Raw genomic sequence first — 71,639 nt, 5'->3', positions numbered from 1 at the left:
CCCTGTGTTTCAGCCCCCAGCACAGTTAACCTGGACCTACTCAGTGGCTTTCACAGTGACTCTGCTGCCAGCCCCAAAGCTGAGCCTGCCAAGCCCTGCCCCTGCCAAATGCCACAGCCAGGGCCAGCTTTAGCAAAACCCCACAGCCCCCAGCAGAGAGCAAACACCCAGAAGACAGTGACACTTGTCTCTCTCAGCAGAGGTTGGTAGAAACAGGGAAAGGCAAGGGAAATCACAAATTCCTGAGCTGGGACAACATCCTGCCCCACACACCAGGCTCACACAGAGCTGCCCACAACGGTCTGGAGCCCCTTCAGGAGCAGCCAGGGCTGCTCAGGGCACAAGCACTTGTCTCCATCTCACAGATTTATGTGTCTTTGAGCTTTCCCCCCTTCCCAAAGACAACTTTGTGCCCGGAGCCCTCCTCCCACAGCAGCTCAGAGCTCTTCCATTGCCAGAGAGAGGACACAGGGTTCTCTGTGCTTCCAGAAAGGCTTCCCAACATTCCCACCCCGACTTTATTGCCTTGCACATTTCTGCATTGCCCTCTAGGGCTGAAAGGTAATTCTGGCAGGAGACACAAGGTCTCACACCTCGCTTTGGCCCAGCTCCAAGGGAGGACCTGATCCCACGGGACTCACAGCACAAAAGCCACCCCAGCAGTGCTCTCCTGTGCCCGGCGCTCGGCAGCTTTTAGTGTGCCTGACAAGGACCGTCCCAGCAAGGCACGGGGGCCACTTTGCCAAAGATCCCACAGAGCCGGAGCTGAGATTTCCTCTGTGCAAGCACAGCCCCCCTAAAGAGCACACTGAGGGCATTCTCAGAGCCTGCGCTGGCAGAGAAGGTGTTTCAGGTGTGCAAAGGTGGAATGAAAGGAGGGATATGAAACATTCCCATTGCAGGAGAGGAATTTGGAAGATGACAGACAAGCTGCTCACTCACTGGGCAGGATGGACAGTCTGGTCCCTGAGCCAAAGGTCAGCTTGGTGTAGGCTGTATTCACACAGCATTTCCTCCCTTAACAAAAAGCTCAAGGAGCCTCCTCAGAGCAGCACCTCTCTGCCAGCCTTTGCCCAGCCCTGCCAGAGCTGGGGAAACTCAAATGATCCGTGTCTGAATCCCACAGCCCTGACTGCTCTTGATGATCTTAAGGTGCATAAGGGCAGCAACGCAGCAGGAGGAGAGAGCCTGGAGGGAAGCAGCAGCAGCAAAGGTACTTGGCACAAGGTGCAGCTTTGTCCCTGGCCCCACCATGTGAGACACTCCTGCAGGAAGCCAGGGCTCAGGCTGCCTCTTGCCTGCTCTGGGCTCCTTCTGGGAGGACAGGGATGAGCCCCTGGGACAGGAGATGCCTTGGGAACTGCAGGAACCGCAACGCCCACAGGAGGCAAAGAGAAAAGCTCAGGGCTGCCTTTCTCGGGCTGTCTGCACAATACCTGTCCTTTCCTGGCACTGAGACTTGCCAGCACAGTGCCCAAGGGGCTTGCTCTTGCTCTGCTCTGCATCCCACTCTGGCCAGGGCTTTCCCAGTTCAGCACCAACGCTCCCTTTCCCGGGGAGCTCAGGTTCCCTTTCCTCTCCTGGGTGCTCGTCCTGTGCTGCTGCTGCTGCTGCTGCTGCTGCTGCTGCTGGAGCACAGCCCCCAGACAGAATTGCTGGGTGAAATTGCAACCAAATTCCTCCATAAAGCCCCTGCACTGCTCCTGGTGCAGCTGGAGAACAACACTGTCTGTACTGAGCCCAGCCTGGCTCAGAGGGGACACAACTCACCTGGGGCAATGAGAAGTCTGGTTCCACTCCCCCAGGTCAGTTTTCCCCAGCCTCCAGAAGCAGCACTGTGTGAGAGCCCTTTACAAAATGGGCCTCTCCATGCAGCCCCCTCAGGGGCTGTTGCAGGGCTGGGACACATTCAGTGCTGGAGCTGCCCCTGCAAGAGCCTCTGAACACCCACACACATTTCCACACATCTCCTCTGGCCTCTCTTTGCCCAAAGCCCATTTCTCTCTTCACATCCCTGGGGATAACTGCATTAGTTTATGGCCACTGAACACGTCACAGATGGGAAGCACCAAGCCCTCAGTTATCAGGGACCAGTTTGTGCTCCCTGCCCCAAAGGCTGCTTGCACTGGAATGGCAAAAGGGAAGGGAAGAAGCACCTGGAGGCAGCCTGGCCTCAGGGTCCCTGACACAGCCCACCTTCCCAGCAGCCCAGATTTCCAGCTCCAGGAGGCATCTGTGCAATGCCAGGGCTGCTCCAGCATTTCAAGCCTTGCTCTACATTTCAGCATCTTACATTGCATCTGGTGTATGGTGGTAGCTGGAGACAACCCCAAGACAAACACAGACAATCCAAGAAGGATTATAGCAATTTAGATCAGAATGGTGCATTTCACCCAGCTGATTCCTTGGGTTCCCGAGGCACGGCGCTAAAAGCCCACCTGCTGTTCAAACCTATGTCCACCATGAATGAGGTAAATACATATAAACGTGTTTCTTACTTGGTTTCACAAGCAGCTTTGTCCCTCTCCCAAAGACGACTTTGTAGCCATCATTCACACAGTGAGAAAGGAGCCAACAAAAACCACCCTTGAGGCCATCGGTTACACACCCACAAATACAGGTTGTCTGATCCAGTCACTGGAACCTGACCAAAACCAGCAGCACTTGCTTCATGGAAAGATGGGGCTATGGGTATTTAAGTGCCTAATCCAGCTGCTACTTCTTCATGAGTTGCTCTGCAGTCTGGGATTTTCAGAAGAAGAGAAGAGAAGCCAGGCAGTCTTTCAAGCCTGTCTAGGGCAGTCATTACACCACAGCATTCCTCTCCTGTAATAATGACCTCATGTCACTGAAGGATTTAAAACAAAACAAACCCCAAAGAAAAGAAAGGTAAATTCCCTAGATTTTAAAGCAAGGAAACCATATTGTGTTCCCTCTAGGTTTGTCTAATCCCTTGCATATATTCAAAGCATGAAGTATCCAGAAAATTTGCCAACACACAGAGAAACTACATGTAAGATTTCATCCCTTTCTAAGTGCATTTAGCTTACATAAGTTTCTATTTGAACCCCCAAGTCTAAAGCCGTGCTCCTCATTTCTTTACATTTACTATTGTCTGCTATTTAAAAAAAATTCTTTCATGCCCACATTTTCAGTGCAGTGACAACATTTTATCAAATGGGCTGTTGGTTTAATGAAGATGGATATGTGGGGCTCCTTCCTTTGTACATGCTCTGATCGTCCCTCCACTCCACGTTTGAATAATTTCCCTGTTCTGCATCTGTGAATCTGTGCCGATCCCTGCAGCTCCCAGAGCTGCTGCAGCAGAGACAGAAACCGGCCTGGAATGGATAAGGAGTGGCACTGCCTGCAGCACAGCCCCGTCTCAGTTCAGAGTGGGGGCAACTCCCTCATTTCCGTTCACATGGACACTGCAAAATACCTCAAGGAAGCCAAAGTCCCGGGACAAACCCAAAGACAAGACCTGGGGGCTTCTGGAGAGCTTCATTGTTACATTCACGGGATTTTTTAATGCTAAACCATAAGCAAAAAGAGAAAGATGAAGGAATTCCAGTCCCCATGCCACTGGCTGCCTCTGGGATCCCACTGAAAGCACAGCTCCCTTTCCACAGGAAAAGGGTTGCTTTCTCTGCACAGTATAATTTTGGACACGCTTAATCACCAAATGTCCCTGTCAGCCCTGCAAATGTCTTTGGACAAAGCTCTTGCACAGCTGTCAGATTCAACAGGCTCAAAGGCACTGCTGTTAGCCAGAACAAGGGAAAATCCATACCTGAACCCTTGTTTCAAGGACACTTCCTTGTGCAAGCAGGAACTTCTGTGAAGTTCCACCATCTCAGAAACCCCGCTGAAGGTTCATAGCAGCAGCAATAAATGAAGGAGCATCTCTGTTTCCCTTCCAATCTGCTTTGTCATTCACAAAACACCAGTGTCTACAGGGTGCTCCAGGGGGCATTCAAGGATTTTTGATAGAGGAGACACAGGAATGCTGAACACTCACTGGGCAGGATGGACAGTCTGCTCCCTGAGCCAAAGGTCACCTTGCCATAGCCTGTATTCACACAGCATTTCCTCCCTTAACAAAAAGCTCAAGGAGCCTCCTCAGAGCAGCACCTCTCTGCCAGCCTTTGCTCAGCCCTGCCAGAGCTGGGGAAACTCAAATGATCCGTGTCTGAATCCCACAGCCCTGACTGCTCTTGATGATCTTAAGGTGCATAAGGGCAGCAACACAGCAGGAGGAGAGAGCCTGGAGGGAAGCAGCAGCAGCAGCAGCAGCAGCGGTACTTGGCACAAGGTGCAGCTTTGTCCCTGGCCCCACCATGTGAGACACTCCTGCAGGAAGCCAGGGCTCAGGCTGCCTCTTGCCTGCTCTGGGCTCCTTCTGGGAGGACAGGGATGAGCCCCTGGGACAGGAGATGCCTTGGGAACTGCAGGAACCGCAACGCCCACAGGAGGCAAAGAGAAAAGCTCAGGGCTGCCTTTCTCGGGCTGTCTGCACAATACCTGTCCTTTCCTGGCACTGAGACTTGCCAGCACAGTGCCCAAGGGGCTTGCTCTTGCTCTGCTCTGCATCCCACTCTGGCCAGGGCTTTCCCAGTTCAGCACCAATGTTCCCACATGGGGACTGAGCCCCTGAGCCCAAGGTGAACTGGGGCTGGGGGCACAGGAGCAGAGCACTTGGCACAAGCCCACAGCTTTCTGCCAGCTGGGAGCTACATCTCCTGCAGCACCTCAAGGACTTTGGACAAAGAACACACAGGAAAGCTGATCACTCACTGGGATGGACAGACAGTCGGGTCCCCGAGCCAAAGGTCAGCTTGTCAGAGCCAGAGCCATAATCACACAGCATTTCCTGCCCTTACAAAAAGCCCAGCAAGCCCCTGCAGAGCAGCACCTCTCTGCCAGCCTTTGCCCAGCCATGGCCACGCTCAGATGGGCAGCAGAAGGGAGGCATGAGGCAGGAGGTCCCTGGACAAGAGCAGTGCTTGACAATCTGACTGCAAGGAACGAGGTCAGGGCTTGGGCAGAAGCCATCAAAGCTCCTTCTCCTTCTCCTCCTCTTCCTCCCCCTCCTCCTGTGCCCACAGTGCCTCCAGGCTGTGCCCTGGGTTGCTGTTAGAGTGGGAAATCTCTGCCGTGGTGACAGAACCCAGTCTGATGGCACAGGCTCCCCAGGGCTCAGAGAGATTTAAGAGAATGAGGCACTTGTGCCTGCTCTGCCAGCACTTCTTGGGCATCCCCAGGAGCCTTGTCCGACTCCCAGAGGTGCCCTGGTGGGCAGCACCATTGCTCACACATTGCTGCTGCCACTGCAACACAAACCGTGCTGCGTGCAGGGACACTGGAGAGCCAGAGGAGCCCTGGATGCACTGAGGGGTGGGTGGGAACAGCTGTGCCAGGTGAAGTGTCAGTTCTCTGTGACACCCATCCATGCTCAGAGGCAAGAGGGCAATGGGGATGGGCAGGCAAAGAAGCTTTGACTCTGTAACAGAGCATGCAGGAGCAGAAGGCAGGGGCACATGTGGGAAAAGCAAATGCAAGGGACACCTGGGGAATGGCAGGAGTGCAAACATTGCCCTTCCCAAAACTGGGCCCCTCCAAACAAGCAGTGGACACTCAAGGACTTGGGACAAAGAACACACAGGAAAGCTGCTCACTCACTGGGCTGGACAGACAGTCGGGTCCCCGAGCCAAAGGTCAGCTTGCCGTAGCCAGAGCCAGAATCACACAGCATTTCCTGCCCTTACAAAAAGCCCAGCAAGCCCCTGCAGAGCAGCACCTCTCTGCCAGCCTTTGCCCAGCCATGGCCATGCTCAGATGGGCAGCAGAAGGGAGACAGTGCCTGACACTGGATCCTGTGCCTCACGGGGATGCAGGGGCACAGGACAGGCTTGCCACGGGCAGCTGGCACCTTTGGGAGCTGCGTGTGGCCACTTTGTGCATCCCAGTCCCACGGAGAGCAAGGAGGCTTGGTTTGGACATTCCCTGAAAGCAAAGCCCACCCCTGGCTATGGACACACCTAGATGACCAAACCCCCAGCCAGGCTGCTGCTCTCAGCCACCCAAAGAACGACCTCAAACAGAGCAGAAGGCGCAGGAGCAGCGTTGGACTTACGTGGCCAAACCGTGAGTCTCGTTCCAGAGCCAAAGGCAGGTTTATAAGCACCCGATCCTGTGTTCACACAGCATTTCCTCCCCTGACAAAAACCTTCCCCACCACCTGGTACCACTGGTCACCCACAGCCCAGCTGGACAGCGCTGAATGTCACAAGGATTCAGCCACAGCCTGAAGATCTCCCATGCTCTGATTGAAGCATCACAGGCACTGTTGCACCTACAAGTACAAGCCCCTGCCTGAATGGCTGCTGCTCACGCCCTGGGCTAAACCAGAGGGTATCTTATGCAGGTTGCTCATCTCAGAGACTCCTCTGCATCATCTGCATTCAATGAAGTGCCAGCTGTCTTCTCCCTCCCCTAACAAACATGACTCTGACACAACAAGTCTGTCTGGAAGACTCTCCAGTGGACACTCAAGGACTTGGGACAAAGAACACACAGGAAAGCTGCTCACTCACTGGGCTGGACAGACAGTCGGGTCCCCGAGCCAAAGGTCAGCTTGCCGTAGCCAGAGCTAGAGCCATAATCACACAGCATTTCCTGCCCTTACAAAAAGCCCAGCAAGCCCCTGCAGAGCAGCACCTCTCTGCCAGCCTTTGCCCAGCCATGGCCACGCTCAGATGGGCAGCAGAAGGGAGGCATGAGGCAGGAGGTCCCTGGACAAGAGCAGTGCTTGACAATCTGACTGCAAGGAACGAGGTCAGGGCTTGGGCAGAAGCCATCAAAGCTCCTTCTCCTTCTCCTCCTCTTCCTCCCCCTCCTCCTGTGCCCACAGTGCCTCCAGGCTGTGCCCTGGGTTGCTGTTAGAGTGGGAAATCTCTGCCATGGTGACAGAACCCAGTCTGATGGCACAGGCTCCCCAGGGCTCAGAGAGATTTAAGAGAATGAGGCACTTGCGCCTGCTCTGCCAGCACTTCTTGGGCATCCCCAGGAGCCTTGTCCGACTCCCAGAGGTGCCCTGGTGGGCAGCACCATTGCTCACACATTGCTGCTGCCACTGCAACACAAACTGTGCTGCGTGCAGGGACACTGGAGAGCCAGAGGAGCCCTGGATGCACTGAGGGGTGGGTGGGAACAGCTGTGCCAGGTGAAGTGTCAGTTCTCTGTGACACCCATCCATGCTCAGAGGCAAGAGGGCAATGGGGATGGGCAGGCAAAGAAGCTTTGACTCTGTAACAGAGCACGCAGGAGCAGAAGGCAGGGGCACATGTGGGAAAAGCAAATGCAAGGGACACCTGGGGAATGGCAGGAGTGCAAACATTGCCCTTCCCAAAACTGGGCCCCTCCAAACAAGCAGTGGACACTCAAGGACTTGGGACAAAGAACACACAGGAAAGCTGCTCACTCACTGGGCTGGACAGACAGTCGGGTCCCCGAGCCAAAGGTCAGCTTCTGGTAGCCAGAGTTATAATCACACAGCATTTCCTGCCCTTACAAAAAGCCCAGCAAGCCCCTGCAGAGCAGCACCTCTCTGCCAGCCTTTGCCCAGCCATGGCCATGCTCAGATGGGCAGCAGAAGGGAGACAGTGCCTGACACTGGATCCTGTGCCTCACGGGGATGCAGGGGCACAGGACAGGCTTGCCACGGGCAGCTGGCACCTTTGGGAGCTGCGTGTGGCCACTTTGTGCATCCCAGTCCCACGGAGAGCAAGGAGGCTTGGTTTGGACATTCCCTGAAAGCAAAGCCCACCCCTGGCTATGGACACACCTAGATGACCAAACCCCCAGCCAGGCTGCTGCTCTCAGCCACCCAAAGAACGACCTCAAACAGAGCAGAAGGCGCAGGAGCAGCGTTGGACTTACGTGGCCAAACCGTGAGTCTCGTTCCAGAGCCAAAGGCAGGTTTATAAGCACCCAATCCTGTGTTCACACAGCATTTCCTCCCCTGACAAAAACCTTCCCCACCACCTGGTACCACTGGTCACCCACAGCCCAGCTGGACAGCGCTGAATGTCACAAGGATTCAGCCACAGCCTGAAGATCTCCCATGCTCTGATTGAAGCATCACAGGCACTGTTGCACCTACAAGTACAAGCCCCTGCCTGAATGGCTGCTGCTCACGCCCTGGGCTAAACCAGAGGGTATCTTATGCAGGTTGCCCATCTCAGAGACTCCTCTGCATCATCTGCATTCAATGAAGTGCCAGCTGTCTTCTCCCTCCCCTAACAAACATGACTCTGACACAACAAGTCTGTCTGGAAGACTCTCCAGTGGACACTCAAGGACTTGGGACAAAGAACACACAGGAAAGCTGCTCACTCACTGGGCTGGACAGACAGTCGGGTCCCCGAGCCAAAGGTCAGCTTGCCGTAGCCAGAGCTAGAGCCATAATCACACAGCATTTCCTGCCCTTACAAAAAGCCCAGCAAGCCCCTGCAGAGCAGCACCTCTCTGCCAGCCTTTGCCCAGCCATGGCCACGCTCAGATGGGCAGCAGAAGGGAGGCATGAGGCAGGAGGTCCCTGGACAAGAGCAGTGCTTGACAATCTGACTGCAAGGAACGAGGTCAGGGCTTGGGCAGAAGCCATCAAAGCTCCTTCTCCTTCTCCTCCTCTTCCTCCCCCTCCTCCTGTGCCCACAGTGCCTCCAGGCTGTGCCCTGGGTTGCTGTTAGAGTGGGAAATCTCTGCCGTGGTGACAGAACCCAGTCTGATGGCACAGGCTCCCCAGGGCTCAGAGAGATTTAAGAGAATGAGGCACTTGTGCCTGCTCTGCCAGCACTTCTTGGGCATCCCCAGGAGCCTTGTCCGACTCCCAGAGGTGCCCTGGTGGGCAGCACCATTGCTCACACATTGCTGCTGCCACTGCAACACAAACCGTGCTGCGTGCAGGGACACTGGAGAGCCAGAGGAGCCCTGGATGCACTGAGGGGTGGGTGGGAACAGCTGTGCCAGGTGAAGTGTCAGTTCTCTGTGACACCCATCCATGCTCAGAGGGAAGAGGGCAATGGGGATGGGCAGGCAAAGAAGCTTTGACTCTGTAACAGAGCACGCAGGAGCAGAAGGCAGGGGCACATGTGGGAAAAGCAAATGCAAGGGACACCTGGGGAATGGCAGGAGTGCAAACATTGCCCTTCCCAAAACTGGGCCCCTCCAAACAAGCAGTGGACACTCAAGGACTTGGGACAAAGAACACACAGGAAAGCTGCTCACTCACTGGGCTGGACAGACAGTCGGGTCCCCGAGCCAAAGGTCAGCTTCTGGTAGCCAGAGTTATAATCACACAGCATTTCCTGCCCTTACAAAAAGCCCAGCAAGCCCCTGCAGAGCAGCACCTCTCTGCCAGCCTTTGCCCAGCCATGGCCACGCTCAGATGGGCAGCAGAAGGGAGACAGTGCCTGACACTGGATCCTGTGCCTCACGGGGATGCAGGGGCACAGGACAGGCTTGCCACGGGCAGCTGGCACCTTTGGGAGCTGCGTGTGGCCACTTTGTGCATCCCAGTCCCACGGAGAGCAAGGAGGCTTGGTTTGGACATTCCCTGAAAGCAAAGCCCACCCCTGGCTATGGACACACCTAGATGACCAAACCCCCAGCCAGGCTGCTGCTCTCAGCCACCCAAAGAACGACCTCAAACAGAGCAGAAGGCGCAGGAGCAGCGTTGGACTTACGTGGCCAAACCGTGAGTCTCGTTCCAGAGCCAAAGGCAGGTTTATAAGCACCCGATCCTGTGTTCACACAGCATTTCCTCCCCTGACAAAAACCTTCCCCACCACCTGGTACCACTGGTCACCCACAGCCCAGCTGGACAGCGCTGAATGTCACAAGGATTCAGCCACAGTGTGAAGAACTCCCATGATGTGCCTGTGGGATCACAGGCACTGTTGCACCTGGGGATTCAAACCCTGTTTGAGAGCACTGCTGTTTCTGCCCAAAGCCAAAGCCTGTCTTGGGGAAGAGAAGGTGACATGTAACCCCATGACTGAAGGACCAGCAGCCCAAGAAGGGCATCCTGGAAATCTCGCTGGCCATGGGGCAGTTTTGCCCCACATGGAATGATTTAACAAGAAAGTGGATGCACTCATCAGCTGAAACTTGAAGCCAGGTCCCCTTGCCAGTGTGAGCTTGTGCCACAGCTCACACAGCAGTTTTCAGCTCAGCCAGAACACAAACTCATCCTCATTCTGAGAAAGAAAAGTAACCCCTGCTGGCATGGCCATGGCACAAAATGCCCTGAGCAAATGTGGCCAGGACCCCCCACTTTCATATCTGAAAGGAAGGACATGGATCACTGCCAGGGCAATTGAGGACATACCTTAGTAGACCTCTCTTCAGCTCATATCACTAGTATGACTTTTTGTATCTGTCTTCTTTATATATACAATATTATGCAAAAAAATTGTTTAAACCTTACTTGGTTTTACCCTTAGCTGCACTCTGCTTTCAAAGGTGATTTTGTTTCCATAGCTATTCACACAGTGTTTGCCCTCATAACAAAAACCCTTTCTTCCCTCCAGTACCTAATTAGGCCCTACTTGACATTCTTTTTAACGTTTTAACTCCTTGGCAAGTTTAACTTACATTTCCTGTAAAGACTTTTCCTAGTTTATGGTCTTGTTCCATTTGGACAGAGATGGCCACTGTCTGAAAGTTTTCTCCTTCATTCTTGCAAAGAAATTGCACAGCAAAATTCCTCCCTCATCATTAGATCAGCATTAAAAGCAGAGATCTCCTCCTGGACCTTCCTTCACTGCTTCAAAACACATTTCTTGATTCCCCAAATAAAAATGCTCTGCCTGTTCCAACCTCTTTCCATGACAGCCCAGGTTTTTTTGTTGTCAAGGAGTGCAAACCTGGATGGAAACCTCTCTGCAGCCAGAAGTCAGAGCAACAGAGCAAAGGCTAAGACAGTTTTCCCAGCAGAGAAGGAACTGCAGGTTCTGGGAATTAATGAGGACCTTGCCTGGGTTTTGGACAATGGAAATAAAAGGACAGTGAGAGGTCCACAGGCCTGGGAGATTTCTGGGAAGAGGCAGTAATGAAGGCAACCACTCACAAATGCCACAGCTCTCAATAGCACACAGAGCACAGGAAAATCCAGCCCCTCAAGTAGGTATTTATAATGATATAGGCTTTATAATGATTTTTTTTTCCTCTGATGGAAGGTCAACCTATGACCTTCAATTGCTCTCAGAAAGAAAGAACAATGGAATTTTAATGGCTGTTTCAATGCTTTCCTGGAAAGAGGAATTAGGCTTTCCTATCCTTAACTGCCTTCAGGTTTTCACCTACCTGGTTTCACTATCAGTTGTGTCCCACTTCCAAAGGTCACTTTCCAGCCAGATCCTGAATTCACACAGTGACACACTCACTTACAAAAACCTCACACAACTTTGGGTCCGCACAAATAAGCGTGTTTTTCTAAAGAGATCAAGGGGGAAAACAGATGTCACCCTTGTTACATACATTTGAGTCTAATTTAGGATGTTTTGCCAGCTGCATACCTCTGATCTTTCCAGACAGAAACAATTCTGAATGCAGTGGAAAACCCAACCCTGTTAGCATAACATAGTTGAAGTTCTTGGGCAGTTTTTAAGTTGAACAATTTTTGTAATGTTTAGGAGAGAGGAGAATCTCAAGCCTGCACTTATAATGTGAAACAACTATTTGTTTTTAGATGTACCTGATTTCAGAATTAGTTTCGTGCCTCTCCCAAAGGTGAGTTTCCAGGAAGACTCAGTTATCCCACAGTAATCAACCTTTATACAAAAATGCTAAAGGAGAGAAGCCTCAGCCTTTAACAGCCAGAACACACTGTTGGACATTTCAAAAGGGGATAAAATTTCCACCACTTTTGAAAACATCTGACAGAGCTGTTTCTAAAACTTCTCATGACCTAAAGAAGGAGCCAGGCAGATCAGGAGCTAGTCAATCTCAGAAGCTAAGCAAGGGACCAGACCCATAAAAGAAAGAAGCAAAGAAATATTAAACAGACAGAAACTTCCAGAGAAAACCAATCTAAGGTCCTAAATTTTCTTGTTTGTTTACCTGACAAGGAACCCAGTAAGGGATCCAAACCCAAGCCCTAGAAACCAGCTCTATTAAATCTTCTGAGTAAATAAAGGCTTTTCATGTATGCTAATCTCAAATACATTGTCCTGAAGGCTTCCTCTAACTGAGGTGCTCCACAACACAAACACATTCACTGAACAGGAGCAATTTCTGAGCTGTTCCTCTCACAGCAACATGGCAAAGCAGTTAGAAGCTAATTGTTCAGAATGTGCTCTCCTCCCCCTTGCCATCTCCCCTTCATGTTAAAAAGGAGCTTTTCCCTCTGTATTTTAAGGAAGATCTAACAGAAAACCTAAAAGATTCAGTCTGTCCTTGGTGAAGAGATACCTACTGGGCTTTACCAGGAGCCTGGTTCCACTTCCAAAGGTCAGTTTGTTTGTATTTCCTGAATACCCACAGCCAAACACTCCCTTACAAAAACCCCACACTCTTCTGCACATTTCAGCTTCCAGGGCAGGAGACTCTATTTGTAATCAAAATAAAACTGCATGTGCACAGTGCCTGTTAGAGATCCCCATAAAATGGACCTGGGTTGTCTCTACTCTGTCTCCTTGCAGGTTATGTTCCAATACCTTCTACAGATCACAAAAGATGAAGTGCCCTGATCGTGGGAGGCTTTGACACAGCCAGGACTCAACTCAGGCCCTCCCTGCAGAAATCATAGAGCTGAAATCTATTTCCAAAGCTGTGCTTTGGAAGGACAGACATTCCCAGGAGCACTGCACTCCCCAGTCCTGAGTGGTTTTGTAGGGGAAGATGTGACTGGGGACAGTATCTGGCCCAGTATTTGACACAAGCAGAACTTCTACAGGCTCTTCTGTATTTGTTAACACATATTAAATCACTTTTTCATAGGACAGAGACTTGGCAGTTCTCTGAAGAGCCATCTTCTCCTTTCTTGCTCATGTAATTCCACACTTGGGGAGACCTTGTGGTGCTCTTCAAAAGGGATAAATGTGAAAAGCACAAGGAAAATCCATTCTTTTACAGTGTTTGCAGTATCTCCTTCTACCAAGGGATACCATGAAGGTCAAGCAACTTGAGAAATGAGATAGCTCTGTAGCTTGGTGAAAGATTTGTCATCTCTCTAGCACTCCACACTGAATTACATGGTTTCCATTTCACTGGGAATTTAGTCCTTGCATCCATTGTGTGAGTAGAAATTTACTGTAAGTCCTGGAAGGACTCCTCTCGTAACAGCTACTCTCCATGAGCTCTCAGACCTTACAGAAAAAAACCCCTGACTTCTTGCTGCTCTGTTTCCAGTAAATGTTCCAGCCACTCTCATTTCAGCCCTAGAAGCAGTAGATATGGAAGGAGATTCCCCTCATGGGGTAATTACATACTGCCAGTTCCAAGCATCTGATTCTCCAATACTTCTCAAAACACTCTTGTTCAGATCATGCACTTACTTGGTTTAACATTGAGCCTCGTTCCTTTGCCAAACTGCAACCGTCCATAGTTGCTTCCTGAATTCACACATCATTTAATTCCTTTGCAAAAACCCTTCCTGTTCTGCAAATGCACACAAAACAGGAGAACTCCTGCTCTCTGATGATTTCTGGACAGGAGTGAACTCAGATAATCCCATCCCAGACTTATTGAACCTGACAAAGAAAATCTAGGCATATCTTTGGCATCTCAATAAAATGTTTCCATTCTGCAAGCTACCTGGACAGGAAAACACTTCCGTCCTAACTGCAAGCCTCTGTTCCTTGTTCCTCACTAAGAATTCAGAAAATATCTGCTCACTGAAATATAAAGAAGAGAAAGAGCTCTTGCCTTGCAGTCAGGTAATTAAGCATCCTCCTAATGAGTTTCTGAGATGGATTTGCCCCTTTCAGCTATTCCTTGCATATCCTCTGTGGTTCCACACACATTTAAGTGGGTGACTTGCTTATGGGAGGTTTTCAGAAATGCAATAATGAAGATGGCCTGATTGCAGCCCCATGCAGTTGTCCTCCCTGCATCCAGTCAGGGCACAAATCACTCACTGCATCCTGAATAAGACCCGGATCAAACCAAGCCTGTAGCTGAATTAACCTACACATTGTGGTGCTCACTCAGGTGAGCCTTGGGTTTCCTCCTGTCATTTTCTCCCTACGACTTTGCATTACCAGCATTCCCCACTCCTCCAGTATTTCCTGATATTTGGAAAAGAGAAATGCTTGTCACAGAATTCAGCAGAACCACAGATTGTCACCTGTGAATCTAAGGCAAAATCTGACAGAAACCCCATGCTGATCATAAGTCAGGAATCAGGACTTACGGAGATATTTAGCCTGACCTGTACATAACACAGGCAGGAAAAGTGAGTGTAAGACTGCTGCAGTGTTTGAGATTGTCACAACTGAAGAAGAATTACAGTTTGTGGATCTGCATGATGGGCCAATAATTGGAGCTGAGTACATTTGCAAAATATCTGGCAGAGTAGGAAGGTAAACAGGGAAGAAGAGCTGCTTCCTTAACCAGACTGCACTTAATTGTCACAGCTGTGTTCCCTGTCCAAATATCTGCTTTCTTCCTCCTACAGTTGCACTGCTTGAGAGTTCTCTACAAAAATAATCTCTGAAGTTTGAACTTTATAGTTTCTCAGCTAAAAGCATGCTGGTGAGTCACAGAACCTGCCTATAAAGAAAAAGTCGTCCCTTTAACAGTTCAAAATGGGAAAAACCCCAGAACAAACCAGTCAGGTGTACATAAATATTTTACAGGAAATGTTGCCTGGACTGCTTTTCTTCCTTTCTTCCTCAGGAATTTTATTTAAATTTTGACTACAAATTGGAGATTTTCCTATGAACAAAGGTTTGTTCTGATTTTTTTCTACAAGGTGAAAAGAAAGTTCATTTTACTTAACTGATTTCTCTTTCTCACGTATATCTCTCTCACAAGTGCCCATTTTTCCAGGATATTCAACAGACAATGAAGTCATTCAACCTGGTAGAAGGAGATGACTTTTAAGTAGCTCGAATATCTAAGCCTCAGAGGGAGGTCCATTAGACTTCCAATTGCTTCTTGATTGTTGGACTTGCCCAAACAATGCAGCAGTTTCGAACTAGCACAGCCAAGAGCTGTAAATGGGCAGGAAAGGAGTAGCTATTTGTGTCATAGCTGCTGGAAAAGTCTGTGGGCTTTGTCAGATATTAGCTTGGAGTTGAAAATCTGGCGCTGGAGATTTGAGTACAAACTGCTTTATAAAAAGCACCTCACGGAAATTGCAAGGGCAGGACAGAATTTAGCAGACCCTTGCAGTTATCCTGTCTGTTTATACTGCTGCGAGGCTCTAGGAGGAATGTGAATTAAACATTCCACCTGAATCTTCGGCAGAAGATCCCTGGGACCAGAGCACAAGAACATTTCTGCCCCCAGCTCTGCTGAGTGCTCAGGAGTCGCACGGAACGGGCTCCCGCTGGCTCTGGGATGTGCCAAAACACTATTTTTGAGTGAAAACAAATGCTGAAACACTGCTTTTCCTGGAAGACTTACTTGGAAGCACAAAGAGACGAGTTCCTCCACCAATAATGAATTTCCTGTTCCCATCAGACACACGGTGACAAGGCACTTTATAGAAACCACTGCAGGATGAGTTGGACAGATTCCCCATCGCTGCTGAATGACAGAGTTAACTACTCTCCCAAACCTGTGGGAGCCCGTGTGAAGCCAATGTTTTGCTGTGCTGGTGATGGTCTCCACAGAAATTTACTTCTGTTGCTTAGGATTTTGTTAAACTAAATCGTATCATAAATGGCAGTATTTAATACTTTCCTGTCCACATCACTACATATTTTGGGTCTGTAAAAGCAAACAAGGTTTCTACTTCACTTTTTTCCTCCCATTTAAGGTATTTCAGATGAAGCATGAGTATTAAAAAGTATTTAGTATCACGACTTTTCTCTGCAGCCATTGTTGTGTCAATATATCGATTATAAAAGAGAGAAAAATATTTGTCTGAGTCATTCCAGGCCACTGCCCTTGTAACACAGTACATTTGAGAAGGGTTGAGAAAGGTTAAGAAAAATCAATAATGAAAAGGGTTTCAGTCTTATGGAGGCTCGGCAGAACAGAGACAAGATTTCCTAAACCTTCAAACAAATTAAATACTTAGAAAAAAAAGAACACAGAAGTGTAATTATTAAATTATCCCTCTTCACTTACCTGGTTTTACAATAATTCTTGTTCCTTGTCCAAAAGTTAATTTCCCTGTGTTTCCTGCATTCGCACAACCAGAAAGTGCTTTGCAAAAACCATTCAAAGAAATATATTTGCCTTTTTAACTCCTCCTTTCCTGAAGACAACTAAGCAAAATTGGGAGTAATAAATGATAATATCCATAGTTTATTATGGAATGAGACTCATGGCTTAACTAAAGACATTCCTATCAACCTGTTGCACCTATTGGGATGTATCCCTTCCTTTTCTTTCTCCTTTAAACTGGAAACTGATTTTTTTCACCAAGGAGTAATTATCACTCCATCTTAACTGTATGTCTACTTTCAGCAATAAAAACATGCACAAGGCAATCCTTCACTAGGAGAGAAACCCCACCTATCAATAGATTTCAGGGATCAGGGCCAGGTAAGGACATGCATCAATTCTTCCCAGCCTTTGCTATCCCACTGATTTAAAAACCTACGTTATAAATAAATTAAACATTAAATTCTTTGGCATATTGAAATGTAAGTGTTCACACATCATCCCCCACCTCAATTATGGAAACTTAGAAAAAGGGATTTCCCCATCCATGGGGAACTAGGACTGGACATCTTTGCCCAGATCTACCTGCATGCAATCCTCAGAACCACAGGCACTTGCTTCCTAAAGCCTCTCACGATTCTTTCTGGCTTTGCTTTTATGTGCATTCCTCATCCACATTTAAGCTCTTGATTTTCACCTCCAAAGTTACACCTTGGCAAACCTTTACCATGGAAACTTCTGATCTATGACAGATTTTCTCTCTACTTATTAAAAAAGGAGTAATTACTAAATGCTTTTTCAATTTCTAAAAGTAAAATTTGTAAAAACCTTAATTTGAAGAGAAACTGACACTCTGAATTACACGTTCAGGGAAATGAGGTATCATGAGAGACCAGAAACCTGTCCTACACATGTGAGCTGTCTAAACTTACCACAGTCCTAGTGTCCCCTATAACCAGTAGGAAAACATGGACATTTTTCAAGTACAGTTCTCATCTTGGGGATATTAACTCTGAAAAAAACCCCACCTCAAAAAGCACTGAAGAAGACGGAAGCAAAATCCCCTTGGGTTGGTGGATTTGACCTCAAATGTTTTGCATGAAAGAAAGTAAACTGGACTCACAAGTCCAACAATTTCAAGATGAATATTCACTTAATCTATATCTGAAAGGTGACACATCCACTAACTCTTGGTAGTTGGAAAGACTGTCATTTAGGAAAAAAATTATCTTAAACCCCTGATTCACAGATATAAAACATGGCTTGGGTTGAAATGGACCTTAAAGGTCCTCTCACTCCAACCCCTCTGCCGTGGGCAGGGGTCACTCACTAGATCAGGTTGCTCAGGGCCCCACATCCAACCTGGTCTTGAACAATTCCAGGGATGGGCCAAAGCTCAGCTCAGCGTTAGAAAGGTCAGATTTTGATACGCTTATTTCTGGCACTTACTTGGATAAACAGACAGCTTTGTCCCTTCTCCAAAAGTCAGCTTGTTGTAGCTACCTCCGGAGTTTCACTGTGACAAAGAGCTTTACCAAAACTGCTGGCAGTAGCTTTTGAGTAAAAGGAGATTTTAAGCTTTGATGTGTGTTCAAAGATCTCTCAGGGCGTTTCTCCTCAAGCTTCCTAGGTCAAAACTGAGCAACCTGATTTAGAGAAGGTGACCTGGTCTAGAGAACGGGGCTGGAATGAGGTGATCTTTAAGGTCCCTTCCAACCCAAACCATTCTATGATTAAAATGCTTGAAAAAATTCTCATGACAGTTCTGTACAGTGACCCCCAGAGCTGTGGGACCCTATTTCAGCAGCCCAGCTCACATCTATCACAGAGCAGATTGTGGTCCATCCTCCTGTAATAGCAGCAACTGTAGAGAGCAGAATAATTAACTGGGAGCAGGAAGATGAACAAGAAAAAGCAAGACAGGAGTGAAGTTTTCCTACAGCACTTTGTCCATTCACCTCAGTTAGTGCTTATCTTATCCCAGCTTACACCAGCCTGCAACATCAGGCATCTCACATCAAAACTGTCTGAACTCCTCACCCAAGTGTCTCCCATCCCCTGAACAGCACCAAAATGATGATGAAGCTTTAAGGATTCATTCCTCTCTAAGATATGAATTTGCCTTTGTTCTCACATTTCCAGTTTTGGGGAAAAAAACCCCAAACCCAAACAATGAAACAACAGCTAAATCCCAAAACCAAACCAAACCAAACAACAACAAAACCACAAACACTTCTATAATCTTCTTGTATAACTAAAATTATAGACAGACAATCCACAGAGCAACTCAGTCCCACTTTCTGCCTCTATTTTTATTCCAACAGATGCACAGAGATTTCTAGAAACTGGCATTGCAGCCCCCAAATTCAGTAGTTTCTCTTTCTGGCCTGCACGAGACCAGCTGCACCTCAGTAACTCTGATAACTTACATGCAAACAGAAGAGTGGAATATACTCAGCCAATTCTTTTTCCTTCACGTGTTTTTTTCCTTATTCTTCTTCCATTATACTCACTTGGATTTACCTTCAGAGGAGGTGAAGCTTGTGCCAAAGCTGAGTGCATTGCCATTTCCAGCATTCCCACTTCCAACATCCCCACTGCTGTGGAAGTTATCACAAAACCGCCTCAAAATCCCACTCTGAACTCTGGTTTAAAAACCTGGGGAAGCCATCCAGTTCCAGGAACCTTTTACTGTTGCTTCGTAGCTACTCTGGAATGATCAGGATCTTTACTGTTCTTCAGAATTCCTTGAATTTATTATTAAGCTCTTCCTTGGCCAAAAATTATTTTCTCAAAACTGGTGTATCACAACTGTAAGAAACATCCCAAAAATCTAAGAAACTTTACAAAAACCTGAACTTGAAACTTGCTGAGTTCTCACAACTAAAACATGGAGAAACACTTGTTTCAGCCTGGTGTAAAACCCCCTGTTCTTTAAGGCACTTCTGAGTATTAATTCCAAGATCTCCAAGTAGAGCAGCTGTTTGAGAAAACCACATGCTTCTTCTCCAACCACTTTCCTTCTCAGAATTCTCCATGAGACTTTCACTATAAAACTACAAAAGCCACATGTTTTTCACCTGACAGGGCTGTAGGGGCTGCTCTAGTGCTGCAGAGAGATAAACCACTAACCTATGCTAAAAGCAGTGTAAATTGGTCTCTTTGGCTTCAGGGGCACTGGATTATTGCTGATGATTTACTGAGGACAAGAACTGATTTGCTCCTGTCTGTCTAGCTCAGCTGTAAAGCAAGAGATTTCACGGAGATGTTTTCCCCATTTGGGCATGGTCTGTGTATTCCTCATATTTAAGGAGAAATAACCTTTTAGACAAAAACCACCAAATCCTAAAACAGGGTAAAACAAGCTCAGAAGTTCTTATGCTGAGTGGATTTTACTGTGAGATATAAACCCTTGAGAAAAGCAAGCTGCTGTTTGCCACATGTGTTTTCCGTACCATAGAAAGACTTGTAAAAAAAATAAAAGAAGCAAAGCAAAGCAGACTGATGCATGTCATTCATTTTTCATCTCATGCACCGCTTCTAGATTTTTTTCAAATTGCTGATGTACAGGAAAAAAAAGCATTGTAGAATTTTAATCCCAATTTTCCATTCTCAAATGTAACTTCAAACCCTTCCACACAGGACAAACCATTCTGCATGGTGTCTCTGTCCCTGAACAGGCTGTAGCTTCCCAACCCTTCCTCATGTAACACTGGACTGGCAACCACAACCAGTTTGTCCAGTCAGAAACAGGCCTGAATTTGCAGAATGACATGAAACTGAAAACACATGATTCAGTAGCAAGGATCTCAGGTGATACCAGCCTTCGAAAGCTAAATGAACTTGAATTAAAATAAAATGTAAATAATTAAAGGAAAAAGACATTTTAAATTAATAAGAAATCTAAGTAATATAAAAATGAAGTAATTATAATTAAATTAAATTGGCCATCTCTGTGTATTAAGTTCATTTAAATGCACACGGAATAATACAATATAATTTGCTCATATCCATCCATTTGCAGTGTTTCTTTCCACTCTTTCTTACTCAGCTGCAGTTTTTGTTCTGAATGGCATCTCTGGGGAGATGCCTCAGTGCTATGTTAGACTAAAGCTTTGAAAGCAATTGCTGTAAGCAGAATCTTACTGACTTTATCTTCCTTTTACTTCCCCTGCTGTAGTTGGCAGGGAAGTGATTTGTGTTTCTGTCATTTATTTCACATTTTGGAATTGTAAATGGGAATACCATCCATTCCAATACCTTGGAGATACCATCCCCACATTCCTCCAAAGAGGAGCAGCTCACCTGAAAACACTGTCAGCTGAACTCCAGACAGAAAATGGAGCTTCTCAATGAACAAGCCCACAGCAGCTCAGCCCTTTACAAAAACACCACCTCCGTCCTCTCCTGAAATTTAAGATGTTTCCATGGCACATTATAATTTTTAACTATTCCTTATCACACAGAAGTATTGATAATGTTTATTTTAAAGTGATTTGATAATTATAGGCGGGGATTAAATATTTAAAGCCATGAAAGATCCATTAAAATATCAGCACCTCTAAAACCAGCCACACCTTCCTCGGTGTGGTAACTGTGCTAACTGACATGATTGTGATGAAACCAATAATTCTGTACTGGTTTCTGAAATAACTGAATATGTGCAGACTTTCCTTGGAGCAAAAAGAACATTTATTCAAGACTTTTACTTTTCCCAGGAGTGCAATCTCTCTTTCTGTGCCCCATTCTATACAGAAGAAAAACATTCTGAATGGATATTCAGGATCAAATGGAAAAAAACCAAACTGGGCATCCCTTCCAGAATAGCTCAGCCCATCACTTCCACTGCAGTCAAGCAGTCTCGAGCACATTTACTTGCAGAAAATAAGAAAAAAGAAAAGAATTAGAACCAGCAGCTGATGATATTTCCTTCTTGGCTGGCAAGAACAGCCAGAATTTTGTCTTTACTCAGGGTTATCATGACTAAACTGAAGTGTTTGTGGTTGCTGCACAGCAGTAACTCCCAGTGTCAGTGTAACAGCACTTCACAAAATAATCCCTTCTTACTGCATCCAGAGGAGTTTTTCTCTGTAGGTCAGCCACAGCAGAACTGGCATTTGGAATTTTCCCGAATGCCATTCCCAAAATTACTGTACGCATAGTGAGGAAGGAAGGAAGTAAAGGAGGGGAGGGGGGAATGATTATTGTTCAAATTATAAATTGATTGGAAACCTTTGCGCCTGCCCATACAGAAATGATTTCTATACAAATTCGTTACCTTTCCAAGCTAATTGTACTGTATGTGCAATCCCTACCAATATTTTCAACTAAAATCTGGCTGAGAGGAGGGAGGAACAACTGCTGGAAAGCAGCAGATCACATCACTGAACAGTTTTAAACATCTCACCCAGATTTCCAAATACACAAACTTGTTCAACAAATGGAAGCTCTCCCACTGATGGTACTATAGCATATATAATTGGAAAACTTTATATATTTCTATAAAATAGAAAAACTTTTATTAATTCAAATTAATTTAAAAACAAGAACAGGCTGATTCTGTGTATTTAAGTAATTCCATCCTTTTCCAAGTCCCTGCCGCATTTTGGTACAGAACAAGATTTAAGGACTTTAATTTCTCTCTCCAGTTTCGCAGAGTGAATTACCCACCAAAGGCGAAGGCATTTTCCCAGAGTCCCACAGCAAGTGACCATGTCTAAGGCTGTCCTTTGAGACCCACCCTCCCCTTGTTTCCCGTTCCACCCACCCCTTAGAGCTGTTCAAAGCACACCCTCGGTATTGTGATGCCTAAAGGAGACAATTCCAAAGCACAGCCCCCTGAATTCTCAGCTGGATTAAATTAAAGAAGTAGTATATCCACAGGTTTGTGCCATGCAAACAGACTCACCTGTTGGCAGAAAGAGCCAGGTCCACAGGCAGAAGCTGATGTGAGAAACCCCAGCGAGAAACCCCTCAGCAGACACCACAGGTTTCCAAGGACTGGAGCTGTTGAGGGCACCTCAGCTGCAGCCTTCCTACAGGAAACAACTTCCTCAGAGCATCCTTATCCCGGGGCACCAGGCACTCTGGCACTTGCATTCGCTCATTTTCTTATCAGCCTCTTCATCGCCTGCAGCCAGAAAGCTTGAGCTGCATTCCTTGCTGGTTCAGACTTGCTGCTTGCTCAGCCAGACATCCACGCCTTTGGAAGACCTGACTTAGGCACAACAGCTTTTTGGGGCACAAATGAACCTCTTAATCCCATCAAGACATCTTTCCTCCAGCCCAGGACATTTTGACCACCAAGTTTCCCGAATAACTTACAGTTTAAAACTCCTTTAGAAATCCTAAGGATTTTGAAAGCAGTGCTGCAAGTGCTTCCCATATTCTACTCCATTCCTCCTGTTACAAATCACTTCAGCTGTAACCCTGCTGTAGTTTGCACCTTCAAATGAAGCTTCTCTGAATCTCACTTCAGTTTTTCAGCTCTTTCAGCTTCCTGGCCCTGGACTTTCTAAAGCCTCTGTATCACTTAGCAAGAGTTTCCAACGGCACCTGCTGGCACGGCCAGAATGCAAATGAAGAGCAAAGAAGTTTAATTTGTGGCATGTGCAGACACAACACTTCTTGTGGGGTTTGGGTGGTTTCTTTGGTTGGTTGGTTTTTTGGGGTTTTTTCCCCTGTTTGAGCTATTTGCTGGATTTCATGAAGGTGAAAATGTTGTGAGAACAATAAACGCTTTGGCCAGAAGGTAGCAGGAGAGATCAGAGAAAGAAGTTCAGTTGACATCAATAGATCTCATTTTATCAGGAACTTTTTAGTATTTCAGGACACAAAACAGACAAGTCAGATTGTACCCAGCAGATACAGGAATATGATTATTACATTGCATTTTTAATGCTGTATAAGACAGCAGAAGAATTCAGGGGTTCAAAAAGCTATTTAATATTGCACATTCTCATGGAGTTTGATACTGTTTAAATTAAAACCGAGAAAATAATACATTTATCATCTTATCAAAAGGTTATGTGACCACAGAGTGAAACAGTCTGTTTTCCCCTCTCAACTGTGAAGTTGAAATTGAAAATAATATTATGACGAAATCTGATTTAAAATAAAGGAAACCAAGGAATTTTCTTAACCTCATCCCACGTATTTTAATTACTTCAAGCAAATTAAAACTCACAGAAGTTTTGAGGTTTGCTTTGAGTATCCTTTTAAATACATGCCTACCCTTCTTCCCAAAAACAAGCCTTGCACCCGGGGATGCAGCAGCTGCAGTGATGGGCACAGGCAGAGCTTGGACACGCAGCCCAGCCTTACCTCAGGAAGAAAGGAGCAGCATCAGCCACGTCCCATCCAGACCCATCTGCACTGCAACTGGCTGCAACCTTCCCTGAGCTCCTTTGGCAGGTAAATAAACCCCGGGTCAGGTTGCTGTGCTGTGCCCAGAGGCAGCCAAGGGCCTGTGGGTGAGGAATTCTGGCCCTAGAACACTGTGGGGCACCACAAGGGAAAAGCCCCAAGGATTTCTGCAAGGGCAAGGCTGAGCCTTTGACATGTGGGGGTTCAGGGGGCTGAGGTGCAAAGGGGTCAGGTAATGCAGAGATGTTGATATTGTCCTGAACTTCTCCTTCTGTCACATTCTTGCTGGCTCTGGGAAAGCCTCTCCACTGAAGGGATGAGACTGGGAGTCCGATCTGGTGCTGCCAGAGCCTTTCTGGCTGTGAAGCTTCACCATCCTTTGTGTCTTGGGCACAGAAACCTTTCAGATATTGAACCTTGCTTGGGTCATTCCCATACATTTCTGCAGAAGCAAGAAAGGTGTGGACTGGAAGCATAAACACTCCTCTCCCTGTAAATAAAAACGTGAGAGAAAATGCAAAATATTCTCCCTGCTATTCAGATTTCCTTGTTCCTCACGATGCTTTCCCATGTAACCTCTTGGAAAGAGATTTGTTCTTTCAGGATGCTTTTAATGTTCTCTGCCACAGGAGAGAGCTCTCTCCATTTTGACTTGCTCAGCGGGACAGATGTTCCATACCACACTCTATGTGTGAGACCAACCAAGGGGGAGGAAAAATAAATATGATGTGCAGGAGGTGAAAATGTTCCTAAAATTAGTTTGGAAGTTTTATTGCAGTTCACATTGTGGGTGGTCTTGTCACGGAAACTGCGGGAAAAACAAAAACTCTCCAACAGCAATTTTCAGTGTTAGAGAATGAAGGCATTACTTTATTCTGGCCAGGATGTTGTTCTGGCCAGGATGTGCAACAGAAATCATTTCATCCACACATAGCCCGGGTGTGCAGAGAAAATCCTTCCATCACACAAGGTTTTCACTGATTTTTCAGGTACTTATATGTGGATACAGAAATGCTGCTAGCAAGGATTTTCTTGCTATTTTCTAAGCCCATGAGAGACTTTTTTTCTCTCACAGAAGAGGCAGCAGAGTTCTGTAAACAACCAAGCCACCTACAACCTTGAAAAGTCTTGTTTATGGTATAGTAGAAAAATATTTTGACAATGGATGTTTTAGGATTTTAGCCAATCACCCCCAAGGGGTGGCTGATCCTTTGTCCAATTAGACTATGAAGAAAAAGGTCTATAAAAGAGTTTGTAAAATAATTAAATCAATCAATCTTGCTGCACAATTCCTGCCTGCTGGATCTTCTCTCCTCCTCCCTATGGCTGTGGGACACGGTGATATACCCTAGGGCATTTTAATACTTATACAGTCAAAACCCAGAGAAATTCATTGGTTCGATGTTCATCGGTCCCAAGTTACACAGTTCTTAGTACTTGGCTTCCTATTGATCCCTTCACCTTCAGTCTTAATTAGTTAATTCTTCATTCTCTTATCTTCCCTTATCTCTCTTCTCCCAGACCAGGTGTCTCTGACCATGCCAGGGGTGATGTTTGAGCTGATGCTCTTCAATGATCGTTTTTACCTTGTGCATCCTCTGGCAGCTCCCAGTCTGCTGATATGTGAAACTCATCAGGCCTCCCATGGTGAAACAGTACCCTGAAAAGAAACTTCAATTCCTTTCCCTCAGGAAAAGTGAACAAAACCCCTGACTAAAGCTACATAAAAAATTCTAAACTTGGTTCCATTTCCAGCAACTCTGCAGCTTTACTGCATGGATGAAACAGACACAGGAACATCAAACTGGAATTAATTTAGAAGGATTGATGCTGAGACTGGGGGCAGGAAAAAGGTTGAACTGTAATAGGCAGACCTTCCCACTGAGTCATGAGGTGCAGAAAAGACACCCCGGCTTTCTAAACACCTTCTCAGGGGAGGTGCAGATGGATCCAATCCCAGCCCCAGACTTGATCAACACTTTATGACTAAGGGATTATAACAGCACTTAATCATGGGCCTTTCCCTCCTGTTCATCTGATTCCACTGTTTTTTGTTTAAGGGACTGTTCTCAAAATAGGAATCTGCCTGAGAGACTGGGAAAGGGTGTGGCAAGAAAATGTGTCACGGGAAAATCAGGATAAAAATGCTGGTGCACAGCTCCCCCTGATTGACATTAGGGTGGTGGAATGCACTTATTGAGCATTCTACTGGTTTTGGATTTGCCATGCAAATTTCACGTAGCTTCTGCAAGGGCAGAGGGTCTTCTCTGGGTGTCTGCAGGGCCTGAGGCTCTGACCTGAGCAAGCCCAATGCAGCACACCTTGCTCTGTCCTCTGCAGAGGCTCTCTTGAAGGCAGCAGGAGCTGAGCCAGGGGGAGAAAAGCCTCAATTCCCCTTCAGGATGTGGTGAACTGGTTTTGTCAAAAGCAGGGGAGGGTTGCTCTTGCCTGGTGTAACTGAGTCAGAAATGGTGACCACAGCGTCCTGCCTGTTGCTTGTGAGAGGGGGGTGAGCTGGGGAAGGTGTGTGCTGGGCTCCATTAGGTAAGAACCAAGTTGCTGTGGAAACTATCACTCCATCAAACCGCCCGACATTATTTCCTGGTGGCCCCTTCCTCCTCCCTACCCCTGAGTGCAAAACAACTGCAGGGTTTCTTCTCTGCTCATATGAGCATTTTCCTCCCTCAGGCCTTCAGCAAGGTCTCTCCTCACTGAAGCTCTTGAATGTGCCAGAGACACTTCCCTGCACAAAGTCTGGAAAAGACAAATTCAGCCAACAGGAAATCTACCTTATCAAAGCTGTGTTTCCAATCCCACCTGGCATTAGGACAGTTGGATTCCAGCAATCTCCGGGCCAGCTTTGGAAGAAAAAGCACAGAAACCCCACAGCATTTTGGCCTCATAAAACTTTATTTTCATCACTACTACAGGAACCTAAAATGCACATGAGATACATTTGGAAGAAGAAATACAGGCTTAATAAATAAATATTTCTCTGGTTAAACATTATCTGGTTGAATTGAATTAGTTCAGATCCTACACAGCTCTTCTCATCTGCAATATATACTTAACTGTTATTAAAGCTGTCTGAAATGCAGTGCTAGAAATGGCAACTGCTGGCTGTGAATTCCCTCAGCAGTAATACTCCAGGTCTCCAGGCAGTAACACAACATGCCTGGGAAAGGTGCTTTTAAAAGGCCATTTATCTTGGGTGAGCCCTGGAGTTTTCAGAGCTGTTGAAGCAGGCAGGACACTTGTATGCAAATGCCAGAAGAGTGGGGAGATCTACTTAGCAGGAGCATGAGGATAAATCCACTCTCCTCCGTTCTCAGGGAAGAGGAAACAGCAAAAGCACTTAAAGCTCTTCAGTGTGAATCATCTGGCCAGGCAGGAGTGAACAGTATTCAGTGTCTGCAGGGGAAGGTGCTGCCTTGTGTCCTGGGTGGTCACTGTCAGCAGCTCTGCCACTGCTCGTTCAACCCCTTGTGCTGCTGGTTCACGTTCTTTCCTGCTCTTCCTCGGGCTCCTCTTGCCTTCATTCCCCATGTCTGGAAGAGCAGAGGGGGATTTAAACTCCATTTAATGAAATTGGGCCTATGAACCACAGCTGGACAGCTGTGTGCTCCCTTACCTCAGAAAAGAAACAGCTTGATACTCAGGAGGGTATTGAAGGCGATGGTCTTTGCCAGCAGGACTCTCAGGCCCAACACAGCCATGGACAGCATGTTCACTCTGTGCCCTTCAGGATCTGCTCAGAGACCAGAAAAGAGGGGAGAGATCATGGTCTACGTTTGCATGTTGTGCTCGTGGCAGAAAGAGGAAAAAATCCCAGGTGGTGGTTTTGGGGAAAGGAAGAGCAGGAAAGGAAGAGACGATAGAGAACACGGCAACAGCAGGGGAGCCCAGGGTCTGTCTGTGTTGCTTTTGGCTTCCTGGGGCTTGTGTGTTAGTGCAGGAGCAACCTTGGAACAGCAGCTTGTGTCTGGTGAATATGTTGTGTTCTGACTCCTCTGCCCTGGAGAAAATACATTTCCATGCCTTTATCCCCCAAACAGCAACGTAACTTCACAACCTGTTTGGGTAACTCACCTTGTGCTGAGGGGGCTGTGCTGTTACAAACCCTGTTACTGGCCCTGTTACTGGTTCTTCAGCCTCCTCTTCTGTAGTATCATAAGGAAATTCACATTTTAAATAGATAGTGTCTTCCCTCTTCCTCCCAAAGTTATTAAACAGTTGAAATGATTTCTTTCAGATGCTCTGAAACATCATTCATCTCTCCCTGCTGAAGAACCCAATGTCTTTCTCATTTCTGCTGGCTGCCCTGGGCAATGCTGACAAGCAGGAGAACACCAAGCCCCACAGGCCGCTGTCTCCAGAAATAAGTGACAGCTGTGCCACCAAACCGTACCTGGCAGTATTGTTATCATGCTGCTGTCGAACTTGTCCGTGCAGGGCATCTGTGTTGTCGAAGAGGATCTGTTCTGTTCATATATGTCCTCCAAGTTCTTTGTATGGAAAATTGTTGGCAGAGGTGTTGTTTTCCCAATGCTGCCATCTTCCGATTTAGTTGATTTCTCCACCTCTGGGACAGAAGTTTTTGGACTGTATGTAAAAAACCCATGGTTTGGGCATGACTGATTTTACTGCAGGCTTGCCCAAGTGCTGAGTGAGTGAAAATTCACATATACTCCAGCTGTGACTAATCTGTAACATTCTCATTTACTGTCTTTTATGTCATTATTCCTTGCCATAAGACATACAAGTAATGAAATAAGATTGCTTAAAGTTGCAGCAGCTGTCTTACAAGGAAACAGTGTCAAAAGAATTTAGCAGCCAACAAATCATTGTGGTACCATGGTTTCTTTTATAAACAAAATATCTTTGCCTCTAGGTCAAGTCATACATGGAAAATCAAGGGTTATCTCAAAAACCAATGTCAGGACTTAACTGAGATTAACAATTTGAATTAGAGTAAAAATATGGAGCTGAAAGGAATCCTCCAGCATCCTTCCTTGCCAGAAAGGGCTCAGCTTATGAAAGGCTGTCCAACACATCCACAGAGATGTATGTGTCTGCTTTGACAGGAGCTTTCTGAGGGGTCTCTTGGTAAAGGGAAGGCCATTGGGCTTTTCATTTTGCCTGGTGTCTGCCTTGCAGGTGGGTCAAGAGATCCCTCAGCTCTAACATTTTGTTCATCACAGGGTACTGACTGAAATTTGATCAAGGGGCTCTGATTTTCCACGCTTTCCCCATCAGCCCTATGCCACCTCTGAGGAACTGAGGTGAAAGCCAAACCATGCTCTGCCAGAACTTCCTGGGTCGGCTCCTCTGATCCAACAGGCAGAACTACACACTTGTCCACACCTACAGCAACCAGACAGAACCCAACAGAAATCAAACTTTTCCTTCCCAGGTGTTGTACTGTGGTTTGCCAGAGCCTGTCAGCCCTGTGCATTCTGTGTTCTCTGAGAAGACCTTGAGAGGCTTTTCATGTGGTCTCCTCTCCAGGCTTTCCAAACAGCCACAATACAAACAAGCTGCTTCTCTGCAAGAACTCCCTGGGCAAGATCTTCAGCAAGAAATAATGTACAGAGTGCAATTGTAGTTCACAGAGCAGAAGATTTGTTTTGTCTGAGCCCAGAGGCCTCACCTGAGTCCCACGAGTTTACGTTACCTGACAATGCCATGTCAGGTAACAAAGCCATGAATTCCTACCACTGCTTGGTTGTGGAAGGGATTTGTGGTTTATGTTCTGGCATTTTATAAAGAAAAAGTTGTACTTCTCCTTCACTTCAGTCTTATAAAGTCTCAGGAAGAAACCTATATTCCACAAAGAAATGGGGCTTAGCATTCTTAATGAATATTTAATCTGGAATAATCCAACCTGAACCAAAAGAAAAACCTTCTCTGTCCTTAACTGACCCCTCAGGACGATATGCCTGGAGTATCCCACAGTGACACTAATGGATGCTACTTTATGACATTTTGACTTGGGGAAATTCTCAGGACTAAAACCAACAATAATAATAATAATAACAACAATGACAACAACAATAACATAATATGTAATATATAATACATAACCAAGATGAAATATAATAATGTATATCTTCATGTGTACATCTTAAAATACATATTAGTATCTCCCAAAGGAATTCAAAACAAAAAGGGAGAGATTACTCAAATCCTGGAAATTTTGGCTTCAACTTACTAAGTATTTCAGCAGTCTCAAGAGGGACTTTGATACTTAAGGCTCGATATCTTTGACAAGATTCAAATTCAAACAGAATCCCAGAGTCTCTGTCAGCTTTGAAAATATCCTGTCTTTAGCTAGAAGAAGAAAATCATTGAACAGCATGGAAGGAAGAGATCTTTCTTCAGAATGATATCTTTGCATTTCTTTGTCCCTATGGAATTGGAAGCGCACCGAGATTGTTCCCAAATCCATGTTTATTCCCATGCAACATATCCTACAGACATGGACAGATCTTAGGCAGCACCCAAGGGAGTCCCATGCCCTTCTGGAAGGAGAGCAGGTGGTTTTAGGGATGTAAAATAACATGGGACATTCTTGCAGCACTTTCAAGACATGCAGACCTCTGAAAGCACAGCAACAATTCCTAAGGGATGCACCTGGATCTTTAGGATAACACAGATCAAATTTACAAACTTCTCTGCCACTCCAACATTCACATTGCCATAGAAAAGCTTGGGGTGACATCCGCCTTTTTTGTACATCATGGAATTCCAAATAAAGATAAGAATAGCTAAGGCTTCCTATAATCCCTGCTCCCCACTTTGGTCTTTTCAGAGCCCACACAACTGGGGAGCGAAGGGTCTTTCATTCCAGGAGCTCTTTGGATATGAGGCAAGAGGTTTAAATTCTTGTGAGAATTTAAGCCCAAGGCTATTTAATCTCCTTCCTCCTCTGTCCCCATGGCAGTGGAATTACTTACCTGGGGACACTGTTGAGTGTAGTGCCAGTGTCAAAAGTTCTCAAACCAGAGGCAGTTACAGATCTGTCTCAAAACTCCTCACCCCTGGGAGCTCTGCATTCCTGCCCCGAGTGAGTCAGTGGAAGTCCACTGGACAATTGGACACTTCACAGTAAATTTGGGCCAGCGGGCTGCCCAAAGTGGGAATAAGTTATCACATGCCAAGTAGTGCCCTGCTGGTGTTTGGGGATCATGGAATAAAGGTGCTGTGCAGAGTCAGCCCAGTGGTTCCTGGGAAACCTTCCCCAGCAGATGCAAGCTGAGCATTTGGTTTGAAAGCCTGGCTGGAGAGTGAGTGCACTCAAGGGATTATTGCAGCTGAAAATTCTTACAGTGAACCCAAACCTTTACATTCCTTTGTCTGCCCCCACCTTAATTTTAAATGAAGTTTTAGAAATAAAGAAATGGCACTTACTTGGTACAACTGTGAGCGTCGTCCCTGGTCCAGTTGCTGCTCACAGTGCTAAGACTTATTCCAATAACTCATTCTTTCCTCAGGTGTTCAAAAGTGTTATAAAACAGGAGATGAAAAGCCAGATATTAGTCCTGATTTTCCATGGGTGCATGCCCATGAGGGGATCCAGAGGTACATTTACTTCCAAAACTGGAAAGGGAAAAAAGTTCATTGAATAGTTCCATGATTTCAAATAGCTTGACTGAGTACAGAAGTTCCAAGTTCTCCCTTTCTTCTATTGTTTACAACCCCCATGAGCTCTTTATCTTTCCAGGATAAAAGGAACTGTAGAAAGAAGGTTCTATTTCTGTCCTTAATCATTACAGTCATCCATCCCTTTTCTTTCCCAAAATACCTCACCTTTTTTCCTTCTTTGGGCTTTTGTGCAGGTCCCTATGCTGCTTATATCACTGTGATACTCCCGATACCCAAAAACACTGTGATCTATTTCATAGCAAAAACTGTCTCTGTCCCACTACACAGAATTTTGGATTATACAGGCAGTCACATGATTCCTTCAGTGGTTTAAGACCCAACGTACCACATGAAGAAACACCACATGTCTTTCAAGGAAGGATCTAAAATAATATCCAAAATGTTGAGTTGTAAATGAGAACTTGGGGATGACATGACAGCTCTGCAAAGTCTGAGGGACTTAAGCTGGACAGAAAGCAGGAAAATAATCAGTACTTTTGCTGTTATTTCAAAGCATTTCTGAAAATTCTTCTGCCTTGCTGGAAGCTGTCCTCTTTTTCTCCTTTGTTTCAATGCTCAGAAGCTGGAGGAATGTGCCCTCTGGGCTCTTAGAATTGGCATCTGGGAGTCGTTTAGTACCTTAGAAAGTCTTTATGCTGTTTTAGGTAAGAGGAGAAGGTGGGCAAAATGATTGTTCTTTGTTATGTAGAGGTGCTGTACCCTTGGGAGTGAGGATCAAAGAGTAAAGGAGGTGCTGCCCATTGACCAAATCCTTCATGATATTCAGGTTCTGTATCAGAACTCCTTGATGGCCAGACTCAGCTTCTGAGACTCTGCAGCTTCAAGAGCCCAGCCGTGCCTTTTGTAACAAAGGAAGGGCTCGTTGAGTCTGTGCCCATCAGGATGGGAAATGGAGGTTCTCATGATGACAAAGGCTGGGAGCTTCTGGCACCAAGGTGAAGGCTCTTGCTTCACATGAAGATTTGCAGCTATAGAGTAGACTCAGAGCTGTCCTATGAAATGAGGAGCTGGGAGCTCTGTCAAATGAGGTGTCTGAGCCCATCACCCCTAAGCCGCAGAGGAGAACCTGAAAAAGTGGCGAGTGATAGCAATGGAAGGCTCTGTGCTGCTGGACCAGCCATCACCTTGCCATGGACTTGAACTGGGGCCACTTTCAAAAGACTTGCAGAACTTATTGCAACTGCAGTCCATTACCCCTACTTCTCTTCCTAGTGGTACTAATGGTAGGGCAACGGGAGACCTGGGAAGCAGCAGGATGGCTCTGGGAGTGATGCCTTAAAGACCTAGAAATAAAACAACACGCTTTTGAGACAGTATTAGTATAGGAGGTAATATAAAGGCTGGTCTTTACTGGAGGCCTCCAAAGGGCAGACATGGAAAAATGCCCACTCCGCAAAGATTTAGTACAGTTTTATAAGTCTGGCATATTAGCATAATTGAAAAGAGTCCCCAGTTAGAAGCACAAGTGTTGAAGTAATTGGTTCCCTCTTTGGTTCCACCTCTTCTGTAGCCCCCCTTTAGATAGGAGCTAAACTTTATTTATGAAAATGTGTCTGGGGAGGGTATTTCATCCTTGTCTCCCAGGAAGAACCAAGATAGGATAGGGGACTTGGACCCCCAGGGTTTGGAGCCTCCGGAATGTGTTTTGTCTTTCTGTTTGTGAGGGTAGGGAAAAGGTAGTGAAAAATACTGCGGCTAGCTAGGAACTCTATAACTATACAGCAATAGCCTATAGCGCTACAAATATATATGATGGATATATAAAAGCAAAAAGCATTCTGACATCAGAGTGGTTGAAGGAATGAGTTAAAAGCAGAAGTGAGAACTCTAATCAAGTGAGAAAGCAGTGGGAAATGTGGGTAGGAAACGTGACGAATGGTATGAACAAGACAGGTTTATTAAAAAAAACCCCCAAATAATTTGTGTATAATGATAAGAAACCAAAGGGCTGAAAGGGGTGTATAGGTAGAAAAATGCTGCTAGTGAGGATTTTCTTGCTATTTTCTAAGTCCGTGAGAGATTTTTCTCTCTCACAGAAGAGGTAGCAGGGAATGTAAACAATCAAGCCACCTACAACCTTGAAAAGTCTTGTTTATGGTATAGTAGAAAAATATTTTGACAATGGATGTTTTAGGATTTTAGCCAATCGCCCCCAAGGGGTGGCTGATCCTTTGTCCAATTAGACTATGAAGAAAAAAGTCTATAAAAGAGTTTGTAAAATAATTAAATCAATCAATCTTGCTGCACAATTCCTGCCTGCTGGATCTTCTCTCCTCCTCCTCCTCCCTATGGATGCGGGACACGGTGATATACCGTAAGAACCAGGCCTGCGGTAATATTTGGTGACCCCGACATGATCTGCACTCTGACGTGTCCTGCACGCTGCGAGCCAAGCCGAATTCCTCTAGAGGTACGCTGTTCCCCTTCCTCCCCAGGACCGGGAAGTCTGACAGGACTGAGAAATGGCGAACAGCGGCTCACAAACCGACCCTGTGGTAGTGGTCTGGAAAGGTGTGTTTAGCATATTGCACACCTCCATTCCTGAAAACTCAGTTCGGGAATTATTAGACTGGGCTACTTTAAAAGGGATTTCCATGGACAGATACTGCCCTGGACTTTGCCTTATGGCAGGAACTCGGCTGTGCTGTCCGACACGAGCTCCCGACTGGGGAGCCGGCAGCGTTAGAATGATACAAAACCTGGCGCTTGTTATTTATTCTGCTGACAGCCCTTGACTGTGACAGCAGGGCTGGATCGCCTGTCTCAGTGATGAGTGACGGAGGAATGTCCGAGGGGGGCCCCGCTGACTGGGCTTCCGGGGCAAATGACGGTGGATTTGGAAACCCCCCCCCCGGCTCCACAGGCAGAGCCTGCGCCGGCTCACCCTGCACAATCGCAGGACTCCGCAGCCCCCAGGAACCCCGCGCCGGCAGAGGCGGCGGGATCGGGGCAGCGAGAGGGCGCACAGCCTGCCTTGCCGCTCAGCTCGGCGGCTGCCACGGCTTATCCAGGGCCGCAAATCAGCGGCTTAGCAACATGGACGCCCAGAGCGGCTCCTAGCTCGGTTGCGTATGCACCTGGATCTAACTTCTTAGCCGGCGTAGCACCAGGCGTGCCTGTGCCGAGACTGCCTGGATGTGGTCCGCTGCCCTCCTTGGCGCTGGACTGTTCTGCGCAATCGCAGAACCGAGCCATCAGCCTTTTAATACAGCATCTGCCTTTGCTGACAGTTACCAAACCTATCCTGAAGGGTGGAGGACCTGCTCAGCTTGCTAGAGCAGCGGATGCCCGAACAAACCTGCCCTGCGGGGCGCGCCGAGCCCGCACCGCCTGCGCCACCCGCACTGCCCACGCCGCCTGCGGGAGACGTAGCTCCGAGACAGGAAACGGTGCGGCCAGCAGTGAACCTGGAAGCAGCACTGCCGTGGGAAAACCCGGAAGCGGCACTGCCCTGGGAAAACCCGGAAGCGGTGGCCGCTGCGGAGACGCGGCCAGAGACGGTGGCACCGGGCACAGCCGGGGAGCACGAAACAGCCGCGGGGGCAGCGGCGCTGAGCGTGGCTGGGGAGCGAGAAACAGCAGCGGAAGCGGCGACGGCGCCGAACGCAGCCGCGGTGCAAGAGGCCAAGTGTGGCGCCGAGCGCAGCTGCAGCCCCAGAGACGGCAGCAGCAGCTCCAGTACCGGTTCGGTTGGGACTGGCCGAGATGGCCTCCCGTAAAGAAGCTGCTGTCCAAACTGCAGCGCAGCTGACTGCAGCCTGTGCTGTCTGTTCTGGCTCTAGCAAACTTAGCCAAAGTGCCCCTCCCCGTCCATTTCTGTTCACTCCCAGCACCTCAGAGTTGCCTTTGCCTGATGATTCATCGTCAGGCAGTGAGGCAGATGAACTTCTGGCCCCAGGTCGTCAGGCGGCTGTAGCCACGCGGCGAAGAAAAAGGCTGCGCCGGTCTCGCCCCTGGACCTTTCAGGACTGCACGGTAACAGTGCGTCCGACCTATTACAATCGCTTCTTAGAGTCAGTTAAGATACGAGCATTGGAGGAGGGTGACTGGAGGTTATTAGAAACCCTTGGAATGCCAAATAGATCTGAGGATTCAGGGGGTAACCGGGGAGCTGTTACACTCCATTTGCAGGCTGTGCCAGAAGTTCAGGATGGTAGTGCTTCCCCAAAAGGGGAGATCTGAGCTTTCCCAGTGTATAAGGCTCTCCCAGATTCAGGGGAGCATGACAAGCATGAGGTAATTGCTTGGAAAGTTGCCCAGGACCTCCAATCCAAGGTGGCACAATATGGGCTAGGTTCTGCTGAGGTTATGCAAATAATAAGGGTGATAAATACAGATTTGCTTTCTCCATTTGATATCAGACACTTAGGTCAAATTCTATTTCAACCTGTACAATTTACAATTTTTGACAAAACCTGGAGAAAGCTGGCCGGCAAGGCTGCATTAGCGAATATGCAGCTCCCTGCTGCTGATCCTAGACAGACAGCAGGAATGGATGCTTTGATGGGGACTGGTCCCTTTTCTGATCCTAGTCTACAGGGTAACTTGCCCTCTAGCGTCCTGCAGCAAGCTCAACAGGTCGGCATGGCTGCCCTGTTGAAAACCATAGAGTTGTCAGCACCCAGAAAGCGATATACTGAAATAGTTCAAGGGAAATCAGAGTCATTCTTCTCTTTTGTAGAGAAAGTCGCTGCTTCTCTCAAGAAGCAGGTTGAGGATGACGGGTTAAGACAGTTGCTGTTAAGGCAGTTAGTGAGAGATAACGCAAACGAGGAGTGCAGAAAAATCATAGATGCCTTACCAGGGGACGCTGAGGTAACAGACATGGTCGAAGCCTGTGCCAAGGTGGGATCTGGGAACCAGAAAAGGCCTGCTTTGGCTGCGTTCCTGCAGCCTGTTCACGCATCTTCTGGTCGTGAACCAAAGCAACCAAAACAGGTGAAGAAACAGAAGCAGCCTAAGCCGAGCCAAAAAGAGAACACAGCGATCCCCCAGTGCAAGAGGTGTGGCAGGCCAGGGCATTGCTCAGGCTACTGTAGATCCCAGACTCATGCCAATGGTCGGCCGTTGCCGGGAAACTTCCGCCGGGGTGCAAAGAGGGGGAATTGCTCTCCGATGCAGTCGCTCCCCCAGAGAGTGGCACAGGCACAGGCACAGGCCTACCCAGCTACCCTAGAGACGGCACCCAGGGATCAGACGGCACCCAGGGATCAGATGGCACCCAGGGATCAGACGGGTTTGACGTCCACACCTCAGCCGCAGTTGTCTTAGACTCTAGCGGTATTTATAAGGTTCCCTTGGACACATATGGACCCTTAACCCAGGGATCCAGTGCGATGCTGGTGGGAAAACCTGATGTTGCCTATCAAGGAATCTTAGTGCACTCAGGAGTTATTGATGCTGATTTTAAAGGTCAGAACTGCACTATGGTCTCCACGCAAAAACCCCCTGTAACTATTCCTGAAAAGACTTGCCTTGCTAAATTAGTGCCTTTTAAGTCTTGTGTCCCCAGGATAGAGCAACAAACTCACGAAGATAACGGCAGTGGATCTACGGGACTTCCGCAGGCCTTCTGGACTGCAGACATCTCTGACCAAAGGCCACAGATGACATGTACCCTGATCCTGCCGAACGCCCGTCCACCCCGGACTCAGCTTCGAGGTTTGATTGATACGGGTGCAGATGTAACGATCATCTCCTTCTCTGCATGGCCTCCCTCATGGCCTTTAGCCCGGTGGGATCGGCCATCGCAGGAGTAGGAGGAACCTCACAGAGCAATTGAAGCGAACGGCCCATGGTGGTGAGGGACCCAGAGGGGCACACAGCTACAATTAGGCCTTATGTTGCTACCACCTCCCTTAACCTTTGGGGACGGGATGTGTTGGCAGCTTGGGGCGTACAGATTGGGACAAATTTTTAGCAGGGGTCACTGTGTGTAAGGGCGCACAGTATCCTACACTGCCTTTGCAGTGGCTGACTAACACACCAATCTTTGAGCTGCAGTGGCCCCTACCAAAAGAGAAGTTAGACGCCCTTCATCAGCTGGTTCAGGAACAGTTAAACAGGGGCACCTTGAACCTTCTACTAAGCCCCTGGAACACTCCTGTTTTCGTAATTAAGAAGGAATCAGGGAAATGGAGATTATTGCAGGACCTCTGGAAAGTTAATGCAGTAATGGAAGGTATGGGGGCATTGCAGCCTGATATGCCCTCTCCCACCATGATTCCTACGGGGTGGGACATCTTGATAATTGATTTAAAGGATTGTTTTTTCACAATTCCTTTGCATCCTGATGACAAACCAAAATTTGCCTTTACTGTGCCTGCCATTAACAATGCTGAACCTGCTAAGAGATACCAGTGGAAGGTCCTCCCTCAAGGGATGAGGAACAGCCCAATTATCTGTCAGTGGTATGTCGCCCAAGCTTTAGCCGGAGTTCGCAAGCAGTTTCCTGATGCACGCTGCTACCATTACATGGATGATATCCTGGTGGCAGCATCCACATGGGATGAGCTGCTGAGAAAACAGCCTCAGCTGCTCGCTGCTCTGCATGCCTATGGAACAGAGGTAGCTCCAGAGAAAGTTCAACAGCATCCTCCTTGGAAATATTTAGGAGTGAAAATTTTGGACCAAACTATCCAACGCCAAGAGGTGCGATTCCCGGATTCGATTAAAACCTTGAATGATGCTCAGAAGCTGTTGGGTGTCATCAATTGGTTATGACCTTATTTAGGTCTAACTGCAAAGCAACTTTCCCCACTTTTTAATACATTAAAAGGGGATCCTGATCTGAATTCACCTCGGGAGTTGACTCCAGAAGCGCGACAAGCGCTGCAGGAGGTCCAACGGGCTGTTTCTGCTCGTCAGGTTTATCGAGTGGATCCCTCCATTGCTATCACTGTTTTCATTACTACTCCAGACCTCCATCCTGCAGGTATCATTGGCCAGTGGAATGCACAACGGCCTGATCCTTTGCATATCCTAGAATGGGTCTTTTAGCCTCACCAGCCGAAAAGGACTGTGACCACAGTGTTTGAATTGGTCGCTTCTCTGACAATAAAATGCCGTCAACGGTGTTTGCAACTGATGGCTGTGGATCCTGCAGTAATTGTCATTCCGATCTCAAAGGAATACTTTGAGTGGAGCCTTATCCATAGTGCTCCTTTGCAAAGCGCACTGCAAAACTTTTCAGGGCAGATCACTTACCATCTGCCCAGCCATAAATTACTGCAGTTGGCAAAATCGACCGTGCTTTCCTTGCGGCCGAGCAATAGCCAAGTGCCGGTGCAAGGACCCACCATCTTTACGGATGGTTCAGGGAAAACTGGGAAAGCCATTGTTACCTGGAAGAAGGGATTGGAATGGCAGGTGCTGAAGGAACACGAGTCATGCTCTGCTCAGTTAGTTGAATTAAGGGCTGTTACCATGGCTTTTCAGCGATTCTCACAGGAACCTTTGAATTTGGTTACTGACTCTGCTTATGTAGCAGATATCACCCAACGCTTAGATTGTTCACTTCTGAAGGAGGTGAACAATGCGGCTCTGTTTTCGCTGTTGCAAACCTTGTGGTCTGCATTCAGGCTCGAGTGCATCTGTATTACATTCTGCACATTCGAAGCCACACCAATTTACCAGGGTTTCTAACAGAAGGCAATGCCAGGGCTGACATGCTGGCCAACCCTGCATGGGTAGGGCCTCAGCCTGACAAAATTGCACAAGCCAAGGCATCGCATGGTTTCTTCCATCAAAATGCACATACCCTGCAGAAGCAGTTTCATTTAACGCCAACCGAGGCGCGTGACATTGTCGGCACTTGTGCTGACTGTCACGGACTCGCTGTGCCTTTGCCAGCAGGGGTAAACCCCAGAGGGCTAAAAGCCTTGCAGATTTGGCAGACGGATGTAACTCACATCCCAGAATTTGGTCAGCTGAAATATGTGCACGTGTCTATTGACACTCTCCTCGGCTATGTGGGCTACCGCTCACACTGGAGAGAAGGGCCGTGATGTCATTGCCCATTGGAAATTGGCTTTCTCAGTCCTGGGCGTGCCAGCTTCTGTGAAAGCCGATAATGGTCCTGCCTACGCCTGGGAGAAGACGCGGCAGTTCTTACACCTATGGGGTGTAGACCATACCTTTGGTATCCCACATTCTCCTACTGGCCAAGCCATTGTCGAACGTGCTCATGGTACCTTGAAGCGTGTATTGGACAAACAGAAAAGGGGAATGCATGGAGAAACCCCACAGCAAAAGCTTTGTATACAATTAATTACCTTACAGTACCACAAAATTCAAACAATCCTGATATTCTGAATCATTTTCTCTCATTGCAGTCTGCAGGTGAGACACAACTGCCCCAGGCAAAGGTCTGGGTGTGGAATTTACTCACTAACCAGTGGGAAGGCCTGCGTGAGCTTATCGTTTGGGGTCGTGGGTATGCTTGTGTTTCCACAGATACTGGGATATGGTGGCTACCTTCAAAATGCGTTTGCCCTGCCCTACGGCACCAGAGGCAGAACAGGCAACCTCCAAATGATGACCAGAATGCCAACCATCCAAATGGTGACCAGAATGTAGATCATCAGCTTAATGACTCTTCTGATGATGACCAGGATGTCGACCATCAGGCAGATGGTCCTTCTACAAGCAGAGACTGGGATGGTCCTTCCACAAGCAGAGACTGAACTTTAAATTTCTTGTTATGGAGTCAGATAGTTAAAGCCTTAAGGACATATTTAGAATTAATAACTGATGTAGATTTCTATTTAGGATTAATAGTAGAGTTGTTATCTTATAAAATAAAAAGGGGGAATTGTAGGTACAAAAATGCTGCTAGTGAGGACTTTCTTGCTATTTTCTAAGTCCGTGAGAGATTTTTCTCTCTCACAGAAGAGGTAGCAGGGAATGTAAACAACCAAGCCACCTGCAACCTTGAAAAGTCTTGTTTACGGTATAGTAGAAAAATATTTTGACAATGGATGTTTTAGGATTTTAGCCAACCATCCCCAAGGGGTGGCTGATCCTTTGTCCAATTAGACTATGAAGAAAAAAGTCTATAAAAGAGTTTGTAAAATAATTAAATCAATCAATCTTGCTGCACAATTCCTGCCTGCTGGATCTTCTCTCCTCCTCCTCCCTATGGCTGCGGGACACGGTGATATACCGTAGGAACCAGGCCTGCGGTAATAGGGGTGCACTTTGAGAGTGTGCACATACACCAGGAATATCTATGGGGAAAAAGCAAACAGTCTCACCTTCTGGGAAATCACCATGGCTGGGGGTCTCTTTACAGCGCCTGTGCAGAAACACATGGAGTATGGGGAGCAAACACGAGACTTTAGAGCTCCAGCAGTAGGTGCAGGGCTATGGCTTCACGGACAGCAGAGAGAAGTGGTGGGACAGCTCACATGAGCCACGAAGGGAAATGAGAGGTACAGTGCAGGTCAGGGGACATGGCCTGGGCACCTCTCCAAGACAGGACCCTGGGTTGGGTTGGATTGGGTTGGAAGGGTCCATAAAGATCATCTACTTCCAATCCCTCTGGCATGGGCAGGGACACCTTCCACTATCTCAGGTTGCTCCAAGGACAGTCCAGCTTGGCCTTGGACACTTCCAGGGAATGGGGATGCTCTGGGCAACCTATGCCAGGGCATCACCAGCCTCACAGCCAAGAATTCCTTCCCAATACCCCATCTCACCCTGCCCTCTGGCAGTGGGAAGCCATTCTGCCATGTCCTGTCACTCCGGGCCCTTTTCCACAGTCCCCCTCCAGCTCTCTTGGAGCCCCTTAGGTGCTGGAAGGGGCTCTAAGGTCTCCCCAGAGCCTTCTCCTCTCCAGGCTGAACACCCCCAGCTCCTCAGCCTTTGAGTTCTAACTCTGTGGGCTGGATGCAGAGCTGTAGGATCATGGACATGTGGTGGGAGAGCTTCCAGGAGTATTGTAGTGACTGAAGCCAGCCTCCAGGAAACGCAGGCTGGGAAGGCAAGGAGTGGGCATTGCCCTTGCTCTGAGAGAACAGCTGGAATTTGTGCTTTGGGATGTGCGATGAGCCAGCTGAGAGCGGATGATGGGTGAGGATTAGAGGCCACAGCAGCAGGGGGACACTGTGGTGGGTGGCTACTGCACATCACCAGATGGGGAAGAAATAGGTGAGGCCTTTTTGGGACAAATGGGCCATTGCTGGGCTCCGGTCCTCATGGGGTGCTTGAAGAGTGTCAAGTGTCTGTTGGCAGGACAGCACAGCTGAGCACACACAGTCAGGGAGTTTCTGGAGTGTACTGGTGCAAGCTTGCTGACACAGGTGCCTGGGGAGCTGGACCTCCACTGGCCAGTGAGGAAGAACTGGTGGTGGATGTGAGGTGCTCGGGGCAGCCTTGGCTGCAGTGACCATGCACCCTTTGAGCTCAGGATGCAGGGAGAAGGGAGCAATGCAAAAAGCAGGACTGGAGCCCTGGGCTTCAGGAGAGCAGAATGTGGGCTCTTCAGGGATCTTCTGGGAGGAATCCCAAGGGTTATGGTCCTGGACACAGGAGGGGTCTAGGAGAACTGCTCATTTTCAGAGATTAGCTCCTTGAACCTCTTGAATGGTTCCTCTTGACAAAGCAGTAAGTCAAGCATTGTGTCAGAAGGCCAAAAGGATGGACAAAGGGCTCCTGAATAAACTCAGAACTGGTAAATACAAAGCAACCACAGGTCACAGTCCCTGTTCTGATGTCTATAGCTGAGAGATTCCTTGTGGGAAGTGCCATTTCTGGTCTCCAGGTCTTGTTCTTCATTTGCATCTGCTTTTGGCCAGTGTTGGATCTGAAGTTAAAAGGATCTTTGTTTTTATCAAAATCCTCCTCTGTGCTCTGAGACAAACATAATGCTGAGCTAAACTGGAAACATCTAAATACAGAAGGTCCCTGCCCACTTGTTCAACTGGAGCTGGTGATCAAATGTCTAAAGTGACCTATTTGCAAGAGCCGAGATCTGAGGTTGAATGTTGAAGAAATTGGTCCTGGGAAAAACAGGTATTTCTGCTGTTTGAGTAATTCTGGGAATCAAATCTGTGTATGTGCACACAGTTGTCTGGGGAAAAATAGGCGAGGTAGAGGCACCATGTTTCCTCCTTCAAGAGAAGGGAGGGCAGTTTGTGTGTGGTGGTTCAGTTGTTTTCAATCGCTGTGGAACGCATTTCACACTGTGCTAGATGGTTCTACAAAAACATTCGGGGGTTTTTTTCAGTGCCAGGTGATGTCTCCTCTTTCATGTCTTTGAAAAGCTGCCTTTTGTTTTCCTGTCCCTCTACACTGCTCTACTTCTGAACATGTAACACTGTTCCAGAGGGTTGTGTACACTAAAACTAACATTATCATCCTTGCCTCTTTAGGCAAATTGAGTAGTTAGTATTAATCTCATTAAAATATTGCCCCTACCTGTATCTGGGAAGAAGTTACCCAGGCTTGATAAGTTTTAATTTATTTTGCTCAGTTTTTTCCTTCCCCCTCTCAGGCTCAGTTTAGAGGCATAGAAAGGCACAAAAATTAATTTCTGGGCATAGGCAGCGATATGGGATACACATCATAAGGTCACCACAAGACATTTCCATATTTCCTAAGCCTTTCTGGACCTTCAAGCATATTTGTCTCCAAAGCCTATTTGCATGCCAAAAAAAAAGTCATACCATGTTTTGAAATTTTTCTGAAGATATTTTGCTTGAGCTGATGGTGCTTTAATTGACTCTGTTTGTTTTAATGTCCTAAAGATGCTTATTTACTCAGCTATTTAATTTTTAGTATTCCTTATTTGAGTTCCATTTTTTTAAGGGTCATATGAGTTTTGTTCCAATTATATCAGCACTTTCCCCCCTTCAATTTCTTTAATCTTATGAATAGACTATTTGACCACTGAGCTGGCCATTGTTTACAGTTTTGATTTATTTCTTTGTGCTTTTCAATGAGTTTCTAGGTGGGGAACATCTGGTTATAGTTGAATGAAGTTGGCTTTTCATTTGATTTTTATCTTACCTCAGTCATTTTGAATAATGGTAGTCTGGAATTGGGGAGCATTTTCCTAATTCTCAGATGCAGTTCTAAGACACAAAAAGCAAATTGCATTATTTCATCCCATTTGCACTGCTGTTGTTCCCAATGACAGAGGCGTGTTTCTCATTTTTAGCCACTGCTTCTACAGCAGTGCTGCTATTTCCCGTTGGTAACATGGGCATGTTCATCTGCTGTTCCCCTGAGTGTGTCAAATTGTTTTCTCCCCCTTATTGGTCAAGTCTTGCAGGAAAGCTGTGGAATATGCTGATGTGATGCTGCCAGTCTCTTCAACCCTTGGCATGACAAAGAGAACAAGCCCTAAACACCTCTTGCAACAGGCCTGGGAACACAGGTGCCACTCATACATCCTGCCGTGGCTGGCAAATCTTCCCAGAGCAGTGAGACCTCACCCTCATTGAGATCTCCCAGGCTGTTAAACAGCCCCTTTCTATTTGAGTGGCCACAGAGACACCCTGTGCTTGCAGTCCCCCTCAAGCCACACAAGCTTGCATTTCTTTGCTTTAAAAGCTCAGTTCTGCCTTTCTTTTTGCTACCAATGTCCTGGTGCAGGCTTTCCCCAAACTTACAGGAGGTACTCAATACCGTCAATGACGTGTTGGAGAGAATGTTTAGACTGTGTTCCACCAGGTGATACTGAACACCCCTTCTGGAGTTCTGCTTCAGAGATGCCTTGGTTTAAAAGACAGGTGTCTGCCAAGGAAGGCGGGAACCTTCCTGGGATGGAAAATGTGACACCCTGTCTCGGTTTTGAAAGACAGGTGTCTGCTAAGGAAGGCAGAAGCCTCCCTTGAAGTGGCAGATATAACCCCTTTTCCCTCCAAGTTATTATATTTTGAAATCAAGGGCCTTTAGGCAAAGGTGTGGGAAATAGGAATAACAGTTCTTTACTCTCTCTCTCTCTCTCTCTATATATATATATATATATGTATATGTATATAACCAGTCAAACAAAACAACAACAACTATGACAGTAACAGCACACACAAACCCAGTGCCAGCCTTCTCGGCTGTCAGGCTATTTCCCCTCGGGTGCAGTTCCGCTCGCAGCCGGCAGGGGCGCTGGCGGCTCCCGGTGAGCAGGGCAGGTGCGATGGTTCCCCCGCGGCTGCAGGGGGCGCTCCGGAGCGAGCTCGGGGAGCACGCGGCACCGGTGCCCCGGGATCCCGGGAAGGGATGGGACAAAGGCTTCACAAACCCCTGGGCAGCCGATCCCGGACTCTCAGGAACAGCAGGCTGGAGCGGCAGGCGGGAACAGCAGGCTGGAACGGCAGGATAGAGCGGCAGGCTGGAGCGGCAGGGACGAACGCAAATCCCGGGTGGCAGGCGAGATGTATCCAGATGGGAGAACCCCACGGAGGCCCAGGCAGGCAGGGTGAGCAGGGCTACAGCGTAGCAAAAGCTCGAAGCAGCAGCAGCGGGGCAGGGCAGCCTCAGCTCGGCCTCCAGCAGGGCAGGGAAAGCGGCTTTTGGGGTCCCGGCGTTGTTTCCAGCAGGAAGAGAAGAACGGCCAAAAAGAAAGAAGCAGCAGCTCCTTTCTCTGCAGCTTCTCTCTCCGGACACTCAGAGCGAACTGCCCCCACACCCAGGTGTAGACAAAAGGAGTAGCCAGGCCCGCCCCACTCCCTTTTTTGTCTTTCTTAAGTACAGCTATTTGTCCCCTAGCAACATGCATATGGGAGAAAATTCCTTTAACAGAAAAAAAACTAGGACTAAACTAAAACCCCAACATTATCCACCCTGAATTTTTTCCCATACTAACATGTTACATGAAACTTAACTTTTTTTTTTCTTAACCATATAAATCTATGCATTACCCAAATTATATACAAATATACATGCTGATAGTGATACAGGTACAGAGACATGGGTAGTTCACCCTAAAACAAGGTCCCCTTGAGGTAAGCATCGGGTCTCTCCATCCCTTTGCATCACCCACCAGGTGCAACCTGGTCCCTGGGCAAAAACAACCCCACGGATGGGTTTGTCTTTGCTCAAGGCAGACTTTCCCCAAACAGTTTTTCCAAGCATACCTCTCATGTGCACCACTGGAACCTTATCCTCGTCTGTTGTTTGTAGGGGTTCGGATTGGGCAGGGCCTGCTCGGCTAGTGGAGCCTCGGGTGTTAACTAACCAGGTGGCTCTTGCTAGATGCATCTCCCAGTTTTTGAAAGTCCCCCCACCCAGTGCCTTCAAGGTGGTTTTAAGCAGTCCATTACACCGCTCAACCTTCCCAGCTGCTGGTGCATGGTAAGGGATGTGGTACACCCACTCTATGCCATGTTCTCTAGCCCAGGTGTTTATAAGGCTGTTCTTGAAATGAGTCCCATTGTCAGACTCAATTCTCTCAGGGGTGCCATGCCTCCAAAGGACTTGCTTTTCCAGGCCCAGGATGGTGTTCCGGGCAGTAGCATGAGGCACAGGATAGGTCTCCAGCCATCCTGTGGTGCCTTCTACCATTGTGAGCACATAGCGCTTGCCTTGGTGGGTTTGAGGCAGTGTGATGTAATCAATCTGCCAGGCCTCCCCATACTTGTATTTGGACCATTGCCCACCATACCACAGAGGCTTCACCCACTTGGCCTGCTTGATCGCAGCGCATGTCTCACAGTCATGGATCACCTGGGAGATACTGTCCATGGTTAGATCCACCCCTTGGTCTCGTGCCCACTTATAGGTGGCATCTCTGCCCTGATGGCCTGAGGCATCATGGGCCCATCGAGCTAGGAACAGCTCTCCTTTATGTTGCCAATCCAAGTCTATCTGGGATACCTCTATTTTCGCAGCCTGATCTACCTGTTTGTTGTTACGATGTTCTTCATTAGCCCGGCTCTTGGGGATGTGAGCATCTACATGACGGACCTTCACGGATAGCTTCTCTACCCGAGTGGCAATGTCTTTCCACTCTTCAGCAGCCCAGATTGGTTTTCCTCTGCGCTGCCAGTTTGCCTTATTCCACCTTTCCAGCCAACCCCACAGAGCATTGGCTACCATCCATGAATCAGTGTAGAGGTAGAGTTTTGGCCACTTCTCTCTTTCAGCTATGTCCAGAGCTAATTGAACAGCTTTGAGCTCAGCAAATTGGCTCGATCCACCTTCTCCTTCAGTAGCCTGTGCAACTTGTCGTGTGGGGCTCCATACAGCGGCTTTCCATTTCCGGCTAGCACCTACAATTCGGCAGGAACCATCAGTGAAGAGGGTGTATTGTCTTTCACTCTCTGGTAGCTCATTATATGGTGGGGCTTCTTCAGCACGTGTCACCTGCTCCTCTTCTTCTTCAGAAGATAACCCAAAAGTCTCACCTTCCAGACAGTTCGTAATTATTTCCAAGATCCCAGGGCGACTTGGGTTTCCAATTCGGGCACGCTGTGTGATGAGAGCAATCCATTTGCTCCAAGTAGCGTCGGTGGCGTGATGCGTGGAGGGAACCTTTCCTTTGAACATCCACCCCAGCACCAGTAGTCGGGGTGCCAGGAGGAGTTGTGCTTCTGTGCCGATTACTTCTGAGGCAGCCTGGACTCCTTCATAAGCTGCCAAGATTTCCTTCTCTGAGGGAGTGTAGTTGGCTTCGGACCCTCTGTAGCTTTGGCTCCAGAATCCCAGTGGTCGGCCCCGAGTCTCACCAGGCACCTTCTGCCAGAGGCTCCAGGACAGACCATTGTTCCCGGCTGCAGAGTAGAGCACGTTCTTCACCTCTGGTCCTGTCCTGACTGGGCCAAGGGCTACAGCGTGAGCAATTTCCTGTTTGATCTGGGCGAAGGCTTGCTGCTGTTCAGGGCCCCAGTGGAAATCATTCTTCTTGCGGGTAACCAGGTAGAGAGGACTCACGATCTGGCTGTACTCGGGAATGTGCATCCTCCAGAAACCTATAGCGCCTAGGAAAGCTTGTGTTTCCTTCTTGTTGGTTGGTGGAGACATTGCTGTGATCTTATTGATGACCTCAGTGGGAATCTGATGCCGTCCATCTTGCCACTTTACTCCCAGGAACTGGATCTCTCGGGCAGGTCCCTTGACCTTGCTCTTCTTGATGGCAAAACCAGCTCGCAGGAGAATTTGAATTATTCTCTCTCCTTTCTCAAACACTTCGGTCGCGGTGTTCCCCCACACAATGATGTCATCGATGTACTGCAGATGTTCTGGAGCCTCACCCTTTTCTAGTGCAGTCTGGATCAGTCCATGACAGATGGTGGGACTGTGCTTCCACCCCTGGGGCAGTCGGTTCCAGGTGTACTGCACGCCCCTCCATGTGAAGGCAAACTGAGGCCTGCACTCTGCTGCCAGAGGAATAGAGAAGAATGCATTGGCAATGTCAATAGTGGCGTACCACTTCGCTGCTTTGGACCCAGCTCGTACTGGAGCTCCAACATGTCCGGCACGGCAGCGCTCAGCGGTGGAGTCACTTCATTCAGGGCACGGTAGTCCACAGTCAATCTCCATTCCCCATCAGACTTGCTCACAGGCCAGATGGGGCTGTTGAAGGGTGAGTGGGTCTTGCTGACCACCCCTTGACTCTCCAGCTCGCGGATCATCTTGTGGATGGGGATCACAGCATCTCGATTTGTCCGATACTGCCGGCGGTGCACTGTCGAGGTGGCAATTGGCACTCGTTGCTCTTCCACTTTCAGGAGCCCAACTGCAGAAGGATTCTCAGATAGTCCAGACAGGGTGTTCAATTGCCTAATGCCCTCTGCCTCCACAGCAGCAATACCAAATGCCCACCTGAGTCCTTTTGGGTCTTTGTAATAGCCATTCCGGAGGAAGTCTATGCCCAGAATACACGGGGCCTCTGGGCCGGTCACAATCGGATGCTTTTGTCACTCCTTCCCAGTCAGGCTCACCTCAGCTTCCAAAAGGGTCAACTGCTGTGATCCCCCGGTCACCCCAGCGATGGATACAGGTTCTGCCCCCACATGTCCCGATGGCATTAAAGTACACTGTGCCCCAGTATCAACCAATGCATCATATTTTTGTGGCTCTGATGTGCCAGGCCATCGGATCCACACCGTCCAGAAAACTCGGTTCTCCCATGCCTCTTCCTGGCTAGAGGCAGGGCCCCTCTAGCCCTGGTTATCATTCTTTCCCTGGGTGTACATGCTCAAGGTACCTTCAAGGGGATCCGACATATCATCCTCCCTTCTGTAATACCTGGCAGCTCGGTCACGGGAGGCTGAGGCTACCTTCACCTTAGCGGAACCCCCTCGGTTAGTGCCTCCCTCCTTGAGTTCACGCACCCGCGCTGCCAGGACAGAGGTGGGTTTCCCATCCCACCTTCTCATGTCTTCCCCATGCTCACACAGGAAAAACCACAGCTCAGCTCGTGGGGTATACCCTCTCTCTCTAGCAGGGGGACGATGGGCTCTGACTTGGGGGCCTGTGACTCGCACTGGTGCCACACTGACCCTCCTCATCTCCTCCCTCATCTCCTCCCTCATTTCCTTCCTCATCTCCTTCATCTCCTCTTTGAGGTCCTGGACCACAGCAGAGACATGAGTTTTCAGCGGGCCATTGATCATGCTGTCATAATGCCTGAGCTTGCTGGCAACAGAGCCCACGGTTTCTCGGGTATTGTCAGCATCAATCGTTGCAATGAAGGTGGTGTATTGCGATGGCCCTAGCTTTGCCAGGTTCCACATCATCTGTCCTGTGCACCTGACCTTATTGGGGTCATTATCATGCTGTCCATCCCTCCCAAAGAGTACCTCTAATATTGCCACCTCTCTTAGCTGTTGGATCCCTTGCTCGAGTGTCTTCCACTGCATTCTATGATGATACTCCTGCATTCTTTCTTTGTGAATGAACCTTTCTCTCACACTCGTTAAGAGCCGCTCCCAGAGAGAAAGGGGCCCTGGCTCCCTCACAAATATCTGGTCCACACCTGGGTCCTGGGTCAATGATCCCAGATACCTTGCCTCACCACTATCCAGTTGCACACTTGTGCCCATAAGGTCCCAAACCCGAAGCAGCCAGGTGGTATAAGGCTCACGCCCCCTTCTCACAATGTCGTTTCGCATAGCGCGGAGACTGTTGTACGACAGGGACTCAGTGATGATTTCTGGCTCTGGCTCTCCTGCTGGTTGTGAGGGCCCTGGTTGCCCATCATCATTAACTGGTCGTACTGATTTGGTCTTACACTTCCTCCTTTGTACAGGGGCGACTGCTGCTGGCTGTGGTTGTCCTTGTGGTTCAGCTGAAGCCTGGACGGTTGTAACATCCGTGGGTTCTACTGCTGCACCATCAGACTCACCCTCTTTGGGGCAGGGAGAGGGCTTTTCACTAGCTGAGGAGGTGTATTCCCTTAGCAATTGGCATATCTCCTGGCGCACCTGGCCCATCTCCTGGCACATCTCCTTGCGCACCTGGCCCATCTCCTGGCACATCTCCTGGCGCACCTGGCCCATCTCCTGGCATATCCCCTGGTGCACCTGGCCCATCTCTTGGCACATCTCTTGCATCCCTTTTGCCAGTACCCCCACCCAGTTTGGGTAGTCCATTTCTGAGGTGGACTGTTGGGCGGTATCAGTCTGTGGGGAGGGGTCTCTAGTGTCCAGGGCTGCGTCAGGCTCTGGGGCAGGATAGGGCTCTGGGGTAGGATCTCTTGTGTCTGGGGCCATGTCAGGTTCTGGGGCAGGATCTCTAGTCTCTGGGGCTGGTGTCCGGGTAGATATCCAAGCCAATCTCAACTTATCCTTGAGTGCTAAATAGAGTAGGCCTATCAGCAGCAGATGGTTAGTATTCAGAGGGAATTTAAACCCTTCGAAAATTGATGGGGTGGGCCCGAAGAACTGGTTGAGGGGTTGGGGGAAAACTTCCCCTGGTGTCATTTCCTCACAGAAGGTACCATTGTTAACATAGCCCCAAAAACATGTGCTCAGTGTGTGATAGCCGTTTATCCATGTGCCCACATTCCGGAGGAAGCTAAAAACCCATGAATTCCTCACCTTCTCGACCCATAACGCAAGCTGGATAACAGCAATGGTAGCCTTAGTCAGAGGACCCATATTCAAGTAAGGAGCTGCAAGGGGGAAGAATATAGCTACGGCCACATGCCACCCGAACCAGGGTAAACTAGACCACATAGTGCTGCCTAACAAGGTTCCTGTATCTGGCACACAAAATAAAGTTATCCAAGAACTGTTATTCCTTTTTCTTCACCTCTCTCTCTTAATGCCCTCAGGCCCCACATTGGGCGCCAAGATCTGTCTCGGTTTTGAAAGACAGGTATCTGCTAAGGAAGGCAGAAGCCCCCTTGAAGTGGCAGATATAACCCCTTTTCCCTCCAAGTTATTATATTTTGAAATCAAGGGCCTTTAGGCAAAGGTGTGGGAAATAGGAATAACAGTTCTTTACTATATATATATATATATGTATGTATGTATATGTATATAACCAGTCAAACAAAACAACAACAACTATGGCAGTAACAGCACACACAAACCCAGTGCCAGCCTTCTCGGCTGTCAGGCCCTTTCCCCTCGGGTGCAGTTCCGCTCGCAGCCGGCAGGGGCGCTGGCGGCTCCCGGTGAGCAGGGCAGGTGCGATGGTTCCCCCGCGGCTGCAGGGGGCGCTCCGGAGCGAGCTCGGGGAGCACGCGGCACCGGTGCCCTGGGATCCCGGGAAGGGATGGAACAAAGGAGCTTCACAAACCGCTGGGCAGCTGATCCCGGACTCTCAGGAACAGCAGGCTGGAGCGGCAGGCGGGAACAGCGGGCTGGAACGGCAGGATAGAGCGGCAGGCTGGAGCGGCAGGGACGAACGCAAATCCCGGGTGGCAGGCGAGATGTATCCAGATGGGAGAACCCCACGGATGCCCAGGCAGGCAGGGTGAGCAGGGCTACAGCGTAGCAAAAGCTCGAAGCAGCAGCAGCGGGGCAGGGCAGCCTCAGCTCGGCCTCCAGCAGGGCAGGGAAAGCGGCTTTTGGGGTCCCGGCGTTGTTTCCAGCAGGAAGAGAAGAATGGCCAAAAAGAAAGAAGCAGCAGCTCCTTTCTCTGCAGCTTCTCTCTCCGGACACTCAGAGCGAACTGCCCCCACACCCAGGTGTAGACAAAAGGAGTAGCCAGGCCTGCCCCACTCCCTTTTTTGTCTTTCTTAAGTACAGCTATTTGTCCCCTAGCAACATGTATATGGGAGAAAATTCCTTTAACAGAAAAAAAACTAGGACTAAACTAAAACCCCAACACCCCCCCCCCCCCCCCCCCAATTATTATAACTTTGAAATTACAGATCTTTCAGGCAAAGATATAGGAAAAGGAATAACAGTTCTGTGCTAGTATATAGATGTATAAAAAGAGAAACAAACCACAACGGCAGCAACAACAAACAGAAGCAGACACCCGGTGCCAGCCGCTCCCGGCCGCCGGCCCTTTCCCCTCGGTGCAGTTCCGCTCACGGCCGGCAGGGGCGCTGGTGGCTCCCGGCCGGGCAGGGCGGGTGCAGTGATTCCCCCGCGCCTGCAGGGGGCGCTGTGGCGCGAGCTCGCCGCCTCACTGCACGTGGCAATGGCGGCTCAGGCGATGGGGGAGCGGGGAGGTGGCTCCCTTTGCAAAACTCAGCCGGTCTCAGTGCCATTCCGGGTGGCCAAATGGGCTGTAGCAGAAGCCTCAGAGCAGCAGGCTGGAACAGCTGAGGCGAGCACATCCAGGGTGGCAAACAAAGTGTAGTAAAAACTCTGAAGCTGTGGCAGGAGTAGCAGGGGATCTGAGTGGATGTGAGGTGTCGCGTTAAAGTGTAGCAAAAAACCTGAAGCAGAGGCAGAAAACAGCAGGGCTGGGCAGCGGCAGCCGGGCCCCCACAGAGCTCCATCACTCTTAATGGAAATACAAATGCCATCACTTAATATCCCCCCCTTCCTTCATCTTCCCCATCTTTATATGCTGAGCATGATGTCCTATGGCCTCGAATAACCCCTTTAGTTAGTTGGGGTAAGCGGAACCAGCTGTGTTCCCTCCCAGCCACCTCAGCTACCCACTGGTGGGTGGAATGAGGAGCAGAAGAGGCCTTGACTCCATGTAAGCACTGCTCAGCAATAACTCAAACATCCCTGAATTACCAACACTCTTTCCAGTACAGATTCAAAACACAGTCCCATTCTAGCTACTATGAAGAAAATTACTCCCCGCCTTTCTCCTGTCCCTTTCCAGCTTCTGCCCCTGTCCTTTCATGTCCCTCTCCCCTCTTGGGCTGACCTTGTGTCCGGCTGCCGCTGAGGCTCCACAGGAACTGCAGAGGAGCTGAGCGGAGCCACCCTGCCAGTGTTTTGTCTTTGCTCCAGGGTATTCTGAGCTGGGAAGAGCTGGCATAGTTTGGGCCTTCAGAACAATGAACGCTGAGGTAAAAACTCGTAGTCTCAGGCAGGGCTCATTTTTCTAAGCATCAGTATTGCAATCAGCAGGGAGGAGGATTTAGGAAGGAGGGGCTGGAGGTGCTGCAGAGACCAGAGCAGATATTCCCCAGCTGCCCAAGGTGAAAACCATGGTTTGTCCCTCTCAGCTGGTGGGGATTAGTGGTGAAGCAGATACTGGCTCTGCAGACAGTGCAGGACACCACACAGGAGCAAGGGGATATGGCCTGAAATAATCTGTGACTCCATGGAGAGCTGACACTGGAGCAGGCTCCTGACAGGAGCTGTGGTCCCATGGAGTCAGTAGCCCATCCATGAGGAGGTTTTCTGGCAGAACCTCTATCCCACAGAGGAGCCACAGTGCCACAGTCTGTTCCTGAAGGGCTGCACCCCATGGAAAGGACCCACTGGGCTGGAGGAGTTTTTGAGGAACTGCAACCAGAGGCAAGAACCTGCATTGGAGTTCTTGGAGAAATGTTTTCTATGGTTTGGACTCCACACTGAAGCAGGGGGAGAGAATGAGAAGAAGACAAGGCCCAGAACACATGTTCTGAACTGATTGCAAGCCACATTCCCCATTCCTGTGCAGGGATCAGGTAGAGGAGATGTTTAATTATTTGTTCTGATTACTCATTATCCTACTCTTATTTGATTGGCAATGACTTAAATTCCCGTCCCCAAGGCCACATGTTTGCCCATGGTGGCACTGCTGGGACATCTCTCTGTCCTTATCTCAACCCACAAGCCTTAATTCCATATTTTCCCCCTGTCCAGTGGAGGAGGAGCTCTGAGACAGCAGCTTGCTGAGCACCTGGAGGGCAACCAAAGTCACCTCACCACCCCTTCTCAACTCCTTCTTCCTGATCAGGAGCTCTGTAGCAGCCACCCAGAGCAATGTCATCCCTGCTGATGTGGCTTCCCTAAACAGCCTGCCTCCATCCACCACAGCACTCTGGAAGCTACAGCAACACATCTCCATCATCCCATGGCTCTGCAGCCAAGGCACAGAGGGAGAATGAGGCTGTGCTGGACAGGAGCCCAGGCAATGTGCACTAAAGCTGCCCTTGCCCAAACAGCCTCTGCAGTTCCCAGAAGAGATCCTCCTGCACCACAAATGCTACCAGCCCTTCTACCACCCTCCCTGCACTGCCTTTTAGTGCCACCAAGGCATGGGGATGTTTCCTGCACCTGCCATTGCCTGACAGGATCCCCGGGGAGCAGCTGCTAGAAAGAAATGCTGAGAGATCTGTCTTCCCCATCTGTTGGTTTTTGGTCCCCTCTGCTGCAGAGCTGCTCCAGGGTGGCACTTGCTCTACAATAATACGTTGCGGAATCCCCTTGCTTTGCTGCCAGGATCTGCAGTGGGAATTTGTTCTTGAATCTCTCATCTCTTATCTTAAAGCGATCTTGGAAACCTTCTCCATAGGTACCACCCTCTGTGTAAATCCATTCCTGAGTTCCACTTGGGCCATGACGGTACCATGACATCAAGTAGTTCCTCATAGAATCTCCTTTCATGCTGCACTGGATGGTGGCTGCCTTTCCCTCTTGCAGGGTCAGTTCCCTGGGGTGCTGCTCCAAGGTGGCTGCACCAGCGAGTGAGACTGCTGTAGAGAGCAAGAACAAGGCACAGTCAGTCCAAGAGTCAGCAAAGGTCAGGGCAATGCTGGTGGGGCTTTGGAATGGCACTGGACCAGTGGGAGGACAAAATCGTCCTCTTTGAAGCCAGCTGACACAGATGGGCAGAGCGGGTAGCAGCTATCAAGGCTCACAAGGAAGGAGCCACCACATTTCCCTCCCTCCTTTTCCCTGTCCGACAGGAAGCTTTTTCTGATTTTCCCCAAAGAAGCAGGAAGGATTTGCAGCGTGGGGGGACAAATCCCTTTGTGTTTGCCAATGGAGAATGGTGAGGAAGCCACTCTCCTGTCCCTGGAAGTGCTCCAGCTGAGCACAGGAAAGACAAAGGCCTGTGCCGGGCAATGGGCTTGGGCCCTGTGCTGCCATCCTCAAGCTGCTCCTTGCCAGAGGGGCCGCAGTGCCCCAGGAGCAGAGTGCCCAGTGCCAGGGCAAAGCGCTGGGCCCCAAGATGTGAGTGCAGCAGGGAGGTGCCCTGCGTGTCCCCAGGCTGCAGAGGAGGCAGCTTGGCTGGAGGTGCCGAGCTCACAGCCAGAGGAGGAGCAGGGCTGCTCTCGCCGTGCTCCACAGGCAGGGCTGGGAGCTCGAGCCGGGGAACAGGTCCGGCTGCAGGCGCTCAGCACAGCTCCCCAGAGCCGTGCGGAGCTCAGGGCCACGCTCAGCTGCTGGGGGCATCAGCCCTTCCCTTCACTCACCTACAATGGGCAATAAGGCCACGCACAGGGCCCTCCACATGGCCAGGCCCGCTCTGCCTCGCCTCTCTGCACCTTCTCTCTGCCTGCAGAACAGCTCTGCCCACAACTGCCCTGCCTGGGCCTCTGTCACTGCACTCAGGCCCAGTCCCTCCTAGTCCCTCCCTCTGCCTATGACAACACTGAGGGCGAGAGGTGGGGCAGGAGGAGCAGAACTTGAAGCTGTTGGTGCCTCCTGGATTTCTCTCTCCCTGCATGGTCCCCATCTTTCTTTTGAGCCCTCTCTGTGTACGTGAGGTCTCTTCCACATTCACCCCTTCTGTGATCCAGTGAAAGACTCTCAGAGACATTCACGTCTCTGCATCTAATATGGACCAGGGAGAAAACTGACTTTGCCATCTCTGTCAGTTGTTTGTCACCTGGGCAGGGACACAAGGACACTGAGCATAGGATCACCAAGGGAATTTATTCTTTTACACTTTAGCTAAGCACACGGCTGTGCCCTTGCCTAGTGCATGGCAGGTCCTGCTGCAGAGGACAGCAGGTCAGATCTGAGCCTGATCAGCGGCTCTTGCTCACATAATCCCTGGGTGCTTGTCCTGTGCTGGATCCGTGCAGCCCTGTCCCATGGAGGTGGTGCAGATGAGTGCTCAGTGGTGTAGGAAACTCCATTCTTCTAAACCCCGGCCCCTGCAGGGGGTGGAATTTCTCCTGGATTCCGGCTGATTCCACTTCTGGATATGCTTCAGTGTTTGGTTTCCTTGAAGAATAAATCATCTAGTGCTTTTCTGTGGTTATATATATGAGCTGGGAAGAGCTGCCTGGAGGTGGCTTTTCAGGACAAACCAACTCTGAGGTCAGAGCTCCCAGTCCCAGGCACTGTTTGTTCTTCTACAAAAAAGACAAAGGACAACTGTGTCCCCTTCAGGCTGCAAGTTTCAAAGCACAAAAGGAGCAGAGAAATAGGCAAGTGATACAAAAGTAATTTGTTGTGGGTAAAGCAGAGGAACACAGAGGAGTGAGGAGAGCTATTCAGCTTGGAGTTTTTTCTGTATTTACGTACTTTACCCTATCTGTGGTGTGTGTTCTTCTGTCAGAACTTAGGGTGTGCTGTTCTTCTGTAAGGCTGCAGACACAGGTACAGGCACATGTGATGGGGTTGCACAGCTCCGCAGACAAGCCCTGAGCTTGGCTTTGGAAGGATGGGGAAGAAGGTTCATTGTGGACTGGCTGCTTTCTGGAGCACCTGTTCATGTGGCTGTGGTGCCTAACCCTGTGTATGTTCCCAAATGTGCTCCTCATGATGATATTGTGCGGGGCTGTGGGCATTGACAGGGGCATTGGGAAGAGGACAGAAACTCTCAGCCTCTGGAGGTGACTCCTGTCAAGTGTGAGCAGAAGGTGTTCTCCCAAGGACGATCTAGCAGTGTGCCCAGGCAGGTGGAACCCCATGGCCAGAGAGTCTGTTTGTCATCAAAATAAAACTGCATGTGCACAGTGCCCGTTAGAGATCCCCACAAAATGAAGCTGGGTTGTCTCTACTCTGTCTCCTTGCAGGTTATGTTCCAATACCTTCTACAGATCACAAAAGATGAAGTGCCCTGATCGTGGGAGGCTTTGACACAGCCAGGACTCAACTCAGGCCCTCCCTGCAGAAATCATAGAGCTGAAATCTATTTTCAAAGCTGTGCTTTGGAAGGACAGACATTCGCAGGAGCACTGCACTCCCCAGTCCTGAGTGGTTTTGCAGGGACAGATCAGGTTCTCCAATACTTCAGTTCAGACCATATCTGCTGACTGAAATATAAGGGAGAGAGAGAGAAAGAGCTCTTGCCTTGCAGTCAGGTAATTAAGCACCCTCCTAATGAGTTTCTGAGATGGATTTGTCCCTTTCAGCTATTCCTTGCATATCCTCTGTGGTTCCACACACATTTAAGTGGGTGACTTGCTTATGGGAGGTTTTCAGAAATGCAATAATGAAGATGGCCTGATTGCAGCCCCATGCAGTTGTCCTCCCTGCATCCAGTCAGGGCACAAATCACTCACTGCATCCTGAATAAGACCCGGATCAAACCAAGCCTGTAGCTGAATTAACCTACACATTGTGGTGCTCACTCAGGTGAGCCTTGGGTTTCCTCCTGTCATTTTCTCCCTACGACTTTGCATTACCAGCATTCCCCACTCCTCCAGTATTTCCTGATACTTGAAAAAGAGAAATGCTTGTCACAGAATTCAGCAGAACCACAGATTCTCACCTGTGAATCTAAGGCAAAATCTGACAGAAACCCCATGCTGATCATAAGTCAGGAATGAGGACTTACTAAGACTGGGGTTCCATCCTTCTGTGATGGCAACAAATGTACAAGTTCAAATAATTAACTGTGGGCATGAAAATGAATAAGAAAAAGCAAGGCAGGAGTGAAATTATCCTACAGCATTTGTTTGACCAAGTTTCCCGAATAACTTGCAGTTTAAAACTCCTTTAGAAATCCTAAGGATTTTGAAAGCAGTGCTGCAAGTGCTTCCCGTATTCTACTCCATTCCTCCTGTTACAAATCACTTCAGCTGTAACCCTGCTGTAGTTTGAACCTTCAAATGAAGCTTCTCTGAATCTCACTTCAGTTTTTCAGCTCTTTCAGCTTCCTGGCCCTGGACTTTCTAAAGCCTCTGTATCACTTAGCAAGAGTTTCCAACGACACCTGCTGGTTCAAAAAGCTATTAAATATTGCACATTCTCATTGAGTTCTTCCCAATGCTTTCTCATGTAACCTCTTAGAAAGAGATTTATTCTTTCAGGATGCTTTTAATGTTCTCTGCCACAGGAGAGAGCTCTCTCCATTTTGACTTGCTCAGCGGGACAGATGTTCCATACCACACTCTATGTGTGAGACCAACCAAGGGGGAGGAAAAATAAATATGATGTGCAGGAGGTGAAAATGTTCCTAAAATTACTTTGGAAGTTTTATTGCAGTTCACATTGTGGGTGGTCTTGTCACGGAAACTGTGGGAAAAACAAAAACTCTCCAACAGCAATTTTCAGTGTTAGAGAATGAAGGCATTACTTTATTCTGGCCAGGATGTTGTTCTGGCCAGGATGTGCAACAGAAATCATTTCATCCACACATAGCCCGGGTGTGCAGAGAAAATCCTTCCATCACACAAGGTTTTCACTGATTTTTCAGGTACTTATACAGTCCAAACCCAGAGAAATTCATTGGTTCGATGTTCATTAGTCCCAAGTTCCACAGTTCTTAGTATTTCCTTTCCTATTGGTTATTGATGCCTTCACCTTCGATGTTAATTACGTTCTCTTTGTTCTCTTATTGAACTTCTCCCAGACCAGGTGCGTCTGACCATGCCAGGGGTGATGCTTGGAGGTGATGTTTGTTAATGGTGGTTATCTTTTGTTTATCTCCTGTGCTGCTCCCAGTGTGTTGTGATGTTAATCTCATCTGTGCTCTCTTGGTGAAACAGTCCTTTGAAAAGAAACTTCAATTCTTTTCCCCTGGGCAAAGGCAAACAAAACCCCTGACTAAAGTTATACACAAATTTTCAACTTCTTGTCATTTCCAACCCTATGAGAAAGGTATCACAGAAATACAAAGGATTGAGGTTGGAAGGGACCTGTGCTGGTGATTGGGTGTCCCCTGCTCTAGCAGGACTGTCTGGAGCTGTTTGCCAAGGAGCATGTCCAGGTGGCTTTTGAATATCTCCAGGGACAGTGGCTCAACGCCTGGAGATTTTCAAAGGCTGTCTGAGCACAATCAGATATGGACACAAATTAATCTGTAGGAGAATAGAGATAGCACTGTTAAAATGAATTGTACCAAAGCCTTCTGCTTCTAGTCATCCTCCCTTATTCCACTGCTGTAGCATCCCTTAGAGAATAATAGGTTTTCTTCAGATTTCAGGATAATTCCAAATGCAAAGGTGCTTTTAAGAGAGGGAGGACAATTACTGTGGAGCACAGGTTCTCTACAAAACTTTCCTCAGCTGATCTCAGCTGGGAGAGCTGCAGATTCTGTCCCCTTCAGTGGAATTAACCCCGCTAAGTCAATCTCACTATTGGCCCGCAGCAAAGCTCCCAGTTGTGGGGTTCCTTCTGGAAACAATTCTATTCTCCTGTTCTCCTGGGCTGCATGTTCTGCAAATGCAAAGTGACAAGGCACTGCTTGGTGGGGGCAGTCAGGAAGCCTGTCATGAAGTGAGGGCTTTAGGTCCATTGAACAGTCACTGTCAGAGGTGTCAGCAAAAGCAGGTTTAATACCAATTTGCCAAAGCGTGGCACAGCCCAACAGCAACGCTGACTCTGCAGCTTTACTGCATGGATGAAACAGACACAGGAACATCAAACTGGAATTAATTTAGAAGGATTGATGCTGAGACTGGGGGCAGGAAAGGGGTAGAGCTGTAAAAGGACCCATTGAGTCATGAGGTGCAGAAAAGACACCCCGGCTTTCTAAACACCTTCTCAGGGGAGGTGCAGATGGATCCAATCCCAGCCCCAGACTTGATCAACACTTTATGACTAAGGGATTATAACAGCACTTAATCATGGGCCTTTCCCTCCTGTCCATCTGATTCCACTGAATTTTGTCTAAGGGACTGTTCTCAAAATAGGAATCTGCCTGAGAGACTGGGAAAGGGTGTGGCAAGAAAATGTGTCACGGGAAAATCAGGATAAAAATGCTGGTGCACAGCTCCCCCTGATTGACATTAGGGTGGTGGAATGCACTTATTGAGCATTCTACTGGTTTTGGATTTGCCATGCAAATTTCACGTAGCTTCTGCAAGGGCAGAGGGTCTTCTCTGGGTGTCTGCAGGGCCTGAGGCTCTGACCTGAGCAAGCCCAATGCAGCACACCTTGCTCTGTCCTCTGCAGAGGCTCTCTTGAAGGCAGCAGGAGCTGAGCCAGGGGGAGAAAAGCCTTAATTCCCCTTCAGGATGTGGTGAACTGGTTTTGTCAAAAGCAGGGGAGGGTTGCTCTTGCCTGGTGTAACTGAGTCAGAAATGGTGACCACAGCGTCCTGCCTGTTGCTTGTGAGAGGGGGGTGAGCTGGGGAAGGTGTGTGCTGGGCTCCATTAGGTAAGAACCAAGTTGCTGTGGAAACTATCACTCCATCAAACCGCCCGACATTATTTCCTGGTGGCCCCTTCCTCCTCCCTACCCCTGAGTGCAAAACAACTGCAGGGTTTCTTCTCTGCTCACATGAGCATTTTCCTCCCTCAGGCCTTCAGCAAGGTCTCTCCTCACTGAAGCTCTTGAATGTGCCAGAGAGACACTTCCCTGCACAAAGTCTGGAAAAGACAAATTCAGCCAACAGGAAATCTACCTTATCAAAGCTGTGTTTCCAATCCCACCTGGCATTAGGACAGTTGGATTCCAGCAATCTCCGGGCCAGCTTTGGAAGAAAAAGCACAGAAACCCCACAGCATTTTGGCCTCATAAAACTTTATTTTCATCACTACTACAGGAACCTAAAATGCACATGAGATACATTTGGAAGAAGGCATACAGACTTAATACAGAAATGAACATTATCTGATTGAATTGAATTAGTTCAGATCCTACACAGCTCTTCTCATCTGCAATATATACTTAACTGTTATTAAAGCTGTCTGAAATGCAGTGCTAGAAATGGCAACTGCTGGCTGTGAATTCCCTCAGCAGTAATACTCCAGGTCTCCAGGCAGTAACACAACATGCCTGGGAAAGGTGCTTTTAAAAGGCCATTTATCTTGGGTGAGCCCTGGAGTTTTCAGAGCTGTTGAAGCAGGCAGGACACTTGTATGCAAATGCCAGAAGAGTGGGGAGATCTACTTAGCAGGAGCATGAGGATAAATCCACTCTCCTCCGTTCTCAGGGAAGAGGAAACAGCAAAAGCACTTAAAGCTCTTCAGTGTGAATCATCTGGCCAGGCAGGAGTGAACAGTATTCAGTGTCTGCAGGGGAAGGTGCTGCCTTGTGTCCTGGGTGGTCACTGTCAGCAGCTCTGCCACTACTCATTCAACCCCTTGTGCTGCTGGTTCACGTTCTTTCCTGCTCTTCCTCGGGCTCCTCTTGCCTTCATTCCCCATGTCTGGAAGAGCAGAGGGGGATTTAAACTCCATTTAATGAAATTGGGCCTATGAACCACAGCTGGACAGCTGTGTGCTCCCTTACCTCAGAAAAGAAACAGCTTGATACTCAGGAGGGTATTGAAGGCGATGCTCTTTGCCAGCAGGACTCTCAGGCCCAACACAGCCATGGACAGCATGTTCACTCTGTGCCCTTCAGGATCTGCTCAGAGACCAGAAAAGAGGGGAGAGATCATGGTCTACGTTTGCATGTTGTGCTCGTGGTAGAAAGAGGAAAAAATCCCAGGTGGTGGTTTTGGGGAAAGGAAGAGCAGGAAAGGAAGAGACGATAGAGAACACGGCAACAGCAGGGGAGCCCAGGGTCTGTCTGTGTTGCTTTTGGCTTCCTGGGGCTTGTGTGTTAGTGCAGGAGCAACCTTGGAACAGCAGCTTGTGTCTGGTGAATATGTTGTGTTCTGACTCCTCTGCCCTGGAGAAAATACATTTCCATGCCTTTATCCCCCAAACAGCAACGTAACTTCACAACCTGTTTGGGTAACTCACCTTGTGCTGAGGGGGCTGTGCTGTTACAAACCCTGTTACTGGCCCCTGGTTCTTCAGCCTCTGGTACTTCCGGAGCCCCTTCAGCCTCCTCTTCTGTAACATGATAAAGAAAAGGCATTTTTAACCATATCCACATTTTATAGAGGATTAAAAAGTGTTCATGTGACATTTCCCATTGGAGTTTGAGCAAAGTACAGACTGGGGCTCAGATGATCAGCATTAATTCCAACATTAATTTGAGGGGAAAGTTTCTCCATTCACTTGCAGGGAACAAAAGGATTCCTGCATTGCTTTGGTTTTACTATTTGAATGGCCTTCAGGAGTACAAACACAATTTCAAAAATATATAAAAAGTGATTTAATAAAAGCCCCCAAACACCCCACCTTTAACTCTTTGTAGGTTTTAGAAAGGCTGTTTCAGCTTGTGCTGCATGAGGTTTGCTGCTACAGGGTAAAATATTCCGTCATAAGGAAATCCACATGTTAAACATAGATTGTGTCTTCTCTGTTCTCCCCAAGAAAAGTTATTTCCATGTAACTAAACAGTTGAAACCTTTTTTTTACATGCTCTGAAACATCATTCATCTCTCCCTGCTGAAGAGCCCAATGTCTTTCTCATTTCTGCTGGCTGCCCTGGGCAATGCTGACAAGCAGGAGAACACCAAGCCCCACAGGCCGCTGTCTCCAGAAATAAGTGACAGCTGTGCCACCAAACCGTACCTGAAAGTGTTGTTATGTTGCTGTTGTTGAATTTGGCTGTGCAGGTCAGCTCTGTGTCTTTTGTCACATTGACCACTTTAATTGCATTGTACAGCCCCTCTGATGTCAAAATGGACGTGCTCTGTTCATATACGACCTCCTTAGAGGGCATCTCCAAGCTGATGTCCTTTGTAAGGAAATTCCTTGCCAAACAAGCTGCTTTCCCAGTGCTGCCACCTTCTTCCAGCTTCTTTGAATTCATCACAATAACTTGAGGGACAGAACTGTTTGGAATATCTGTAAAAAAAGCATGGTTTGGACAGGATTGATTTTACTGCAGGCTGGCCTGAGTGCTGAGTTACTGAAAATTCACATATATTCCAGCTTTGATTGGTAGCATTCTCATTTACTGTCTTTTTGCTGTCTTTATTTTTGGAAGCTGCTGCTTCCAAAAGGTCAAATGAAAGACTTAAAGGGGTGTGGGGGACATATTTTTAAGGGAAGGCCATTAGGCTTTCTTCTTGCCTGGTGCCTTTCTTGCAGGTGGGTCAAGAGATTGCTCAGCTCTAACATTTTTTTCATCACAAGGTACTGATCGATGTTTGATCAAGGGGCTCTGATTTTCCACCCTTTCCCCATCAGCCCTATGCCACCTCTGAGGAACTGAGGTGAAAGCCAAACCATGCTCTGCCAGAACCTCCTGGGTTGGCTCCTCTGATCCAACAGGCAGAACTACACACTTGTCCACACCTACAGCAACCAGACAGAACCCAACAGAAATCAAACTTTTCCTTCCCAGGTGTTGTACTGTGGTTTGCCAGAGCCTGTCAGCCCTGTGCATTCTGTGTTCTCTGAGAAGACCTTGAGAGGCTTTTCATGTGGTCTCCTCTCCAGGCTTTCCAAACAGCCACAATACAAACAAGCTGCTTCTCTGCAAGAACTCCCTGGGCAAGATCTTCAGCAAGAAATAATGCACACAGTGCAATTGTAGTTCACAGAGCAGAAGATTTGTTTTGTCTGAGCCCAGAGGCCTCACCTGAGTCCCACGAGTTTACGTTACCTGACAATGCCATGTCAGGTAACAAAGCCATGAATTCCTACCACTGCTTGGTTGTGGAAGGGATTTGTGGTTTATGTTCTGGCATTTTATAAAGAAAAAGTTGTACTTCTCCTTCACTTCAGTCTTATAAAGTCTCAGGAAGAAACCTATATTCCACAAAGAAATGGGGCTTAGCATTCTTAATGAATATTTAATCTGGAATAATCCAACCTGAACCAAAAGAAAAACCTTCTCTGTCCTTAACTGACCCCTCAGGACGATATGCCTGGAGTATCCCACAGTGACACTAATGGTTTTCATTTTATATCATTTTGACTTGGGAGAATCCTCAAAAGATTCCAATAATAAAGCATATGTGCTCTAAAGATCTTAAAATGCATACTAGTATCTCCCAAAGGAATTCAAAACAAAAAGGGAGAGATTGCTTATAATCTAGAAATTTTGGCTTCAATTTACTAAGTATTTCAGCAGTCTCAAGAGGGACTTTGATACTTAAGGCTCGATATCTTTGACAAGATTCAAATTCAAACAGCATCCCATAGTCTCTGTGCAGCTCTGAAAATATCCTGTCTTTAGCTAGAAGAAGAAAATCATTGAACAGCATGGAAGGAAGGGATCTTTCTTCAGAACGATATCTTTGCATTTCTTTGTCCCTATGGAATTGGAAGCGCACCGAGATTGTTCCCAAATCCATGTTTATTCCCATGCAACATATCCTACAGACATGGACAGATCTTAGGCAGCACCCAAGGGAGTCCCATGCCCTTCTGGAAGGAGAGCAGGTGGTTTTAGGGATGTAAAATAGCATGGGACATTCTTGCAGCACTTTCAAGACATGCAGACCTCTGAAAGCACAGCAACAATTCCTAAGGGATGCACCTGGATCTTTAGGATAACACAGATCAAATTTACAAACTTCTCTGCCACTCCAACATTCACATTGCCATAGAAAAGCTTGGGGTGACATCCGCCTTTTTTGTACATCATGGAATTCCAAATAAAGATAGGAATAGCTAAGGCTTCCTATGATCCCTGCTCCCCACTTTGGTCTTTTCAGAGCCCACACAACTGGGGAGCCAAGGGTCTTTCATTCCAGGAGCTCTTTGGATATGAGGCAAGAGGTTTAAATTCTTGTGAGAATTTAAGCCCAAGGCTATTTAATCTCCTTCCTCCTCTGTCCCCATGGCAGTGGAATTACTTACCTGGGGACACTGTTGAGTGTAGTGCCAGTGTCAAAAGTTCTCAAACCAGAGGCAGTTACAGATCTGTCTCAAAACTCCTCACCCCTGGGAGCTCTGCATTCCTACCCCGAGTGAGTCAGTGGAAGTCCACTGGACAATTGGACACTTCACAGTAAATTTGGGCCAGCGGGCTGCCCAAACTGGGAATAAGTTATCACATGCCAAGTAGTGCCCTGCTGGTGTTTGGGGATCATGGAATAAAGGTGCTGTGCAGAGTCAGCCCAGTGGTTCCTGGGAAACCTTCCCCAGCAGATGCAAGCCGAGCATTTGGTTTGAAAGCCTGGCTGGAGAGTGAGTGCACTCAAGGGATTATTGCAGCTGAAAATTCTTACAGTGAACCCAAACCTTTACATTCCTTTGTCTGCCCCCACCTTAATTTTAAATGAAGTTTTAGAAATAAAGAAATGGTACTTACTTGGTTCAACTGTGAGCGTCGTCCCTGGTCCAAACACAAGCTTAGCTGTTATCACAGTGCTAAGACTTATTCCAATAACTCATTCTTTCCTCAGGTTTTCAAAAGTGTTGTAAAACAGGAGATGAAAATCCAGATATTAGTCCTGATTTTCCATGGGTGCATGCCCATGAGGGGATCCAGAGGTACATTTACTTCCAAAACTGGAGAGGAAAAAAAAGTTCATTGAATAGTTCCATGATTTCAAATAGCTTGATTGAACACAGAAGTTCCAAGTTCTTCCTTTCTTCCATTGTTTAGAACCCCCACGAGCTCTTTTATCTTTCCAGGATAAAAGGAACTATAGAAAGAAGGTTCTATTTCTGTCCTTAATCATTACAGTCATCCATCCCTTTTCTTTCCCCAAATACCTCACCTTTTTTCCTTCTTTGGGTTTTTGTGCAGGTCCCTATGCTGTTTACATCATTGTGGGATCCCAACTGCCGTACACTGTGATCTATTTCATAGCAAAAACTGTCTCTGTTCCAATACACAGAATTTTGGATTATACAGGCAGTCACATGATTCCTTCAGTGGTTTAAGACCCAAAGTACCACATGAAGAAACACCACATGTCTTTCAAGGAAGAATCTAAAAAAATATCCGAAAGGTTGAGTTGTAAATGAGAACTTGGGGATGACATGACAGCTCTGCAAAGTCTGAGGGACTTAAGGTGGATAGAAAGCAGGAAAATAATCAGCACTTTTGGTGTTATTTCACAGCATTTCTTACAATGCAGTCTATTACCCCCACTTCTCTTCCTTGTGGGCACTAGTGACAGTGTGACGGGAGTCTTGGGCCATAGCAGGCTGGCTCTGGGAATGGTGGGAGTAATAGATTAAAAGCAGAAGACGCGGGAGGATCATAAATTGCCCAGGTGGCCTTGCAGCTGGGAATTACTCATGATAGTCTAGGGTGAACTGCATCCAGAGATCCTCTAGCATGGACCCAGTTTAGATGCCGGTGTCTCTCTGTGCCTCTCCCTGACTGTATCTCTGGGAACCCCCCAGGTTAGCAAGGTCATGGAAATAAATGTACTCTTTGTGAGTTTGTGGCTTTTTCAGCTGCTGTCTGTGCTGCCTCACACAAGGGGTGGTGGTTGTCTTAGTCTGAAAGACAGGTGTCTGCCAAGGAAGGTGGGAACCTCCCTTGGAGTGGAGAATATGACCCCCTTCCCTCCAAATTATTATAACTTTGAAATTAAGGGGCTTTCAGGCAAAGATATAGGAAAAGGAATAACAGTTCTGTGCTAGTATATATAACAAGGCAAACAAACGACAGCAACAGCAGCAACAACAAACAGAAGCAGACACCCGGTGCCAGCCGCTCCCGGCCGCCGGCCCTTTCCCCTCGGTGCAGTTCCGCTCACGGCCGGCAGGGGCGCTGGTGGCTCCCGGCCGGGCAGGGCGGGTGCGGTGATTCCCCCGCGCCTGCAGGGGGCGCTGTGGCGCGAGCTCGGCCGTCCCTTTCAGGTGGGAAATGGCGGCTCAGGCAGCAGGAGAGAGAGAGAGAGAGAGAGAGAGAGCCGGGGCTTTCTTCACAAACCCCCAGCACAGCCAATCCTGGTCCCCCTCCGGATGGAGAAATGGGCTGTAGCAGAGACCTAGGAGCAGCGGGTGGAACAGCAGAAGTGAGAGCACACAGGGTGGTAAACAAAGTGTAGCGGAAACTCCGAAGCCATGGCAGGAGCCACAAGGGTCTGGGAGGACATGAGGTGTCAAGTTAAAGTGTAGCAAAAATCCCTGAAGCAGTGGCAGAAAAGAGGTGGGGCTGGGCAGGGGATTGCTCCTTTGGACAGGTCACTGGCGATGGCTGGTCACAGGGTCAGGCCAACATGCAGAGGGAGCAGCCTGGTGTGCTCCCGGCTCCCTGCTCCTGGCACAGAACGCACCAGCTCTGGGCTCCCAAGTGACAGAGGAGCAGAGAAGCACGCCAGCAAGCCCTAGTCACAGTGCCAAAGGAAAAGAAAAGAAGAAATCAGGTAAAAACCACGGGACAACAGTATCTCCAGTCAGATGCCCATGATGCATGGGACCTGAGTTGAGCACCCCCACTGGAAGGAAGCAGCAGCCCCTGGCCCCCAACGCTCACGGGATCCCAGGCTGCCCCTCGCCCATCGCAATATTTCTGGAGCGGGGGGAGGCAGTGACCATTGTGGACACAAAACAAAAACGAAACCAAAAATGGATATGGGACATAAGCCATTGCCAAGTGTCATAGGTTAGCAAGCAAAGTCCCGGAAGGGATGTCCTTGCTAAGGGGTGCTTACAGTTTCCTCTGGGAACTGATAGAACCTATCAGCTGGCCAGTTTGAATATGGACAATTCTCTAAGCCACTTAAAGTTGTGAACACCTCTGTGATCCACATTTAAGAATAGGCAAACTCCCCCTCCAAGCTCTCTCTCGTTTCCGGCGCTGGGACAGGTGGCTGCAGGCCTTGTGTGGGGGCCAGCGGGCCTGGCCAGGCCCTGCTTGGGCCAGGCTGGGCTGGGCCACGGCCATCCTGGGTCAATGGACCTGTTCCAGCCATGGAACCCCCCCCACTGCCTTGCCGTGGGCAGCCGGAGCGGCTCGGCTCTCCCTCCTCTCCACTGCGATAAGGAAAATTCAACATTCCAGCTGCAAAGCTGCAAGGCCGAGGTGAGATTAACCCTTTTTATTGCTATGAAGAGCTGAAAACCTGAGGGAAGAGAGAGAGAGGAGATGCTTAAAGCTGAAATTCTGTTGTGAAGCTATGATATATCAGAGTATCCTGTTGTAATTTCATGAAGATATGGGGGGTGGAGTGTTCAACTCATAAGCAAAAGCACCTGCGCTGAGATAGGCAGATGCTGACGCAGCTGTAATTTCATGAGAAGTTTGGACAGGGAGAGATGAACCTGATGAGGACTTTTGCTCCAAACGGGAAAGAAGAAAACCTCAGTACCTAGAGATGCTCCCAGAGATAGTCCTAACGATGAAGATGATGAAGACCCTGTGCTCCCAGGGAAGGAGAAGGGCCTCTGTTTTTGTTTCTGAACGGCTCAACCTTAAAATTGTACCCCAAAAACCTTCAAGAGTGGACCCTCGAAATCAGTTGCGGGAAAAGCTGCAAGTTGGGGGGAAAGGACTCACATGCAAGCAGAGAGATTCCTCTTCCTAAATGGACTGAACAATATTTGGAAGTGGGCGGCTGTCTCGTTGTGATAATGTTTTCATAGCATGAGCAAGAAGAGACTTCTCTTTCTAAATGGACTAAACAAGGTTATTATGGAAGTGGTAAACAGACTGAACATCTTAAGGGTTGTTTTTTCACATTGTCAGTGGGAGAAGGGAGGAAGGTGGGGGGAGGAGGAGAGTTCTGAAGGTGGTATAACTTTTTTTTTCCTCTTTTAGGTCTGTTAATAAACTTCTTTATATTCTTTCAAGTTTGCTGCCTGCTTTGCATTTCTCCTAATTCTTATCTCACAGCAGATAAACAGTAATGAGTATTTTGGACCAAACCACTACACTAAATTGGTGTTTCCGCCCGGTTACAAACCAAACCCGCGACACCAAGATAGAAAGGTGGGTAGAAAACATGTGAGGAATGGGAGGAAATAGACATGGCCTTTTTGGGACAAATGGGCCATTGCTGGGCTCCGGTCCTCATGGGGTGCTTGAAGAGCGTCAAGTGTCTGTTGGCAGGACAGCACAGCTGAGCACACACAGTCAGGGAGTTTCTGGAGTGTACTGGTGCAAGCTTGCTGACACAGGTGCCTGGGGAGCTGGACCTCCACTGGCCAGTGAGGAAGAACTGGTGGTGGATGTGAGGTGCTCGGGGCAGCCTTGGCTGCAGTGACCATGCACCCTTTGAGCTCAGGATGCAGGGAGAAGGGAGCAATGCAAAAAGCAGGACTGGAGCCCTGGGCTTCAGGAGAGCAGAATGTGGGCTCTTCAGGGATCTTCTGGGAGGAATCCCAAGGGTTATGGTCCTGGACACAGGAGGGGTCTAGGAGAACTGCTCATTTTCAGAGATTAGCTCCTTGAACCTCTTGACTGGTTCCTCTTGACAAAGCAGTAAGTCAAGCATTGTGTCAGAAGGCCAAAAGGATGGACAAAGGGCTCCTGAATAAACTCAGAACTGGTAAATACAAAGCAACCACAGGTCACAGTCCCTGTTCTGATGTCTATAGCTGAGAGATTCCTTGTGGGAAGTGCCATTTCTGGTCTCCAGGTCTTGTTCTTCATTTGCATCTGCTTTTGGCCAGTGTTGGATTTGAAGTTAAAAGGATCTTCATTCTTCAGAATGATATCTTTGCATTTCTTTGTCCCTATGGAATTGGAAGTGCATCGAGATTGTTCCCAAATACACATTTATGCCCATGCAACATATCCTACAGACAGGGACAGATCTTAGGCAGCACCCAAGGGAGCCCCATGCCCTTCTGAAGGAGAGTAGTGTACCAACTTCAGTGTACCAAAATCCTCCTCTGTGCTCTGAGACAAAGAGAAGAACATAATGCTGAGCTAAACTGGAAACATCTAAATACAGAAGGTTCCTGTCCACTTGTTCAACTGGAGCTGGTGATCAAATGTCTAAAGTGACCTATTTGCAAGAGCTGAGATCTGAGGTTGAATGTTGAAGAAATTGGTCCTGGGAAAAACAGGTTTTTCTGCTGTTTGAGTAATTCTGGGAATCAAATCTGTGTATGTGCACACAGTTGTCTGGGGAAAAATAGGTGAGGTAGGGGCACCATGTATCCCCCTTCAAGAGAAGGGAGGGCAGTTTGTGTGTGGTGGTTCAGTTGTTTTCAATTGCTGTGGAACGTATATCACACTGTGCTAGATGGTTCTACAAAAACATTTGGGTTTTTTTCAGTGCCAGGTGATGTCTCCTCTTTCATGTCTTTGAAAAGCTGTCTTTTGTTTTCCTGTCCCTCTACACTGTTCTACTTCTGAACATGTAACACTGTTCCAGAGGGTTGTGTACACTAAAACTAACATTATCATCCTTGCATCTTTTGGCAGATAGGGTAGTTACAATTTAGCTCATTCAAATATTGCCCCAACCCTTTGGAAAGGAATATTGCTGTTCAAAGTGTCTCACAGAAAGGATCTGATTACTGGTTTGTCTTTTAACAAACAATAAGAGAGTTAGGGTGAAATATTGTAAAGGTTTTCTGGGGAGCATCTCTCAGGCTTATTAATGTTCAAGTTATTTTCATCATATATTTTCATATATTTCCTAAGTCCTTCTAGACCTTCAAGCATTTCTTTCCTCAAAGAGAGGCATCCTTTGCATGCCAAGGGAAAAATCAGTCCATGTTTAATAACTGTTCAGAAGTTATTTTGGTTCAGCTGGGGGTGTTTTAATTGACTCTGTTTGTTATAATTGAATGAAGTTGGCTTTTCATTTGATTTTTATCATACCTCAGTCATTTTGATTAATGGCAGTCTTGAATTGTGAAGCATTTTCCTAATTCTCAGAGGCAGTTCTTAGACACAAAAAGCAAATTGCATTATTCCATCCCATTTGCACTGTTGTTGTTCCCAACGACAGAGGTGTGTTTCTCATTTTTAGCCACTGCTTCTACAGCAGTGCTGCTATTTCCCGTTGGTAACACGGGCATGTTCATCTGCTGTTCCCCTGAGTGTGTCAAATTGTTTTCTCCCCCTTGTTGGTCGAGTCCTGCCGGAAAGCTGTGGAATGTGCTGATGTGATGCTGCCAGTCTCTTCAACCCTCGGCATTGTCACTGAAACTATGGGAAAACCAAAAACTTCCAACAATATTTTTAGCGTTAGAGAATCAAGGCATTACTTTATTCTGTCCAGGATGTTGTTCTGGCCAGGATGTGCAACAGAAATCATTTCATCCACACCTAGCCCAGGTGTGCAAAGAGAATCATTCCATGACACATGAATTTTCCTAGATTTTTCACATACTTATACAGTCAAAACCCACAGAAATTCATTGGTTCAATGTTCATTGGTCCCACGTTACACAGTTCTTAGTATTTGGTTTCCTATTGGATATGAATTTTGTCATCTCTGATGCTAATTAGGTCAGCATTCTCATGTCTACTTCCGAAGACCAGGTGTCTTTGACCATGCCAGGGGTGATGTTTGGAGTTGATGGTTCGTTAATGCTCATTGATGGTCATTATCTTTTGTGTATTTTCTGTGCTACTCCCAGTCTGTTGAGATGTTAAGTTCATCAGGCCTGACCTGGTAGAAAAATGCCCTGAAAGGAAACTTCATTTCCCTTCCCTCAGGGTAAAGGCGAACAAACCTGACTAAAGTTATAAAATAAAACATTTTAAACTTGGTATATTTTCCAACAGCATGTAGTGGTTTGGTCCAAAATACTCATTACTGTTTACCTTCTGTGAGATAAGAATTAGGAGAAACGCAGAACAGGCACCAAACTTGAAGGAATATAAAGAAACCTAAAAGAAGAAAAAAAAAACATACCACACCTTCAGAACACTTCTCCCCCCATCTTTCTCCCTTCTCCCAGTGACAAT

At 48.0% G+C, this 71,639-nt stretch overlaps 1 long non-coding RNA gene and 1 gene segment (V, D, J or C); both read right to left on the bottom strand.

Annotated features, from left to right (window-relative positions):
• Positions 1-26,751: 26,751 nt before the first annotated feature.
• Positions 26,752-28,213, bottom strand: LOC309582177. Its single transcript, XR_014227091.1, has 3 exons — positions 28,115-28,213; positions 27,338-27,454; positions 26,752-27,254 (listed from the first exon to the last, which is right to left on the bottom strand). It is a non-coding gene; the product is annotated as an uncharacterized lncRNA (long non-coding RNA).
• Positions 28,214-60,696: 32,483 nt separating this feature from the next.
• LOC309582173 (T cell receptor delta constant-like) lies at positions 60,697-65,187 on the bottom strand. The segment is given in 5 exons: positions 65,118-65,187; positions 62,423-62,698; positions 61,703-61,795; positions 61,245-61,361; positions 60,697-61,161 (listed from the first exon to the last, which is right to left on the bottom strand).
• Between the last annotated feature and the right edge of the window lie 6,452 nt (positions 65,188-71,639).

Source organism: Coloeus monedula (genome assembly GCF_965178545.1).
Source record: "Coloeus monedula genome assembly, chromosome: 26".
Classification (NCBI taxonomy): Eukaryota; Metazoa; Chordata; class Aves; order Passeriformes; family Corvidae; genus Coloeus; species Coloeus monedula.
The sequence above is the reverse complement of the archived record's forward strand: the minus strand, read 5'-3'. Positions and strand labels throughout refer to the sequence as shown.